This window comes from Pristiophorus japonicus, chromosome X (assembly GCF_044704955.1).
Source record: "Pristiophorus japonicus isolate sPriJap1 chromosome X, sPriJap1.hap1, whole genome shotgun sequence".
Lineage (NCBI taxonomy): Eukaryota > Metazoa > Chordata > Chondrichthyes > Pristiophoridae > Pristiophorus > Pristiophorus japonicus.
In genome coordinates, this window is record NC_092010.1 from 2,327,719 (window position 1) to 2,388,666 (window position 60,948).

Sequence of the window (60,948 nt, forward strand, 5' to 3'; positions counted from 1 at the left end):
TCATTCTTCTAAACTCCAAAGAGTATAGGCCCGACCTGCTCAACCTTGCTTCAAAAGACAACCCCTTCATCTCAGGAATCAACTTCTTGAACCTTCCCTGACCAGTACATTAATATCCTGCTGCAGTCCACAGCTTTCATCTTCATTATCAACGACACGGCTGATTTTAGCCTCACCTGCAAACTTCTTAATCCCTTAAATCTATTGTTATCAGCCTTGATTATACCCAATCACTGAGCATACACAGCACTCTGTGGTACAGAATTCCAAAGAGTCACAACACTTTGAGTGAAGAAGTTTCTCCTCATCTCAGTCCTACATGGCCAACCAATTATCCTGAGGCTATGACCTCTAAATTATCCAGTCAAACGAAATGGCCTCTCACCAATGACCCTGTCAAGCAATCTAATAATTATACAAATTTCAATTTGATCACCTCTCAATATTCTAAACTCCATAGAATATAGGACTCAATCTCTCATCCCAGGAATCAATCCAGTGAACCATCGTTACACCCCCAAGCATATCCTTTCTTAGGTAAGGAGACCAAAACTGTACACTGTATTCCAGGTGTGGTCTCACCAAATCCCTATATAATTGCAGCAAGACATTCTTATTCTTATACTCCAAGCCTTTTGCAATAAAGGTTTGCCTTCCTAATTGCTTGCTGTCCCTCCATGTTAACTTTCTGTAATTTGTGTTCAAGGACATCCGAATCTCTTTGAATACCGACATTTCACAATTCTGCTTTTCCATTCTACCTATAATTTCACATTTCCCCACATTATACTTCACCTACCATCTTATTGCTCACCCACTTATTTATTCCTATCCCCTTGTAGCCTCATTGCATCCTCCTCACAGCATATTTCTCACCTAGCTTTGTATCAGCAGCAAACTTGGAGAAATTATGCTCAGTTCCCTCATCTAAGTCATTGACATAGATTGTAAATAGCTGAGGTCCCAGCACTGATCCTTGTAGCACTCCACTAGTTGTACCCTGCCATCCTGAAAATGACCTGTTTATTCCTACTCTCTATTATCTGTCCATTAACCAAGCCTCAGTCCATGCTACTCATATTACCCCCAACCCCATGAGCCCTAATCTTAGAAAAACATAGAAACATAGAAAATAGGTGCAGGAGTAGGCTATTCGGCCCGTCGAGCCTGCACCGCCATTCAATGAGTTCATCGCTGAACATGCAACTTCAGTACCCGATTCCTGCTTTCTCGCCATACACCTTGATCCCACGAGTAGTAAGGACTACATCTAACTCCTTTTTGAATATATTAAGTGAATTGGCCTCAACAACTTTCTGTGGTAGAGAATTCCACAGGTTCACCACTCTCTGGGTGAAGAAGTCTCTCCTCATTTCAGTCCTAAATGGCTTACCCCTTATCCTTAGACTGTGAACCCTGGTTCTGGACTTCCCCAACATTGGGAACATTTTTCCTGCATCTAACCTGCCTAAACCCGTCAGAATTTTAAACTTTTCTATGAGATCCCCTCTCATTCTTCTGAACTCCAGTGAATACAAGCCCAGTTGATCCAGTCTTTCTTGATATGACAGTCCCGCCATCGCGGGAGCAGCAAGGCCCTGTATAACTGTAGTTAAACCTCCCTGTCCCTGTACTCAAATCCCCTCACTATGAAGGCCAACATGCCATTTGCTTTCTTAACGGCCTGCTGTACCTGCATGCCAACCTTCAATGAGTGATGTACCATGACACCCAGGTCTCGTTGCACCTCCCCTTTTCCTCATCTGTCACCATTCAGATAATAGTCTGTCTCTCTGTTTTTACCACCAAAGTGGATAACCTCACATTTATTCACATTATATTTAATCTGCCATGCATTTGCCCACTCACCTAACCTATCCAATTCAATCTGCAGCCTCATAGCATCCTCCTCGCAGCTCACACTGCCACCCAACTTAGTGTCATCCGGAAATTTGGAGATACTACATTTAATCCCCTCCTCTAAATCATTAATGTACAATGTAAACAGCTGGGGCCCAGCAGAGAACCTTGCGGTACCCCACTAGTCACTGCCTGTCATTCTGAAACGTACCCATTTACTCCTACTCTTTGCTTCCTGTCTGCCAACCAATTCTCAATCCACGTCAGCAGACTACCCCCAATCCCATGTGCTTTAACTTTGCACATTAACCTCTTGTATGGGACCTTGTCGAAAGCCTTCTGAAAGTCCAAATACACTACATCAACTGGTTCTCCCTTGTCCACTCTATTGGTAACATTCTTAAAAAATTTCAGAAGATTTGTCAAGCATGATTTCCTTTTCACAAATCCATGCTGACTTGGACTTATCATGTCACCTCTTTCCAAATGCGCTGCTATGTCATGCTTAAGCATTGATTCCATCATTTTACCCACAACCGATGTCAGGCTGACCGGTCTATAATTCCCTGTTTTCTCTCTCCCTCCTTTTTGAAAAAGCGGGGTTGCATTGGCTACCCGTCACATTATAGGAACTGATCCAGAGTCGATGGAATGTTGGAAAATGACTGTCAATGCATCTGCTATTTCCAAGGCCACCTCCTTAAGTACTCTGGGATGCAGACATCAGGCCCTGGGGATTTATTGGCCTTGAATCCCAACAATGACACCAACACAATTTTCTGACTAATAAGGATTTCCCTCAGTTCCTCCTTCTTACTAGACACTCTGACCCTTTTTATATCCGGAAGGTTGTTTGTGTCCTCCTTAGTGAATACCGAACCAAGTTCTTGTTCAATTGGTCTTCCATTTCTTTGTTCCCCGTTATGACGTCCCCTGATTCTGACTGCAGGGGACCTACGTTTGTCTTTATTAACCTTTTTCTCTTTACATATCTATAGAAGCTTTTGCAGTCCGTCTTAATGTTCCCTGCAAGCTTCCTCTTGTACTCTATTTTCCCTGCCATAATCAAACCCTTTGTCCTCCTCTGCTGAGCTCTAAATTTCTCCCAGTCCCCTGGTTCGCTGCTATTTCTGGCCAATTTGTACGCCACTTCCTTGGCTTTAATATATCCCTGATTTCCCTTGATAGCCACGGTTGAGCCACCTTCCCTTTTTTATTTTTACGCCAGACAGGGATGTACAATTGTTGTAGTTCATCCATGCGGTCTCTAAATATCTGCCATTGCCCATCCACTGTCAACTCCTTAAGTATCATTCGCCAATCTATCCTCGCCAATTGACACCGCATACCTTCATAGTGACCCTTCTTTAAGTTATGGACCATGGTCTCTGAATTAACTGTTTCATTCTCCATCCTAATGTAGAATTCCACCATATTATGGTCGCTCTTCCTTAAGGGCCTCGCACAACTAGATTGCTAATTAATCATCCCTCGTTACACATCATCCAGTCTAAGATGGCCTCCCCCATAGTTGGTTCCTCGACATATTGGTCAAGAAAACCATCCCTTATGCACTCCAGGAAACCCCCCTCCGTCGCATTGCTTCCAGTTTGGTGAGCCCAATCTATATGCATATTAACGTCACCCATGATAACTGCTGCACCTTTATTGCATGCACCTCTAATTTCCTGTTTGATGCCCTCCCCAACATCACTACTACTGTTTTGAGGTCTGTAAACAACTCCCACTAACTTTTTTTGTCCTTTGACGTTCTGCAGCTCTAACCATATACATTCCACATCAGGGATGTAGATCCCTGATGGTAGCAGGCCAGGTAATAAGGTGGTTAAGAAGACATATGGAATGCTTGCCTTTATTAGCTGAGGCATAGAATATAAGAGCCGGGGGGATATGCTTGAACTGTACAAAAAACTGGTTAGGCAACAGCTGGAGTACTGCATGCAGTTCTGGTCACTGCATTACAGGAAGGACATGATTGCGCTGGAGACGGTACAGAGGAGATTTACGAGGATGTTGCTGGGAGTGGAGAATCTTAGCTATGGGGACAGATTGGATAGGCTGGGTTTGTTAGGAGGATGAGGGGAGACCTCATTGAGTTGTATAAAATTATGAGGGGCCTCGATATAGTGGATAGAAAGGGCCTATTTCCCTAAGCAGAGGAGTCAACAACCAGGGGCCATAAATTTAATGTAATTGGTAGAAGGTTTAGAGGGGATTTTGGGGGAAATCTCTTCACACAGAGGGTTGTGGAGCCCTGGAACTCGCTGCCTGAAAGGGTGGGAAAGGCAGAAACCCTCACCACATTTAAAAAGTACTTGGATGTGCACTTGAATTATTATAACCTGCAGGGTTATGGACTGAGAGCTTGAAAGTGGGATTAGGCTGGATAACCTCTTGTTGGCCGGAGCGGAAACGATGGGTCAAAATGGCCTCCTTCCGTGCTGTAAATTTCTATGATTCTATGATTTTAAAGGATCAAGGGGTATGGGAATTGGGTGGGAAAGTCATTCAACCATGAGTGATCTTATTGAGTGGTGGAGCAGGCTCGAGGGGCCGTATTGTCTACTCCTGATCCTATTTCTTATAATCTTCATTGACCAACTCACTCGATTACTCAGTGTGCTGCCATTGTCCAACTATCTATGGTACTCAATCAACTGCCACTGCCCGGCTCCCATCAGCAATCACTAAGCTTCCACGTCCATCCTCTCCCAGTCACTGAATGGCACCCCCAGTATCCAATTCCCACCCTAAATCAATGTTTCCAGTCTCCAATCTCTAACGGTCTCTGAATGAGCCCCAATTTTCCAAATCCCACCAATCAATGTTCCAATTGCCCAACTCTCTCCCTCATTCCATGAGATCCCTTTGTTTTTCTCACCACCTCACTCGGTGAGTTCTGGTTGGCCAGCTCTCTGCATCTGTCAATGGGCTCCCAATTGTCCAATTCTCTGAGTCATCCAATAAGCTCCCAATTTCTAACTCTCATCAGCAATCAGAACTCCAGTTCCAGCTATCGTTCCATCACTCAATCAGCCTCTATGAATGAGTTCCCGTTGTCCATCTCTCCCTTCACTGAATCATTTTCCACTTACCAGCTCTCTGTCACTCACCGATCTCCCATTTACTAACGTTCCTCACCAGTCAGAGCTCCATTTGTCCAACGCTCTCTTTCACTCATTGGCGTTTCATTTCCAACTCTCTCCATCGCACAATAAGTTCCAAGTGTCCAGCTCTCCCCATCTCTCACTGACTCCCTCTGTCCAACACACACAAACAAGCACCCAAAACAGAATGCATTCACAAACATAGTTGCAAACACACACACACACACAGACACTGAAACAGGAAGACACTCACGCAGTTGCACGCACACACAATCACAGTCAAATACACAAACACTCGCATATACACACTCATAGACCAGTCAGCTTAACATCGGTGGTCGGAAAAATAATGGAATCCCTACTAAAGGAGAACATGGAAGAACATCTAAAAACCAAAAATATAATAACGAATATTCAGCCTGGATTTCAAAAGGGAAAGTCTTTGTTGACCACCTCATTGAATATTTTGAAGAGTTAACAGAGAGTAGACAATAGAGATGCAGTAGATGTCATTTATCTAAATTTTAAAAAGGCCTTTGATGAGGTACCCCATAATAGACCAATAAACAAGAGCAGAGAATGTGGAGTCTGGGGACAAGTAGCAGTATAGATAGCTAGCTGGCTTCAAGACGGAAAGCAGAGAGTAAATGTAAAGGGTAGCTATTCACAATGGCAGAAGGTGCGTTTAGGTGTCCCACATCGATCAGTGCTGGGACCACTGTTGTTCACAATTTCTATTCACGATTTAAACCTTGGAATCAAAAATGCAATTTCTAAATTTGCGGATGACACCAAATAGAGGGGACAGTCAATAATTAGGAGGACTGTAACAAATTACAGGCGGACGTTAATAAACTTGCAGAATGTGCATATAATTGGCACATTAAGTTCAATACAGATAAATGTGGGAGGAAGAATAGGGAGGTCCCTTATTACTTGGAAGGTACAAGTCTAGGTGGGGTCGAGGAACAAGGGGATCTCGGAGTGTGGAAGAAAATGATCTAAGCCCTATTTTTAAGGAAAGGGTTAAGTTCACTTCTTGCTGAGTTAATTAAATTAGTGGAGCTAGAAAAGAAAACACCCGAACCTCTCAGATCTTGGAACAAAGGATGTTGTAAATACATGACTGTCCAGTGTTTGCATGAATTTCCAGATACCCTGCTTATTAAAATGCGGACAGGGAGAAATAGTGCAAGGACAAGATAAAAGTCTGCCTCCTGAAATGATCATTGTATTTACAGGATGTATGATTAATGCTCATATGAGGTGTTTTAGATAAAGTTCTTGCTTTGATTGAATTTACAAGAATATATGATTAATGTACTTGTGTGGTGTGTTTTAGATAAAATTCCTGTTTCAACTGTATAAAGATAGAGGGGGTTTTCTTGTAAAATTCAGAGTTTTGCCTCAGTGCGGACTGAGGGGACTCTCCGAGATATCTTGTTAGGAAATAAAATTCTCTCGAAGCACGGCTCTGAAAGCCTCCACCTGAGTTAATTTAAGCTAAAATTTCCTCTACATATTCTGACGTAGTCAGGCAGGATCTCTAAATAAAAACGAGATCCAAAAGAACTAAATTTAACTTTTAAAGAGAAAAGAGGAATTTTAAGGACCTTCATAGCTGAAAGGAGGAAGGTGTCTAGGCCGTCTTAGCTGAAAGGGGGACGAGCCGCCGAGATCCCCTGGAGGGGGTGAGGCATAATTTAAGGTAGCTACCGCAAATAAGCTAAAATAACAAAAAGGCAAAAAGAGACCCCGAGCTGAGCGGAAGAGAGAACACCGGTGAGCGCTTTGTAAATTACTGTATATTTTGTAGGATTGTCCTAACTCTCATTTCAGAAAAGGTCGCGAGACGTTGCACCCGGAAGAATGGGAAACGGCTCTAGTCGAGCAGGGCGCTCGCGCCCAGCTCCTAGAAAAGCAAAGAAAGACGACCTCTCGACTGAAAGAATGAAAGTACATCCTAAGACCAAGAAAAGAATCCGTAAGGTAGTAAAGCAACGAGAGAAGGTAGGAGATCCTATTGTGCCGCCCGGCTCGCCGGCGGACACTGTAATTAAGGAAACAGGAGATGACAGATACGCGGTAACGTTTAGTAGCGATTTGTACGGTTGGTCTGATGGGGATTGGCCATATGGAGGAAGTTTTAAGTTGTCTTTGATTGAAGAGTGGAGAAAAACAACCAAGGAAGGAGGGGGATACCCCACTTGGGATAGGGACTATAGGGAAAACTGTTTTAAAAAATGGACAGAGGTTGCTAAAAGGCATCAACCCCCTAAAAATAAATCAGAAGAAAAAGAAAGAGGGGAGAGTGAAAAACCTCCCTCTTATAGTCCTCCGGATTTTCCTATCCCCTCAGCACCAGCAGTAGGACTCTATCCCCGTATAGAATCCCCAAAAGAAGATAGCTGGCAGGAACTTATAGAAATAATCGCTGCCCATAGAAATCAAGCTCCGAGGGAACTAGCAGCCCCTCCGGATCAGCCACCTAGTGGAGGAGCCGATGGAGGAGACCCGGGAGCATCTGCGTCAGGGGAAGCCAGAGCCTCCGGAGAAGGGGTAACAACAAGAGGGCAAGTGACTAAAAGAGAAGCCGCCGACTCTACATCCCAAACCCCCGTCGACCAAAATCCTAGGGTAATGATAGGAACTACGGCAGTCTTAAAACCATGGTCCCCTGGAGAAGCCAGAGATATGATCTCGGCCGCCCCAAATCCGGTAAGGAAACCGGTAGCATTTCACAACTGGCTTGAGCAAACGTGTACAATTTACAATCCACTCCCAGGAGATGTTAAATTATTATTGCAAGCGGCCTATGGATCTTCCTGGCAGGGAGTAAAAGATATGTTCCACATTCCAACAGGGGAAAATGGAGACTGGAGAGTTAATGATGACTTGCTGGATGCCGGCAACGAGTCATTAACCCATTGGCTGAAACACCGAGGAAAGAACGCAATTCTGCAACGGGCTAAAAAGCATGTAGATATAGGGGAAGTCACCCACTGCTTGCAGAAAGCAGAAGAATCAATAATAGATTTTGCAGGCAGATGGAAAAATAGTGGGACGAACATGCAGGAATACCGATGGATCAAAATGAACCTTTGGCAGTGCAAACCTTGTTAAATTGTATGTTGCCGCAACACACAAGAACATACAAAATAAAGGCTTTGGACTGGCAAGGAAAAAGTTGGAAGGAGACAATTACAGTACTGGCCAATATGGATAGGGAGGGACTATTCACCTATAAAGACAACAAGGCTAAAATAACAGATCAATACTATCAACAAAAGGGAAGAGGACAAGCACAGAATAATAGAGGAGGGTTTGGGGGACGAGGACGGGGAAGAGGAAGAGGACAGTGGCCCCAACGCGATCGCTCCCAAGATGAGTGTAGAAATTGCGGAAGGAAAGGGCATTGGGCTCGAGATTGCTGATGCCCACCGAAACAGCTTGGAGGGTTACAAAGGGATTTCCCCGAACCTCCACCTTCATTGGCCCCTCAGCTTTCATTCTCTAACCCCAATCCGTACCAATTAGCATAGGGATGCCCCGAAGCCTTAGTGGTACAAGCAGCAGCCCTCCGCTTATCAGCAGACATAGAAGAAAACCCTTTAGCAATAGTAAAAGTGGGAAACACTTATGTGAAATTCCTGGTGGATACCGGTGCTACTATGTCTTCTGTACCACCCTCTGTGGGACTACCTGTAAGCAACACCACCGTCTTAAGTTGCCGGTATCCCCATGAAATAATTTTTATCTGAACCTACCAAATTGATAGTTGAAGGACAACAAGTTAATAATGAGACTTTGAGAGTCTCTAAAACAACACCTCTCCCTTTATTGGGAAGATAGACTTTGTACAAACTAGGAGCCACAATTTATTGCACAAAGGAAGGGATGTTCATGGAGCTCCCTCCAAATAAAATCCATCAGTTCTTTAAAGGGATTGAAGAAGAGAAAAGGGAAGATAACAAAGAAAAGGCTGCCCTCTATTGTTGGCAATTGAATGGCAACTTCTATTCCCCCTTGATACATGAAGATATACAACATTTATAAGCTAAAATTGACTCTAATACTGAAGAATTGATGTATATAATTTTGACAAGCTTTGAGGCAGTTCAGCTTCATTGTACAGCCTGATACACTCGACAAAAAGCTGAAACTTACCAGTGTTTGGTACAATCCTTTTTAAATAAAGAAGAAATAGTAGAAGCTACGCCCCGCATTTATTTTGGACCAGAAGGATTGGGGGTAGCCATGGATTTGACACCCTTACAGCAGCAGCGGTTTCGAGAAGAGAATTTGACACCCCATCTGACATTGTCTGTAAAACCGCTAGCGAAACCTAAAGATATGGGTCCATGATTGTAGGAATAGAAAAAGAAAAACAGCAACAAGGCTATCAACCTTGGGCAGTAATAGAATTGCAAAATGTTCAGATAGACTTTATCACCCACAACAGGGGGATTCTCCAGTGGAAAGAAAAAAAACATGCCTCCACTTTTGAAAAACAGCAACCCCCGGAACAACCAAGCCCTAAGCTGCCAATGGCATTGAATCAAGTATCCTCTGAACTTTGGGCAAAGCATAAGAATCATGTTGGGCAAGTACATTCTGCAGTACCCCATCGGGTACAATTGATAAAGAACGGCGTGTTACCAAGCATTAGGCAGTACAGACTGCCTCCAGAGGCAGAAAATGGGATAGAGCCAGTCATTTCTGCATTATTGGAACAAGGAGTTCTAGAAAAGACACATAACCCGTGTAACACTCCGATACTGCCCATACTAAAGGTTAATAGGCCGAACGAGTGGAGATTTGTGCAAAATCTGAGAGCTATTAATAAGATAGTAGTCCCTATCACGCCTGTGGTACCGGACACCAACATTATACTATCTGCTATCCCACTAACAGCAACTGTCTTTACTATGATAGACCTGTATTCAGCCGTTTTCTCCATCCTGTTAAATCAAGAGAGTCAGTATCTGTTTGCTTTCACCTACAAGAAACAGCAGTACACATGGACCAGGTTGCCCCAAGGATACACCGAAAGCCCCGCAGTATATGCAGCAGCAGTAAAAAGAGACCTCGAAGACTGTTCATTATCAGACCAGTCTGTACTGCTGCAGTATGCAGACGATTTGCTTGTGGCTTCCAGCCACGAATACAGGTGCATGCAAGATTCCCTGAAACTGTTACAGCACCTATGTGAAAGAGGGCACCGAGTGCCGTTACAAAAGTTACAATTTTGTCAGACTCAAGTCCAGTACCTGGGTTTTCACATATCTCATGGTCAGAGGCAGCTAGGACCAGAAAGAATTCAGACAATTCAAAGTGCCACCATACCAAAGACAAAGAAAGATATCTTGTCATTTTTGGGGATGGTTGGGTACTGTAGACAATGGATCCCCGATTATCGAGAACGGGATGCGGTCCTAAGATCAGCTGCCCTAAATGATGCCCCACCCAAAGTGGAGTGGACCCCAGAGAGAGAGGAGGCATTTACACAGTTAAAGAAAGCCATTACTAATGCTCCGGCGTTGGGACTTCCGAATTATGGAAAACCTTTTCAGATGTATGTGAATGAGAAAGAAGGATTTGCAACAGCAGTACTAACCCAAGAACATGGTGGGGGAAATAGACCAGTTGCTTATTATTCGGTTTTGCTGCCTCCAGTAGTAAGGGGAATGCCAGCATGTCTACGTGCTGTAGCTGCTACTGCGGTCATGGTGGAGAAGTCGGTACCTATTGTTTTGGACTATCCATGTACTGTCATTACAGCCCATGCTGTGTTATTACTTTTGAATTCAGCTGCCACACAACACTTTACAGCATCTAGAAGAACAGGTTATGAAATATTACTGCTGTCACACCCTAACTATACCTTTCGACGTGCACCGGTAGTGAACCCAGCCACCTTTCTTCCTACTAGAGAAGTAGAGGATCCAGAACAGCATGATTGTCTGTTAACAGTGGAAATAGCCACCTTACCAAGACCAGATTTGCACACAGAGCCAATGGACAATCCAGATTTTATTCTCTATACGGATGGATCATCGTACAGACCGTCGTATGATTTGCTTTTGGCAGGCTATGCTATTGTAAACCCCCACGAAACTGTTGAAGCATTTGACCTGCCTCCCGGAACCTCGGCTCAGGCTGCTGAATTGTTTGCCCTCACTAGAGCTTGTATAATAGCTAAAGATCAAACTGCTAATATCTATACTGATTCTAGATATGCATTCGGGGTGGTCCATGATTTTGGACAACTGTGGAAAAACAAAGGCTTTATCACCTCTGGTGGAAAGCATATTAAGCACTCTCAACTGGTGCTTAATCTATTAGACGCCATTCAGTTGCCAAGTAAGGTAGCCGTTATCAAATGTGCAGCTCACACAACCGGTGAGGATGAAGTATCAGTAGGAAATAGGAGGGCTGACGCAGCAGCCAAACAGGCCGCTTCGGCACAGGCAGACTGCCTTCAAGCAGTCTCAGTCTCCCCTCCACAGATGCTTGACATCCAACAACTTAAAACAGCCCAACAACAAGTTACTATACAAGAAAGAAGGACTTGGGAACACCAACGTTGTTTTCTCAAAAACGACATTTGGTATCACCCTGATGGGCGAACTGTTTGCCCTAGGTCTCTATTTTTGCCCCTGTTTCGCCTAGCACACGGTCAGGCTCACATGGGCAAAGGAGGGATGATACATGCTATTAATGCACAATGGTATGCACCAGGAATAACAGTATTAATTGAAAAGAATTGCTAGAACATGCCAAATTTGTCAACAAAATAACAGAGGTAAAACACCTGCTGAATATGATCATCTACCCCAGCCAAGTATGCCCTTTGAAAATTTGCAAATTGATTTTGTCCACATGCCTCCAGTATCAGGTCTCAAGTATCTATTAGTTATAGTAGATATGTTCACAAGATGGGTAGAAGCGTATGCCACTAGGAGAGACGATGCCCGAAAAGTAGTAAAAATTCTATTTAAAGAAATAGTACCAAGATATGGGATACCTATGGGAATCAACAGTGACAGGGGAACACACTTCACAGGAAAAATAGTGAAAAATCTTGCAGAAGCATTAGGATTCCAGTGGAAGATACATATACCATATCAACCACAGTCCTCGGGAATTGTAGAGAGAGTAAATAGGATAATAAAATCTACCCTCACCAAGGTATGTCAGGAGACAGGACTAAAGTGGCCAGATGCCTTACCATTGGTACTGTATACAATTAGAAAGCAAAAAAACCGAAACACTGGGTTGACACCACATGAAGCCTTGTTGGGAAGACCAATGCCTACCGGCGTAAAACCACCACTGGTGGCTGAAAAGATAGCATTAATTTGGAATGATGAAAAATCACTAAAGTATGCTCAGGCCATGTGTGAAATAGCGAGTAGTCTGCACGAACAAAGAAAGCAGACACAGGTGCCCCCGTCGGAAGGAAATATGCACTCTTTCAGGCCTGGATATCAAGTGTTAGTAAAAACATTAAACAAAGAATCTTTTTCTCCTAGGTGGAAGGGACGATATCAGATAATCCTCACAACACCAACCGCTTTGAAGTTGGAAAAGCACCCGAACTGGGTGCATGCAACCCGCTGTAAATATTATTTCCCCGACGAATCACAGCCGAAAGAAAAGACATTGAACCAGGACGAGCTACGGTCGCCCAACTAAGAAAACAGCCATCTTCTCGCTCAAGAACTGTACCTGCCCTTATTTTGTGTTCACTTATTTTGGGTATTTTGGACTTAAAATTAGCTATAGTTACTAAAAAAATCCAGGGACGAATGTCAGAACTCATTTGTGCGCCAGCCTGGGCATTTATTATTTTGGTTACGGTTACCATCGTGCTTGCGTGTTGTTATTGTAACGAATTAGTTCAAGAGTGTTATAGAAGTAAACAGAAAAGAGAAGATGAGGTGGGACTTTTGGAAAAACTATAAATGGACATTGGGCGTTCTGATCATTTTAGCAGTAAGGAGAGTCAGACAGGAGGAAGAATTACTTGAAGAAGGAAAAGTATGGAAGGGAGTATGTAAGTGGGAACTGAAGCCGACAAATTATACTGATATTATGGAAATTGGACAGAATGAGATCTGTATGACAGGAAATAAATCTGTCTATCTGGATGGAATTCTGTATAGGCCCCCCATTAATAAATGCGTGAAAGGAGTCTATACCCTGTATGACCCTGAAGAAAAAAGAACTTATACCTTCGGGCAATGGCAAAATGTAGAAAAATATCTGTCTGTGCACAAGATTGAACCCTTACCACCTGTAATTAATTTGACCAGACTGCACAATTTGATACGTAAAGACAAGCAGATTGAGGAAGCTCTGTCAAAAAGAGGCAGAGACATCCACCAATTTAGAGTCGAAATGAGTTACAAAAAGGGGCAGCTAGTAAGAATCGCAGATGAAGTTACCTTTTTGACGGTACACCACTGGTGGGATGTGTTTTTCGGATGGTCCCCAAAAGCTTCCGCAGTACTGAAGCTAGCTGTACACCCCATAATAATCATGGGTGTAGTTATGCTTACATTGTTAATAATCATTTGTGGAATATGGATAAAATTGAAAAAATTAATTAGTCAAGTAATGAGCTTGGCATCCCAAGTAGAAAGGAAAAGTGTGCCCATAAAAGGAAGGTTAAATCGCATAGAGGGAAAAGTAGATGATTACAATGAAGAGGAATGTCTTAAAATGCGACCCTACCCTGAGGGGTATGAACCCCCTTTTGAACAAGAAAAGAATATATAAGAAACTGTGTTGATCTAGTAAAAGATCAACAAGGAGGGAATTGTGGAAGAAAATGATCTAAGCCCTATTTTTTAAGGAAAGGGTTAAGTTCACTTCTTGCTGAGTTAATTAAATTAGTGGAGCTAGAAAAGAAAACACCCGAACCTCTCAGATCTTGGAACAAAGGATGTTGTAAATACATGACTGTCTAGTTTTTGCATGAGTTTCCAGATACTCTGCTTATTAAAATGCGGACAGGGAGAAACTGTGCAAGGACAAGACAAAAGTCTGCCTCCTGAAATGACCATTGTGTTTACAGGATGTATGATTAATGCTCATATGAGGTGTTTTGGATAAAGTTCTTGCTTTGATTGAATTTACAAGAATATATGATTAATGTACTTGTGTGGTATGTTTTAGATAAAATTCCTGTTTCAACTGTATAAAGATAGAGGGGGTTTTCTTGTAAAATTCAGAGTTTTGCCTCAGTGCGGACTGAGGGGCTCTCCGAGATATCTTGTTAGGAAATAAAATTCTCTCGAAGCACGGCTCTGAAAGCCTCCGCCTGAGTTAATTTAAGCTAAAATTTCCTCGACACGGAGTATAAATGCACAAATCGCTAAAGTAGTGATACAGGTTAGCAAGGTCATTAAAAAAAGCAAACCAAGCCTGATTTCTCGAGGTATAGAATGGAAAAGTAGGGAAGTTATGCTAAACCTGTATCGAACTTTGGTTAGACCACACTTGGAGTACCGCGTACAGTTCTGGTCGTCATATTATAAAAAGTATATCGAGTCACTGCAGAGGGTGTAGAGAAGATTTACACAGATGATAAAGAACTGCAGGGGTATACATATTAAGAAAGGATGAACGGGCTGTGTCTCTTTTCTCTTGAAAAAAGGCTGAGAGGTGACCTGATAGAGGTCTTTAAAGTTATGAACGGTTTTGATAGGTTGGTGCAGAGAGAATGTTTCCACTTGTGGGGAAGAGCATAACTGGAGGCCATCAATATAAGACAGTTACCAAGAAATCCAATGGAGAATTCAGAAGAAAATTCTTTTCCCAAAGAGTGGTGGAACTCGCTACCACAGGGAGTGGTTGAGGCGAATAGTATCGATGCATTTAAGAGGAGGCTAGACAAGCATATGAGGAGAAGGGAAAAGAGGGTTATGCTGATAGATTTAGATGAGGAAAGACAAGAGGAGGTGCGAGAGGAGCATAAACGTCGGCATGGGCTGGTTGGGTCGAATGGCCTGTTTCTATGCCGTATATCCTATGGATTTAATCCCCACACACACGCACACACAAGACACAGACCGACACATACAGGCACAAGTACACACACAGCCACATACATCTACACTTAGACTTTAAAACACACACACACTCACACAGTAGCTTGCACGCAGAAACACAATCATGTACACACACTAAACTGCACACGAGCACACACTCAGAAACACAGTCACACACACAGACACGCTCTCACACACATACACCCACGCAGCCACACATTCACAGGTTACCAGTCATTAAAGAGGAGTTCCCTCATTTGGTGACTATCTGCTACTCACATACCGGCCACACCGATGACTGCCAGGCAATGGTAGAACACATCCTGCGCTAGTAAAAATGCCAAGCTTCCATTCCTCGCAGAGAGTCAGTGACGTGTGTTGGAGCTGGAGACAGCAGCACACACTGACACACAGAGGCAGTGCTTTGGAAGTAGAATCTATTATATACTCAGGAGAATCTCTCAGTGAGACATCGAGCTCAGGGAGTGCCTGGTACCAGCTGCAGTCAATGCAGCTGCACAATAGGTAAGGGACCTTAACAATCCTAATCCACGGGGAGAGCTTCCGTGGAAATTGCACTTTAATAACCTCAAACACACCCTGCAATAGCAAAGTCACCGAGTAATATTCAGAAGGTTCAGAGGCGGTTTCAACTAAATGGTATTATTTTGAGGTAGGTGCAAGAGAGTAGCAGGTCCTGGGCTGCATATTGACAAATCCTTGAATGTGTCAGGGCCACTTCATCAGGCGATTAAGAAAGTATATGAAGACTTGCTTTTGTAAATAGGAACATTGGATTCTAAAACAAGGAAGGCTTGTTAACCCTCTACAAAAAACTGGTGAGGCCTCAGCTGGAGAATTGTGTCCAATTCTGGTCACCGTACTTATGAAGGATGTCAAGGCCTTGGAGAGGGTGCAGAGGCGGTTTACAAGGATAATACCAGGGAGAGGAAGCTCAGTTGCATTGAGAGATTTGAGAAGCTTGGATTGTTCTGCTTCGGGCAGAGAAGGTTAAGGACTGATTGAATAGCGGTATTGAAAGTTACGTAGGGTTTTGATAGAGCAACTAGTGAAAAGGGGCTTCCTCTGGCAAGAGGGCCAGGAACCATAGGACATAGATTAAATTAATTGTCAAAAGAGCTAGAGAGGAAATGAAGAGAAACATTTTAAAACAGATGTTTGCTATGATCTGGAACACACTGCCTGAAAGGGTACTGGAATCAGATTCCATAAAACAAAATAAAAAGAAAGACTTGCATTAACATAGCGCCTTTTACGACCACCGGACGTCCCAAAGCGCTTTGCAGCCAATGAAGTACATTTGGAATGTAGTCACTACTGTAATGTGGGAAACACGGGAGCCAATTTGTGCACAGCAAGTTCCCACAAGTAGCAATGTGATAATGACCTGATAATCTGTTTCAGTGATGTTGATTGAGGGTTAAATATTGACCAGGACACTGGGGAAAACTTTCCTGCTCTTCTTCGAAATAGTGCCACAAGATCTTTTACGTCCACCTTCGAGCGCAGACAGGGCCTCAGTTTAACATCTGATCCTGAAAGACAGCATTTTTGTGCTCAAGTCTCTGGAGTGGGACTTGAACCTACAACCCTAGGAACTTTCACAGGAACTTTCAAGCATTTCGAAAGCCTCTAAATTGCAGAGAACCAATCTAATACAATCACAACGTCGCCAGCAATAAAACCTTTCCTGTGTTTTTACCGAGAGAAGCTGAGGGTCCCTTTTAAAAACCGTCTCCCCACTTGTACTGCCCGTGGTGTGTGGACAGGATCAGGACAGGTAGCAGTAACAAGGGCCGAGACAGAAATGGGGATTGGGTTCTTATCGTCATGGGCGGTCCATCGAATGAGGATGACTTGCTTCCACATGATTTCATAGATGTTTCAATGAAGGACCCGATGTTCCCATCCTGAACTTCAATTGAGGGGGTGAAAGATTCCTGTGCATGGATTTTTTTAACGTGTGGTGACCATTGCACATCAGCCACCACCCGGGTTTGACAGAGCTCGGTCTTGGTCCAGTGGCAAGGGTTAACCAGGACGACGGGAGGCCAGCTCTGCTGCATGGACCTTGTACGCACACATATCGCAGTGTGGGCCGGCCCGAGCTACCCCTGGGCCCTCAGCTCTTCTGGGCCCCATAGCCTAATTCACCGCACCACCACCATGATCTCTTGCTGTTTCTCCACCGCAATCATTTGCTGCACCTCTGCCACAATTTCTCGCCGCACTTCCGCCATAAGCATTCACCGCACCTCCGCACCAAACATTCGCCAAACCTCCGGCACGATCACCCACCAAATCTCAGCCATGATCCGTCATCGCTCCTCCTCCATGATTACTCGTCGCAAATGTCATGCATGTATGCTTAGTTTTACTAGACACCAGGTGGCGCCACTGTTGGAGATCATTGGGCTGTGCGCACGTGTGTGTGGCCCAGGTGTAAAAAGCCAGCCATCTTGTAATGTAATCACTTTGAGCGTTAATAAAGTAGAGCCAGGTTTGTACTAGTTCAGAAGTTACAGTATTCAGTTGATTGAGTTACTGCATAAACAACATTTGAGGACGAGATAACAAGAACCTTTGCATGCAAAAATGAGCACAATTGGAATTCTAGAGCGTTTTGTGTCGGGAGAAGATTGGGCAGATGTTGTAGCCTGCTTGAACCAGTACTTGGTGGCCAACAAAATGGAGAAAGAGGCAGATGCAGTTCGGTGCCGGGCGGTCCTCCTCACGGTTTGCGGTCGGAAAATCTATCGACTCATAAAGAATCTCCTCTCGCCCTTAAGTCCAATGGACAAGGACTATGAAACATTGTGTGCTTGGTACGTGACCATCTCAAACCAGAAGAAGCTATCATCATTGTTATATATGTAAACTTGTCTATACTCTGTACAGCCACAAGAGGCTCATCCCCTGGAGTCCCAAGGGATCCCATAAGCCCTTTGGAGCACATGTATTTAAGGAGGCCTCACAGATTGGAGCAGCTCTCTGGAGATCTGCAATAAAGGACTAAGGTCACACTTTACTTTGAGCTCAAAGTATCCAGTCAGACTCTTTCTTCATACAAACCAACTGGTGACGAGATACAGATAGCGAATCCAACGATACAGACAACAGTGGGCATCCTGGAGAAATTATCGGAGGCAGATGATTGGGAAACCTTTGTGGTGCGACTCGACCAATACTTCGTAGCCAATGAGTTGGAAGGAGAAGCGAACAATGCCAAACGAAGGGCAATTCTGCTCACTGTTTGCGGGGCACCAACGTAGGGCTTCGTGAAAAATCTGCTTCCTCCAGCGAAACCCACAGAGAAATTGTATGATGCTTTGTGTACACTGGTCCGGGAGCATTTGAACCTTAAGGAAAGCGTTTTGATGGCGATGTACTGGTTCTACACCTACAAAAGGTCTGAAGGCCAGGAAGTGGCGAGTTATGTCGCCGAGCTAAGAAGCCTTGCAGGGCATTGCAAATTTGAAGCACATTTGGAGCACATGCTCAGAGACATTTTCGTACTTAACATCGGCCACGAAACAATACTTAGCAAACTCTTGACTGTCGAGAACCCAACCTTGATTAAGGCCACAGCGATAGTCCGGGCGTTCATTGCCACCAGTGACAATACTAAGCAAATCTCTCAGTCAACAAGTGCTGCTACAAGTACTGTGTACGAAGTGATGTTGTTTTCAAATCGCAACGTACAGGGCAGGCCCCCACGCCTGCAGCTGCACATCCGCAGATGTCTCAGAGTCCACCATCAAGGGTGATGAATAGAAGGCCATCAACATCTTGTTGGCGCTGTGGGGGTGATCATCGTTTCCATTCATGCCACTTCAAAGAGTACGTTTGCAATGGCTGAGGAACAATGGGACACCTCCAACGTATGTGCAGGCGAGCTGCAAATCCTGTTAATCCTGCAAACCACCATGTTGCAGAGGAGGACAGATCCATGGCGGATCACGACGAACCAGAGCCTCAGACCCAGGAGGCAGAGTTACATGGGATGCATACATTTAACACAAAGTGTCCCCCGATAATGCTGAATGTTGAACTAAATGGACTCCCGGTGTCAATGGAGCTGGACACAGGTGCGAGTCAGTCCACCATGAGCAAAAAGACTTTCAAGAAATTGTGGTGCAGCAAGGTGTCAAGGCCAGTCTTATCTCCAATTCGCACAAAATTAAGAAGTTATACAAATGAACTGATTCTCATAACCGGCAGGGTCACTGTAAAGGTCTCCTACAATAGAGCGGTGCACTCTGGGTGGTACCGGGCGATGGTTCCACGCTGCTCGGCAGGAGCTGGCTGGGAAATATGCGCTGGAACTGGGATGATGTGTGAGTGCTCTCGCCGGCTGACGACACTTCGTGTGCCCAGGTCTTAAACAAATTCCCCTCACTGTTCAAACCAGGCATCGGGAAGTTCGAAGGAGCAAAAGTGCAGATCCACCTAATTCCAGCGGCACAACCCATCTATCACAAGGCGAGAGCAGTACTGTACATGATGAGAGAAAGGGTAGAGATCGAGCTCGACTGGCTGCAAAGAGAGGGCATCATTTCACCGAACGAATTCAATGAGTGGGCCAGCCCAATCGTCCCAGTCCTCCACGGAGACGGCACTGTTGGAATCTGTGGCGATTACAAAGTAACGATCAATCGTTTCTACCTGCAGGACCAATACCCACTACCAAAAGCCGACGACCTCTTTGCAAAGCTGGCGGGAGGAAAGACGTTCAAGAAGCTGGACTTGACTTCAGCCTACATGACGCAGGAGCTGGAGGAATCCTCAAAGGGCCTCACCTGCATCAACACACACAAAGGTCTCTTCATTTATAACAGATGCCGGTTTGGAATTCAATCAGTGGCGGCGATATTCCAAAGAAACATGGAAAGCTAACTGAAGTTGGTTCTGCGTACGGTGCTTATCCAGGACGACATCTTGGTCACAGGTTGGGACACAGTCGAGCATCTGCAGAACCTGGCGGAGATTCAACTGCATGAGGCTCAGGTTAAAAAGCTCAGTACGTTTTACTGGCACCTGAAGTGGAGTTCCTGAGGAGGAGGTTCACGGCGGACGGCATCAGGCCAATAGATTCAAAGATGGAGGCAATCGACAACGCACCAAGTCCACAGGATGTGATGGAGCTGCGGTTGTTTCTCGGACTCCTGAACTATTTTGGTAACTTCTTACTGAGTCTCAGCACACTTTTCGAACCACTGCACGCCTTACTGCGTAAAGGGGACGGATGGGTATGGGGCAAAAGCCAAGAAAATGCCTGTGTAAAAGCTAGAAAATTGTCATGCTCAAATAAATTTCTAGTGTTGTGTGATCCATGTAAGCGTTTGGTACTTGCATGTCATGCATCGTCATATGGTGTCGGGTGTGTATTGCAACAAGCTAATGACTTTGGGACATTGCAACCGGTTGCTTACATATCCAGGAGTCTGTTTAAGGCTGAGAGAGGCTACCGCATGGTTGAAAAAGAAGCGTTAGTGTGTGTCAATGTGGTAAAGAAAATGCATCAATATCTGTTTGGGCTAAGATTTGAACTGGAAACTGACCACAAGCCACTCATATTCCTGTTTTCCGAGAGTAAAGACATAAATACCAATGCATCGGCCCGCATCCAGAGATGGGCGCTCACGTTGTCTGCAAACAACTACACCATCCGCCACTGTCCAGGGACAAAAAACTGTGCCGATGCTCTCAGTAGGCTGCCATTGTCCACCACGGGGGTGGAAATGGCTCAGCCTGCAGATTTAGTCATGGTTATGGAAGCACTTGGGAGTGAGCAATCACCCGTCACCGCGCGACAGGTTAAAAGCTGGACGAACCAGGATGCTTTACTGTTGCTAGTTTAAAACTGTGTCCTTCATCGAAGCTAGTCCAGTTTCTCAGCGGAAATGCAGGAAGAGATAAATCTGTTCCAACAGTGCAAAGCTGAATTATCTATACAGGCAGACCTCCTTCTTTGGGGTAATCGGGTAGTGGTTCCCAAGAAGGGCAGAGAGACCTTCATCAATGAACTCCACAGTACCCACCCAGGCATCGTAATGATGAAAGCGATAACCAGATCCTATGTGTGGTGGCCCGTTATTGATGGGGACTTACAGTCCTGCGTGCACAGATGCAACACATGCTCGCAGCTAAGCAATGTACCCAGGGAGGCGCCACTCAGTTTATGGTCTTGGCCCTCCAAACCGTGGTCTCGGGTCCATGTCGACAATGCATGCCCGTTCTTGGGGAAAATGCTCTTTGTGGTTGTAGATGCATACTCCATACTCCAAATGGATTGAATGTGTGATAATGTCGGCAAGCACGTCCGCTGCCACCACTGAAAGCCAGCGGCCCATGCTTGCCGCGCATGGCCTGCCCGATGGCCTTGTGAGTAACAATGGGCCATGTTTTACAAGGGCTGATTTCAAAGAATTCATGACCCGCAACGGGATTAAATATGTCACATCTGCCACATTTAAACCAGCATCCAATGGTCAGGCAGAGGTAGCAGTGCAAAACATCATGCAAGGCTTCAACAGGATAATGGAAGGCTCACTGCAGACTCGCCTATACCAAGTCCTGCTTAGCTACCGCACGAAACCTCACTCGCTAACCGGGATCCCACCTGCTGAACTGCTCATGAAAAGTGCACTTAAGACAAGGCACTCGTTATTTCACCCCGATCTACATGAACAGGTAGAGAGCAGACGGCTTCAACACAGTCAGTATCATGATAGCGCAAATGTGTCACGCGAGATTGAAGTCAATGATCTTGTATTTGTATTGAATTATGGACAAAAATGGCTTCCCAGCACTGTCGTGGCCAAAGAGGAGAGCAGGGTGTTTCGGGTCAAACTGTCAAATGGACTTATTCACCAGAACACTTGGACCAAATCAAACTCAGATTCACGGACTTCCTGAGCAACCCACTTTGGACCCTACCTACTTTGACCCCCCAACATACACACCAGCGGCAACCGACACCGCGGTTGGCCACGAAGCAGAATCCAGCATCCACAGCAACCCAGCAGAACTCACCACACCAGGCAGCCCAGCAAGGCCAGCTGCACAGCAGCCCAGCGAGGGCCCAACAGATGACTCATCAATACCAGCATTTGCCTCGAGACAATCAACCAGGGCAAGAAGGGCCCAGATCGACTCACCTTGTAAATAGTTGCATTGTTGACTTTGGCGGGGAGTGTTGTTATATATGTAAACTTGCATATACTCTGTGCAGCCACCAGAGGGCTCATCCCCTGGAGTCCCAAGGGATCCCATAATCCCTTGGAAGCACAGGTATTTAAGGAGGCCTCACATGTTGGAGAGGCACTCTGGAGAACTTTACTTTGAGCTTACAATATCCAGTCAGACTCTTTCTTCATACAAAACAATCATCTCATTATATCGATTCTACACGCACGTTCGTTCTGAGGGCCGGGATGTATTGGAATTCATTGCCGAATTAAGATGTCTAGCTGGACCGTGTATGTTTGAAACTGCATTGGCAGACATGCTGCGGGACTTCTTTGCAGTCAGCATCAACCACGTGATAATCCCGCATAAGCTACTGGTGGTGAAGAAGCTGGGTTTGAGCAAGACCATCACGAATGCCCAATCATGCACGATGACAGACAAAAGCTTAAAGCAGATTTCATTGAAAAATCGGAACTCGGCAAGTACTGTAAACAAGATAGTATCGTCGTTTGGCAGAACTCCATATGGCAGGGCCTACCCGACTGCATATGTGAAACCTGTGGCTGCTCAAAGTCCGCCAATGGGAATACATCCAATATCACCATGTTGGCGTTGTGGGGGAAATTATCGGTATCATCAGTGTCAGTTTAAAGAGTATATTTGTAAAGGCTGTTCCAGAGTGGGGCATCTCCAGCATATGTGTCCGCAACTGAGCAAGCGTGCTGCGACACATCACATGGAGGATGATGACCAGTCTAGCGTGTATCCGGATATGCAATCCGAGATGTCAGAGGAGGAAGTGTATGGACTGTATTCATTCCGAACAAAGAGCCAACCGACAATGATTAATGTAGAACTTAATGATGTGCCGGTATCAATGAAATTGGACATGGGTGTGAGTCAATCAATAATGAGCCAGAAGACATTCGACAGGCTGTGGGATACTGAGGCGGTGAGGGCTAAGCTGAGTCAATGCCAGTCAATGTCAAGTTGCGTACGTACACTAACGAACTCATAACAGTTATTTGCAGTGCATAATCAAGGTGGTGTATAATGGTGTGGTTCACAATGTATCGTTATGGATTGTTCCAGGCAATGGCCCAACGCTGTTCGGCAGGAACTAGTTTGAAAAAATTCAAATCGAACTGGAACGAGATCAAAGTGTTGTCGTCAGAGGAGGATACTCCATGTGCTCAAGTGCTGAGCAAGATCCCCTCGCTGTTTGAACCAGGCACGGCAATTTCACAGGAGCCACGATGCAGATCCACATGGACTCGGATGCAAGACCCGTCCATCATAAAGCTCGGGCAATTCCGTACACGATGAGGGAGAAGGTTGAAACTGAACTGGACAGAATCCAGAGTGAAGGGATCATATCACCGGTCAAATTTAACGAATGGGCCAACCCCATTGTTCATAGAAACGTAGGAACATAGAAAATAGGTGCAGGAGTAGGCCATTCGGCCCTTCTAGCCTACACCGCCATTCAATGAGTTCATGGCTGAACATGCAACTTCAGTACCCCATTCCTGCTTTCTCACCATACCCCATGATTCCCCTAGTAGTAAGGACTCCATCTAACTCCTTTTTGAATATATTTCGTGAATTGGCCTCAACAACTTTCTGTGGTAGAGAATTCCACAGGTTCACCACTCTCTGTGTGAAGAAATTCCTCCTCATCTCGGTCCTAAATGGCTCACCCCTTATCCTTAGACTGTGTCCCCTGGTTCTGGACTTCCCCAACATTGGGAACATTCTTCCTGCATCTAACCTATCTAACCCCGTCAGAATTATAAACGTTTCTATGAGGTCCCCTCTCATTCTTCTGAACTCCAGTGAATACAAGCCCAGTTGATCAAGTCTTTCTTGATAGATCAGTCCCGCCATCCCGGGAATCAGGCTGGTGAACCTTCGCTGCACTCCCTCAATAGCAAGAATGTCCTTCCTCAGGTTAGGAGACCAAAACTGTACACAATACTCCAGGTGTGTCCTCACCAAGGCCCTGTACAACTGTAGCAACACCTCCCTGCCCCTGTACACAAATCGCCTCGCTATGAAGGCCAACATGCCATTTGCTTTCTTAACCGCCTGCTGTACCTGCATGCCAACCTTCAATGACTGATGTACCATGACACCAGGTCTCGTTGCACCTCCCCTTTTCCTAATCTGTCACCATTCAGAAAATAGTCTGTCTCATTGTTTTTACCACCAAAGTGGATAACCTCACATTTATCCACATTATACTTCATCTGCCATGCATTTGCCCACTCACCTAACCTATCCAAGTCGCTCTGCAGCCTCATAGCATCCTTCTCGCAGCTCACACTGTCACCCAACTTAGTGTCATCCGCAAATGTGGAGATACTACATTTAATCCCCTCGTCTAAATAATTAATATACAGAGTAAACAGCTGGGGCCCCAGCACAGAACCTTGCGGTACCCCACTAGTCACTGCCTGCCATTCTGAAAAGTCCCCATTTACTCCTACTCTTTGCTTCCTGTCTGACAACCAGTTCTCAATCCATGTCAGCACACTACCCCCAATCCCATGTGCTTTAACTTTGCACATTAATCTCTTGTGTGCGACCTTGTCGAAAGCCTTCTGAAAGTCCAAATATACCACATCAACTGGTTCGCCCTTGTCCACTCTACTGGAAACATCCTCAAAAAATTCCAGAAGATTTGTCAAGCATGATTTCCCTTTCACAAATCCATGCTGACTTGGACCTATCATATTACCTCTTTCCAAATGCACTGCTGTGACATCCTTAATAATTGATTCCATCATTTTACCAACTACCGATGTCAGGCTGACCGGTCCATAATTCCCTGTTATCTCTCTCCCTCCTTTTTTAAAAAGTGGGGTTACATTGGCTACCGTCCACTCCATAGGAACTGATCCAGTGTCAATGGAATGTTGGAAAATGACTGTCAATGCATCCACTATTTCCAAGGCCACCTCCTTAAGTACTCTGGGATGCAGTCCATCAGGCCCTGGGGATTTATCGGCCTTCAATCCCATAAATTTATCCAACACAATTTCCCGACTAATAAGGATTTCCCTCAGTTCCTCCTCCTTACTAGACCCTCCGACCCCTTTTATATCCGGAAGGTTGTTTGTGTCCTCCTCAGTGAATACCGAACCAATGTACTTGTGTTGAAAAGTGATGGCACTGTCAGAATTTGTGGAGACTACAAGGTTATGATCAATCGATTTTCGAAACAGGATCAATACCCGCAACCGAAGACTGATGACCTGTTTGCAACAGGCTCGAGCGGCTGAATGACCTCCTCCTGTTCCAATGTTACAGACTCGAGGGGCTGAATGGCCTGCTCCTGTTCCTGTCCAACAGGCTCCAGAGGCTGAATGGGCCTCCTCCTGTTCCTGTGTAACAGGCTCTAGGGGCTGAATGGGCCACCCCCTTTTCCTGTCTAACAGGCTCCAGGGGCTGAATGGACCTCCTCCTGTTCCTGTGTAACCGGCTCCAGGGGCTGAATGGGAGTCCTCCTGTTCCTGTGTAACAGGTTCCAGGAGCTGAATGGACATCCTCCTGTTCCTGTGTAACAGGCTCCAGGGGCTGAATGGGCCTCCTCCTGTTCCTGTGTGACTTACTCGAGTGCTGAATGGGCCTCCTCCTGTTCCGATGTAACAGGCTCCAGGGGCTGAATGTGACTCCTCCTGCTCCTACGTAACTGACTAGAGGATCTGAATGGGCCTTCTCCTGCCCCTATGCAACAGGCTAAAACTGCTGAATGAAATACTACTGTTCCATTCCTGCGAGATGCGCTTTGCGCCTGTGACTCTGTCATCACTGTGAGCGTTGGTGCCATCACACTGCACTGAGGGACAGATACCGTCTCTCTGCCCATCCCTGGCACCCCCCTGCCACTGCCCCAGGGATCAGCTTTCACAGTGAGATTGCATGAAACCGAAGGATCCCAGGGATGGCTGAAGGAGCTCCTGCAACTCAATTCAACCCAGAGAAATAATCCGTCTCACCGGGCCTGGAGGCGCTGATCAGCAGAGGAAGAAAATCACTCCTCACCTGCAAATATATGTCAAGTAACAACTCGAATCCTCAACATTCTCACTTTAACCCCTCAACCTTAACTCTTCTTAACTCCCTCACCTTAATTCACAGAATTATAGCATGGCTACATAAAGCATGAGGCTATTCGGCACGTTGAGACCATGCCAGCTCTCTGCAAGAGCACCTCAGCTAGTCCCACTCCCCCGCCCTTTCCCCATAGCCCTGCAGTTTTTTTCCTTCAGGTACTTATCCAGTTCAGGTTGAGGAACTGGGAGGTGCCAAACCGTGGCTCTACAGAAAAGTAGTTTAGCTAAAATAGACGTTTCAGACCGGCTGTTTCAGAATTTCCATGATTTGGACTAGAATTAAAGGTCAAAAGTTATTTTCTACATACACGGGATCAACTTTGGAGACTAATTTCCTGCAGTAAATCATAGCTTCTCCTTGTACCCGAAGTAACCTTGACAAATGGCATTTAAAAACTGAATGAATATATTACAGTGCACTACAGTGCCACCACTGCCTGGAAGGTGTCATTACAACATGACATGAATGGAAGGATATCTTTGCCTGCGAGGCAGCGCAATGATGGTTGACCAGATGGATTCCTGGGATGAGAGGGTTGTCCAGTGAGGAGCGATTGAGTAGAATGAGCCTATACTCTCTGGAGTTTAGAAGAATGAGAGGTGATCTCATTGAAACGTATAAAGCTCTTACAGGAATTGACAGGGTAGATGCTGAGAGGCTGTTTCTCCTGGCTGGATCAGTGCTTGGGCCTAAGCTATATACAATCTATATCAATGACTGAGATGAGAGGACTGAGTGTAATATATCCAAGTAGACTGACCATACAAAGTTAGGTGAAAGTTAGCTGTGAGAAGGATGCAAAGAAGCCGCAAAGGGATATAGATCGATTAAGCGATTTGGCAGGAAGGTGGCAGATGGAGTATAAGGTAAGGAAATGTGAGATTATTCACTTTGGTAGCAAGAATGGAAAAGCAAAATATTTTTTCAAAGATGAGAAACTGTGAAATGGTGATATTCAGAGGGTTTTGGGTGTCCTTGAACACGACTTATGGAAAGTTAACTTGCAGGTACAGCAAGCAGTTAGCAAAGCAAATAGTTGACTGTCCTTTATTGCGAGGGTCTTGGAGTACAAGCGTAAGGAAGTCTTGCTGCAATTATACAGGGCTTTGGGGCGACCACACCTGGAGTACTGTGCACAGTTTAGTCTCCTTACAGAAGGAAGGATATACTTGCCATAGAGAGGGTGCAACAAAGGTTCACTAGATTTATCCCTGGGATGAGACAGTTGTCCGATGAGGAGAGATTGAGTAGAGTGGACTTTACACTCTGGAGTTTAGAGGAATGAGAGGTGATCTCATTGAAACATATAAGATTCTGAGGGGGTTTGATAGGGTAGATGCTGAGAGGTTGATTCCCCCTGGCTGGAGAGTCTAGAGCCAGGGGACACAGACTCAGGATAATGGGTCGGCCATTTAAGACTGAGATGAGGAGGAATTTCTTCACTCAGAGGGTGGTGAATCTAGATGTTCCTTTAATAAGTTTTACTTGCAGCAAGGAAGAGTCTCACGCAGTCAAAGGCCAAGTGAGGACTCTCAAAATAGTACAGTTTCACAATGTATTTATACAGTAAAATAAACAAGTTATGGTTCCATCTTGTGTATTGGTTCTGCATTTGCAGTCAGCGAAAACAAATAAAGAGTTCTTCAATCAGTTAATGGTTACCACATCCTTGTCTTAAAATTTTTTCTAAATGCCCCCTTTGTCAGTGACTTTGGTGGGCCAGACAGCAATAACTCGATTAGGGTGTGATAATGTGCCATCACCAGCTTCGCTTTGTTTTAGGATTGTCCAGTTTCCTGGCCAGTTATTTGGGCCCATGATTTCCATAGAGATTGATTAGATACCTGACTTCTAGCATATTATGGATGAGTTCTGTACAAGAGATAATGGCTGGTAATTTGATTATCTCTTAGGGGGTGAATTGGTGCTGCATCTTTACAACCTTTATCCAGCCCTTCTAAGATCTGGCATAGCGACAGACTATTGATAATACAGGGGAGCACAAGGGGTGGTACTTATCTCAGCAGGACAGTCTTAATGTTGTCTGGTGGGTATTAATCAGCTATCAGCAGTCAAGATTAACATATTTATGCAAACAGATCGTCTGCTACAGAGGTTTTCTGGCAGGACCGGGACTCCATTTTGTTTTATGGCAAAAAGTGTCCAAAAACAGAGTAATGCAACTTAAAAAAATACATTTCCACATTCCCTCCTTTTGTCCTTCACAGGGACAGCTTAATCCATTCTAATCTTGCATATCTTTCTATTTCTATTTCCACACAAGAACCTTCAGTCGTTGTAGCTACCATAACCCTAGCAGTGGTCTCTGTTGATAACACTGTTTTTCCCAACCTGGCACAGTAACACTTGACTAAGACAAACAAAAGATATAGGGCAAAGATTATCAGCAAGAATATGATCAAACCCTGTACCAAAGATCTTCATCGGGATCCCAACCATCCCGATGCCCAATCCCACAAGGTGGTACCGTCCTGGTCCATAGTCTATTTGTACTCTATTACCTTTTTCCTAATATATTTAGCTAGACTGCTGATCTCTTCTGACTTATCCGGTATATACGTACAGCATTCTCCAACAATTGACGTGCATGTCCCATCCTTCTTTCGCTAGGAGATAATCTGAGGCCATAGGATTTTGGAGAGCCACTGTTCGAATGGCTGCCATTTTGTCATTCACCCCTACGAAGGCCTGGGAAGTTGCGTTGGCTACTGATTCTACTAAATTAGCCAGTTCCCGTAACTGCCATTTGTTTGATGCTATTCCATAGCGTGGTATCATTACCTTGAATATTCCATTTAACTATGTCAAATCCCTTTTAAGTCTATGACTTCCATAGGCATCCCTGAGAGTCTTTGTTGTCCTAATAAAGGGTACCACATATCCGAAGTAACAGGACCCTGTCCAGTTGACTGGTAACCATGGGTAGGCTTTATGACCACAAATAAATTACGTGCAATTATTGGATGTCAGCCTTTGGTCCTTTCGTGCCATCCATACTCGAGTGGTGTCCCCATCCCACCCTTCACCTGAGGCTTTACTATGGACCATAGTCCACTTAACAGTTGCTATCTTTCTCCCGTTAGTGAGATTTGTCATGGCTTGCCATTTAGTCATTTGGGAACACTTGCTGCGTCCCATTTCTGGTCCTTTCGTCTCATTATTTACTAGGCATATTATACCTTCAGGATTTCCTATTCCGGGAGTAATACTGAGGAAGGGTGGCTGACAGTTATTATTATTTGGTTGGTACCATCCCTGGAAGCTTGTAAATTTATACCCTGCTGACCTCCATTCTGTTGATCCTTCGTTTCTGACACCTTGGTTAGGTTTGTCCTATTTTGCACTATTAACCATTCTGCCATTTCTGATTCATTAAAGGGGACGGATCTTAGGGGAAGGCCCCCTTCGGAGTGGACAGGTACATGGGAACAGATCCAACAACTAGACAAGTTTCTTTCTTGAGCATACGTATGACTCAGTGCCATAAATACATTTACCTGCAGTTCCCTTTGTTCGTGTTTCTGTACCCCGGGTATTATCAATATCGCAAAGCACAACCCTGTTAAGCATAGCACTATGAGCCCCCATTGTCCGTACAGTTCCTTATTCAGTCTTCCTTTTTTTGTTCCTCTGGATCCTTCTTCCCTTCCTCCTGGTCGGGTGCCCCTTTGCAATGGGAGACATGGATCCATGTCGGTCTTTCCTTTACCTTGATTGCAGTATCAGTCACCAGCAAGATCTGGTACGGTTCTTCAAATCTTGGTTGTAGACTGCTTTTTCTTTTAAAGATTTTGATGTAAACGAATTCCCCGGGCTCCAGATTATGACACTTCCCTTCCGCTGGCTTGACTTGAGCTTCTTTTACTTGTGAATGAAAGCTGGAAATACATTTGGTTAGTGCAACGCATTTTTCTTCCATTTTGTGGATGTCTATTTGTTTTGCAGTAAAGGGTGCTGTAAAAGGTAGTCGTTGGGGACGTCCCATAACTACTTCATGCGGTGACAGGCCTGTTGTTCTGTTGGTTGCAGATCGCATTACCAACAAAGCTAAGGGCAACAGTTCTACCCATTTTAGTCCAGTGTCATGACATAATTTTGCCAGCTTATTTTTAAGTATTCCATTATAACTTTCAACAAGTCCAGCTGATTGTGGATGATACTGCAATGAAAACCTTGGTTAATCTGTAAAGCTTTACACATTTCTTTTATAACAGTTCCCGTGATATATGACCCATTATCACTAGAAAGCTTAGCAGGGATTCCGAAGCGCGATACGATTTCTTTTAACACAAATTTAACAACAGTAGTGGCATCGGCCTTTTTACATGGAAAGGCTTCAATCCATCTAGAGAACACATCTACAATGACTAATACATACTTGAATCCCATATACATAGGTAATTCAATAAAATCCATTTGTAAATGTACAAAAGGCCCGACTGGATTTGGGTGGGAGGCAGATTCTACTTTTTCCGTCTTACCCGGATTCATTGTCTGACAGGTAACACAATTTTCACAGATTTGTTTTGCAATTGCCGAAATACCTGGGGCATACCAAGTTGCCAAAATATAATCTGCCATCCCCCCTTTGCCTGCATGTATGAATGTATGAACCCATCGGGCAATCCATGGAAGTAAGGATCTGGGCGCCACCACACGGCCGTCATGGTGAACCCATATTCCTTCTGGAATTTTATAACATTGATCCTTCGTCCAAGTCAACATCTCCTCCGTACTGACCTGTGTCTGGAAGGACAGCACATCATTCATAGTGGGTGGTGGGTCTGAGCAATTAATTTCCTTATTGGAAACAATGACACCTGCATCCACCCTTTCTGACAGAGCTGCTGACGTAGCTGCATTATCAGCTCTCGCGTTTCCAAGTGCTACCTCATTCAACTGGCGTGTTTGTGCTTGGCATTTGATAATGGCAAGTTTTAAGGCGCATTGAATGGCTCGCAGAAGATTTTCTACTTGTTCTGCATTCTTGATAGTGGTTCCTGAAGAAATCAGGTACCCGCGAATTTTCCAAATTTGTCCATAGTCATGCGTTACTCCAAAAGCATAGCTGGAGTCAGTGTAAATATTAACTGTTTGTCCTTCAGCCAGAATACAGGCTCGAGTTAACGCAAATAATTCGGCTTGTTGGGCTGAAAAGGAGTCTGGAAGAGAGGCTGTTTCGACAACATTTAACTGGGTTACATTTGCATAAGCTGCTTTAGGTTGGCCCCTGTCATTACGTAAGGCTGATCCGTCAACATAGTAGACTAGATCAGGGTTACACATTGGTACATCTGTTAAATTGATACGTGGTTTAGTCACTAATTCGGTTACAATTTCACATGAATGGGGTTTGTCGTCTTCTTCCGTGGGGACTAGAGTGGCTGGATTTAAGGTAGTACATCTTTTAATGATAAGGTTCGGATTTGATACCAGTTCAACTTCATATTTAGTGGTTCTTGCAGAAGTTAGGTGTTGAGTGGCACATTTAGTAAGTAAAATCTCGACAGAGTGTGGGATATAGAAAATGGTCTGATGATTTGGAGTTTTTGTCTGAGCCTGTTGTACAGCATAATAAGCTGCTGCCAAAGAAGGAAGATTATAGGTCCTTACTATACAGTATAAATGCACACGAGGCCCATGCTTGAGAGAAGGTCAGTCTGTGACCTGACCTTTATTCCTTAGCACTCAAGTGATGAAGGTGGGCGGAGCTTCCCCTTTTCTACCCAAAGGTCCAGGTTAGGAGTGTCTCCCGCAAGTTCACCACCTAGTGGTCATTGTTCTCACAGTGTACAACTTCGGTCAGCTTATACATGGGTGACAATGCTGGTTGAATACATGACATCACCTGCTCCTCCCCCCCCCCCAAAGTCTTATTGGGATCACAGGTTGAGTCTCTCTGGTGGTTTATGCTCTCTTGTAGAGCGCCTGAGTTGGGGCTCCGGTTGTTGGGCGCTGGCCTGAGTGTCTGCTGTTTGCGGTGCCACAGAACTGTCCGGACTCCCCACAGTGACTGGGCTCTCCTCCCTTTGATTCCGGTGTTCGGTCACCTGTGGTGGAGTGAACTCTATGTCGTGTTCTTCCTCTGCTTCTTCTACGGGGTTGCTGAACCTCCTTTTTGTTTAGAAACATAGAAACATAGAAAAAAGGTGCAGGAGTAGGCCACTCGGCCCTTCCAGCCTGCACCACCATTCAATGAGTTCATGGCTGAACATGCAACTTCAGTACCACATTCCTGCTTTCTCGCCATACCCCTTGATCCCCCTAGTAGTAAGGACAACATCTAACTCCTTTTTGAATATATTTAGTGAATTGGCCTCAACAACTTTCTGTGGTAGAGAATTCCACAGGTTCACCACTCTCTGGGTGAAGACGTTTCTCCTCATCTCGGTCCTAAATGGCTTACCCCTTATCCTTAGACTGTGACCCCTAGTTCTGGACTTCCCCAACATTGTGAACATTCTTCCTGCATCGAACCTGTCCAAACCCATCAGAATTTTAAACGTTTCTATAAGGTCCCCTCTCATTCTTCTGAACTCCAGTGAATACAAGCCAAGTTGATTTAGTCTTTATTGATAGGTCAGTCCCGCCATCCCGGAATCAGTCTGGCGAATCTTCGCTGCACTCCCTCAATAACAAGAATGTCCTTCCTCAGGTTAGGAGACCAAAACTATACCCAATACTCCAGGTGTGGCCTCACCAAGGCCCTGTACAACAGTAGCAACACCTCCCTGCCCCTGTACTCAAATCCCCTCGCTATGAAGGCCAACATGCCATTTGCTTTCTTAACCGCCTGCTGTACCTGCATGCCAACCTTCAATGACTGATGTACCTTGACACCCAGGTCTCGTTGCACCTCCCCCTTTCCTAATCTGTCACCATTCAGATAATAGTCTGTCTCTCTGTTTTTACCACCAAAGTGGACAACCTCACATTTATTCACATTATACTTCATCTGCCATGCATTTGCCCAATCACCTAACCTATCCAAGTCGCTCTGCAGCCTCATAGCATCCTCCTCGCAGCTCACACTGTCACCTAACTTAGTGTCCTCCGCAAATTTGGAGATACTACATTTAATCCCCTCGTCTAAATCATTAATATACAATGTAAACAGCTGGGGCCTCAGCACAGAACCTTGCGGTACCCAACTACTCACCGCCTGCCATTCTGAAAAGTACCCATTTACTCCTACTCTTTGCTTCCTGTCTGACAACCATTTCTCAATCCATGTGAGCACACTACCCGCAATCCCATGTGCTTTAACTTTGCATTTGATCCACAAGTTTGCGGCAGATTTGTCCATTGGTAAGTTTAACTAACAGAATCCTATTTCCCTCTTTGGCAATCACAGTGCCTGCGAGCCATTTGGGCCCTGCAGCGTAGTTGAGGTCAAAAACAGGGTAATTTGCATCAATACATCGCGCCCTCGCATTCCTGTCATGGCAGTCATATTGTGACTGGTGCCTGCTCTCGACAATTTCTTTCATGGTGGAGTGTATAAGGGAAAACCGGGTTTTGAGCGCCCTTTTCATTAGCAGCTCTGCGGGTGGAACCCCTGTGAGCAAGTGTGGTCGGGATCTGTAGGACAAGAAGAGGCGTGATAAGCGCCTTTGTAGGGAACCTCCTTGGATTCTGAGCATCCCCTGTTTGATTATCTGCACTGCTCATTCTGCCTGGCCGTTAAAGGCCAGCTTGAACGGTGCCGGTCTGATAAGGTTAATTCCATTGCCTGCCATGAACTCCTGGAATTCAATGCTTGTAAAGCACGGGCCATTGTCACTGACCAAACATCCGGTAGACCGTGGGCAGGGAACATTGCCCATAGACTTTCTACCATGGCGGAGGATGAGCTTGAATTTAAAATTTCACACTCGATCCAGTTGGAGTAGGCGTCTACTACAACCAAAAACATTTTTCCCATGAAAGGACCTGCGTAGTCCACATGGATGCGTGACCAAGGCTTGGCGGGCTAGGACCAGGGGCTAAGGGGGCCTTCCCTGGGTGCGTTGCCCAGCTGGGCACACGTGTTGCACCTGCGAACACAAAGTTCCAGATCTGCGTCTATCCCTGGCCACGAAACGTGTGACCTGGCAATTGCCTTCATCATGACAATGCCCGGGTGCTCATTGTGGAGTTCTCTGATGAACACCTCTCTGCCCATCTGGGGCATGACTACACGGTTTCCCCACAGTAGGCAATCGGCCTGAATTGCGAGTTCATCACTGCGCCTGTGAAATGGTTTAAATTCCTCAGGGCATGCCCTGTACGAGGCTGCCCAGTCCCCATTCAGGACACATTTCTTGACTGCAGACAATAGCGGGTCTCTATTTATCCAGACTTTAATCTGACGGGCTGTCACGGATGAGCCTTCGTTTCTGAAAGCTTCAACAGCCATGACCATCTCAGCAGCATGCTCGGTAGCCCCCTCAGTGGTGGCTAGTGGAAGCCTGCTGAGTGCATCGGCGCAGTTTTCGGTGCCCGGTCTGTGCCGAATTGTATCGTCATAGGCGGCTAACGTGAGTGCCCAACTCTGTATGCGGGCCGATGCGTTTGCATTTGTGGCCTTGTTGTCGGCCAAAAGGGACGTTAGGGGTTTGTGATCTGTCTCCAGCTCAAATTTCCTGCCAAACAGGTACTGGTGCATTTTCTTTACCGCATATACACATGCGAGCACCTCCTTTTCTACCATCCCGTAGCCCCTTTCTGCCTGGGACAGACTCCTGGAGGCATAAGCAACCGGCTGTAACTGACCCTTGGCATTGACATGCTGCAACACACACCCGACACCATAGTACGATGCATCGCACGTTAACAAAAGTTTCTTACATGGGTCATATAGCGTTAACAGATTGTTGGAATATAACAAATTGCGTGCTCTAATAAAAGCCCTTTCCTAGCTGTCCCCCCAGACCATTCACGACCTTTGCATAGGAGGACGTGTAGCGGCTCTAGCAGCATGCTCAATTGGGGAAGAGATTTACCAAAATAGTTCAGGAGCCCCAGGAACGAACGCAGCTCCGTCGTGTTACGGGGTCTGGGTGCTCTCTGGATCGCTTCCATCTTGGATGCAGCAGGGCTGATCCCCTCTGCTGCTACCTTCATCCCCAGGAATTCTACCTCTGGAGCTAGGAAGACGCACTTCGCCTTTTTCAGTCGCAGCCCTACCCGGTCCAGTCTGCGTAGCACCTCCTCCAGGTTGTGGAGATGCTCTTCCGTATCATAACCCGTGATGAGGATGTCGTCCTGAAAAACCACCGTCCCTGGAATCGACTTGAGGAGGCTTTCCATATTTTGCTGAAAGATCGCGGCGGCCGAGCGAATCCCATGTTCTCACAGTGTACAACCTATAATAGATTATACATGAGTTACAATGCTGGTTGAATACATGACAGAAGACATCCTGGTAGTCCGCGTGCCACTGGACCTAGTTGGGTACTGAAATACGCTCTCGGTCGCTGCCGGTCCCCATGTAACAGAATCAAAACAGATTGTGCAAAACCCGACTTGTGATGAACAAATAAGTTGAATGGCTTAGTGTAGCCTGGTAATCCCAAGGCCGGTACTGAAGTGAGGGTCTGCTTAAGGTTCTGGAAAGCATTCCGGGATACTTCAATCCAAATCAACTTTTCTGGTTGTGAGGGCATGGACATGTCTAACAATGGCCTAACGACCTTGGAATAATTCATAATCCATTGCCTGCAATATCCTGACATGCCGAGGAAATGTTTCATTTCTCTCTTGGTTCTTGGTAGTGGAGCAGAGCAGATTGCTTTTACTCTGTCTTGTGTCAATTGTCTTGTATCTCTGACCAATTCGTATCCTAGATACCGAACCCTTTCTGAGACTAATTGTAACTTCGCCTTTGACACTTTGTGTGCTTTCAAGGCCAAGGCTTTTAATAACAAAAGAGAATCTGTTTCGCAGGCTGATTTGGAGGATGAGGTGAGCAGTAAGTATTCAACATACAGCACAAAGGTAGAACCTGCTGGTAAAATTACATTTTCCAGATCCTTCTTTAAGCATTGTGAAAATGTAGTAAGTCTTTCGGTAAATCCCTGTGAGAGTCTTGTCCACCTAGATTGGTGTCCTTTATACATGGAATTGGGGCTCTGGGTGAATGGGTATTGAGAAAAATGCTGAACATAGGTCAATCACCCTTATACAGACAGGAAGCAAAGAGTAAGTGTAAATGGGTACTTTTCAGAATGGCAGGCAGTGACTAGTGGGGTACCGCAAGGTTCTGTGCTGGGGCCCCAGCTGTTTACATTATACATTAATGATTTAGACGAGGGGATTAAATGCAGTATCTCCAAATTTGCGGATGACACTAAGTTGGGTGGCAGTGTGAGCTGCGAGGAGGATGCTATGAGGCTGCAGAGTGACTTGGATAGGTTAGGTGGGTGGGCAAATGCGTGGCAGATGAAGTATAATGTGGATAAATGTGAGCTTATCCACTTTGGTGGTAAAAACAGAGAAACAGACTATTATCTGAATGGTGACAGATTAGGAAAAGGGAAGGTGCAACGAGACCTCGGTGTCATGGTACATCAATCATTGAAGGTTGGCATGCTGGTACAGCAGGCGGTTAAGAAAGCAAATGGCATGTTGGCCTTCATAGCGAGGGGATTTGAGTACAGGGGCAGGGAGGTGTTGCTACGGTTGTACAGGGCCTTGGTGAGGCCACACCTGGAGCATTGTGTACAGTTTTGGTCTCCTAACTTGAGGAAGGACATTCTTGCTATTGACGGAGTGCAGCGAAGATTCACCAGACTGATTCCCGGGATGGTGGGACTGACCTATCAAGAAAGACTGGATCAACTGGGCTTGTATTCACTGGAGTTCAGAAGAGTGAGAGGGGACCTCATAGAAACGTTTAAAATTCTGACGGGTTTGGACAGGTTGGATGCAGGAAGAATGTTCCCAATGTTTGGGAAGTCCAGAACCAGGGGTCACAGTCTAAGGATAAGGGGTAAGCCATTTAGGACCGAGATGAGGAGAAACCTCTTCACCCAGAGAGTGGTGAACCTGTGGAATTCTCTACCACAGAAAGTAGTTGAGGCCAATTCACTAAATATATCCAAAAGGGAGCTAGATGAAGTCCTTACTACGCGGGGGATCGAGGGGTATGGCGTGAAAGCAGGAAGGGGGTACTGAAGTTTCATGTTCAGCCATGAACTCATTAAATGGCGGTGCAGTCTAGAAGGGCTGAATGGCCTGCTCCTGCACCTATTTTCTATGTTTCTATGTTTCTATACGTTGAGTTTGCCGGAATACTGGTAAATATAGTGGAAGGATTGGGCACCACCGGATAAGTTGGGAATACAGATTCATTCACAGCTCGTAGGCCTTGGACAAACCTCCATTTGTCACTACTGGGCTTCTGAACTGGAAAAAGTTGTGTGTTACACGGACTTCTCATTTATGCTTACCGTGATTCACAGATCACAGAATGCAAAGTACTTGTTTTATAATTGTGTGCCCAACTTCTGTTTTGGAAGCTGAACATCAAAAACTCCAATCTTTTGCTCTTTAACTTCAATTTTATGATACAGTGTCTCATAAATTACATCATTTTAAACTTCAGCTTCTGAGGCAGCAGTTGTGTAATTTTATTAAAAATGCTTCCAAACCCAAGATTTTCCAATACAACCAAAATGTTTATCAAAGAGAATCACCTGAAATATCTCAAAAACCCAATTCAAATCTTGTACTGCCAATCTTTTATTTAAAACTCTTTTTACTGAGCTAGAAGCTTTTGTGTCAAGGTTTTACACAAAAGGAAAATGGGGGTGTCCTTCCCCAGCCTCGAGAGACCAACACAGGCTTTTTTTGTAAAAAAAAGGCTTTACATCTTCCCTTCTCCGTTCTTTATCTAATTCCTAGACTAAATTTATTGTCTTTCAATCCAATGCAATCAATGATTGCGTCTTTTCTTTTGACAAGTGAGCGTGTCGAATTTTTTTTAAAACCAACAGGACTACGCATTTTTTTTATCTTTTGCTCAACAAACCTATCCTTTGAGCATTTCCGAGCTCCGTAACTTATCATCCGAATATATCCACACCTGCGTTTCTAACTTAAAATGCAACTCAATTCTAGCTTCACACTTTCTTAAAACTTCCCACATACAGGACAACACTACGAAGGATTAAAAAAACCTTCACTCTGTACGAAAAAGTGGGTGGAGCTAAAACAGCAGACAGCTCCACCACTTTCTCAAACAGGCTTTCAGACACATGAAAAATTCATTAATTCTGACCTCAAATATTCCGTAGTCAAAAATCACACAAGCACTTTCATTCAAAGTCTCTCTTCATTCAACAAAGCTTATTGTTTGGCCAGGTCTATTTTTCGATCCATACATCACTTAAGATAGTCACGATCAGGGTTTTTTTTCCTTTTCTTACATATTGATTTACTTCCTCTGTTAATTTTACATGGGCTCGAAGAATCGGAACCCAGGCCTTTTCTATTACTTTCTTTTTTTTCCCTCTTCTACCTGGGTCTCGTCTACAAGACACTCTTCCAGACATGTGATTCTTTCTAAATTAAATGAAGCATCGGGTGGAAATGGCCTGTTTTCACCCTTAGTCCATTTTATTCTTTCCTTTTTAGGTGGTCAATTGAAGACTGACCACAATCCTGGAGCATAAAATAGGCTGCTGTGCCCTTTGGTGGTGTTTTACTTGCTCCGGCACCCATTCTGGATGAGTAAGATTTTTCACAGTTTCTGATTTCACAATCCTTTCGGTCAACGAGTTCTCTACGCCCACTTCTCCTGGCCGTCACGTGGCCTCAAAAGGCTCTTAATTTCGGGCTCAGTCTGGGTGCGTGAGATATGTTGACACGAACCAACCATAGTTGATCAATCAGTTACTGTTTCTTTTCTCAATCAATCCTTTTTTTTTCCGAATCACAATTTTCTCTCGTGACTCTTCCCATTTCTCTAATTGCAATGTCGCACAAAAGTATTGAACACAACAGTATAACAAAGACAACTCGGACAATCAACATTCACGTGTGTATACAGATCATAGCCTTAAACTCTATCTAAACAAATAGTCAATTCTCGGTCTGCATTGTATGCCACGACAGACCGAGTCCTTAACTTATCTTAATAACATTTATGGTCCTATCGCACAAGGACCTGGATTCTATCACATAAGGACCCTCTCCCTTCTAAGGCAGTCCTATCGCACAAGGAACTTTCCTTTAGGGACTTGTAATATCGTATCAAACAAGGATAATTCCCTTTATGGTCATATCGCACAAGGACCCTGATCCGATCACACAAGGATCATCAATCGATAGCCCTCTTCTTACTTTTTACAAATGAAAATCTCCCTGTGCTTCGGAAATTTTCAGGATCAGATCCCTTCTGCTTACAAGCTGAGAAGGAAAAAATTCCCAAAGTAACTTTAGCTCTTAAATATCGAGTCTCGTAGATCGCAGTACCTCCACTGTGGACAACAGATTACATATGCGATTCAACAGTAAAGAGACCTCTTGTGAGCAAAAGGCTCACCTTATTCTGGCCAGTAAAGCCCTTCACTGAAGAGGCACTATGCCGGCATCTGTTCACTCACATAGTAGAGAGTAAGCGATCTTGGTGGAACCTCCAAGAAGTAACTGTTGAAATCTCGACTCTCAATATACGACTCTAACACAATCAGCTCCGGTAGATGTTCCTTTAATAAGTTTTCTTGCAGCAAGGACGAGTCTCACTCAGTCAAAGGCCAAGTGAGGACTCTCAAAATGGTACAGTTTCACAATGTATTTATACAGTAGAACAAACCAGTTATGGTTCCATCCTGTGTATTGGTTCTGCCTTTGCAGTCAGCGAAAACAGATAAAGAGTTCTTCAATCAGTTAATGATTACCACATTCTTGTCTTTACATTTTTTCCAAATGTCTCCTTCGTCAGTGACTTTGGTGGGCCAGACAGCAATAACTTGATGAGGGTGTGATAATGTGCTATCACCGGCTTTGTATTGTTTTAGGACTGTCCAGTTTCCTGGTCAGTTATTTGGGCCCATGACTTCCATAGAGGTTGATTGGGTACTTGGCTTCTTGCAAATTATGGATGAGTTCAGTGCAAGAGATAATGGCTGGTAATTTGATTATCTCTTAGGGGGTGAATTAGTGCTACATCTTTACAACCTCAGCCCTTCTAAGGTCTGGTATAGTGACAGATTATTCCGGAGAGCACAATGGGTGGTACTTATCTCAGCAGGACAGTCTTAATGTTGTCTGGTGGCAATTAATCAGCTATCAGCAGTTTCAGTCAAGGTGAGCATTTTTAGGCAAACAGACTGTCTGCTGTAGAAGATTTCTGGCAGGACCGGAATTTCATATTGTTTTATGGCAAAAAGGGTACACAAACAGTGTAATGCAACTTAAAAAAATACATTACCACAAGAAGAATGAAACAATCTAAAGGGTGTGTCGAACTGCTCCAGTGATAATTAGCCCTGAAATGCCCAGCTTCACCTTCTGTCCTCCCCGATCTCTGTTAACTCAACCTGCCCCTTTCACGCACCGACTCACTTTCCCACAACTCTGTTTTTAAATTAACTTTTAGTTAGTTGTACGAGATGAGCAGAATCCCAGCCGGTTACCACTGCCGAGACTTCACCCCCACCTCCGCGGGCAGCTTCTGGGTGCAACCGATGAGTTGACGAGTTCTCCTTCAGTTTTAATTCTTTGGTGAGCTTCAGAAACAGATGAATGGGCTGTGTGATGGCTCGCCTCATCTTCTCCCTGAACTTAGCCTGGGTGAGAGCGTAAATGCAGGTGTTGGTGCAGGAGTACAGGTACATCAGCATGTCGCCGACCTGCATGACGATGACCATGGGGCCCATGTCGAGCAACATCTCCTGGAACACAAAGACCACCACTCTGGTCATCCACAGCACGATGAAACTGCCCGATATAGCGAAGAGCAGGATGATGGACCTTCTCCGGTTCTCCATCTCGGGGTCAACTTGCTTCCCATCGCCACCTTGACCCCGGAATGCCCTGCGGACCCGACTGGCCACGAGAACGTACCTGACGGTGAGAGCCTTGAGTAGCAAGATGCACACGTCGGGAATGAGAGGGCTTAAGACTGTGCCGGACCACATGTAAATAGCCCAGGGGTGTTTATAACATAGATTGCGGAGCCTGCAGACTGGGAACGGGCCGCGGCCATCAACGCATTCATAGACAAAGTAGCGCGGGATATTGCACAGGTAGCTCACCGTGCCCACAGTCGTTACCACCCCGGTCGCTGTTCCCACCATGCAGTATCTCGCTTTCCACTTCTGGAAATAAATGGCGACAAATCGATCAAGGGTGAAGGCTACGGTGAGCCACACCGAGCAGTCCACCACCGAGGCATTCATGATGCTGTTCAGGCTGCATACGTGGTAATGGGTGAGGATCGAGAAGGGGAAGTAGAGAGATCCCAGGTAGTTCAACATCACACAGAAGATGATGACCAGCAAGTCCACCGCTGCCATGGAGACCAGGTAACGGCCCGTGCATCTGGCGAGGCCACAGCTCCCACGGGAGAGAATCACGATGTTCATTAAATTAGCTGCCAGATAGGGAAAGAGAGGTGAGAGTTAGTAATTACACCCACACCATGTGTTATAGGGCATGTTACATGAGGGAGAGATACCCTGGCCTAGCAACTGTTGAGAGTTCTCACTAGCAACAGCCAGCATTCAAGATTGACTATGGCCATGGGATGTTGATAGTACTGCCTTAATAGTATGTTTAGATCATAACTTTTATGGTGACAATAACTAGGGCACTGCACCTTATGTGAAAGGCTGTTGATGTTCGCATGATGTAGAGAAACGTAAACATGTGTGCGTAAGAATCGGCTGAAGGACTGTACATTGACCCGAGTCTAACATATAAAGGTAATGAGTAGGAGACGGTGTGGTTTCAACACAGTGAAGATGCAAAGAGGGAGTGAGGAAATTTGGCAGGAGAGGACATTTCTAAGATGGGTTAGAGACAGAGGTTGAAAAATAGTAATGAGAGAATGATTGGCTATCAGAATAATAAATATTTCTTAGATATCCATATAAACTGTACGGATTCGATTTCACTTATCTCTCTCATTATCCAATGCTCACTGCACACTTAACGAGCAGCCATTGTCTATCACTCAGTGAAATACAATTGGTCCAACTCGGTCCATCGCTCAATCAGCACTCATTGTTGAACTCACTTCATCATTCAATGAGATCCCATTGTTCAATTCAGGCCCTCACTGAATATGCTCTCATTGTTCAACTGTCTCCATCATTCCATGAGCTCCTATTGTACAACTCTCTAACAGTCACTCAATGGACTTGCATTTTCCAACTCACTCCCTCACTCAGTGGCCTCCCATTGCCCAACTCTCTACATCAGGGAGGCACAACATCCTCTCTGCATCTGCCTTGTCAAGTCCACTCAGAATGTTAAACGTTTCAATAAGATCACCTCATTCTTCTAAACGTCAATGAGCACAGGCTGAACCTTTTCCACCTTTCTTCATATGACAACCCCTTCATCTCGGAAATCAACCTCTTGAACCTTCCCTGAACTGCCTCCAATGCAAGTATATCTCTCCTTAAATAAAGAGGCCAAAACTGTACGCAGTACTCGAGATGTGGACTCACCAACAGTTTCAGTTGTAGCAGGACTTCTCTACTTTGCACTCCATCCCTCTGAGAATAAAGACCAACATTCCATTTGCATTCTTAATTATTTGCTGAGTATTTTCGGTTGTTATTTATGAATGGGAAAGTGTGTTTGACAAATCTATTCTAGTTTTTTGAGGGTGTAGCTAGCAGGGTAGATTAGGAGGAACCAGTGGATGTCGTATATTTAGAATTTCAGAAGGCATTCGATAAGGTGCCACACAAGAGGTTGTTACACAAGATTAGGGCTCATGGGGTTGGGGGTAATATGAGCAGCATAGATTGAGGATTGGTTAATGGACAGATAATAGAGAGTAGGAATAAACAGGTCATTTTCAGGATGGCAGGGTACAACTAGTGGAGTTCTACAAGGATCAGTGCTGGGGCCTCAGCTATTTACAATAAATGTTAATGAATTAGATGAGGGGACTGAGCATAATATATCCAAGTTTGCTGCTGATACAAAGCTAGGTGAAAAAGTAAGCTGTGAGGAGGATGCAATGAGGTTACAAGGAGATATGAATGATTAAGTGAGTGAGCAAGAAGATGGCAGGTGAACTATAATGTGGGGAAATGTGAAATTATAGGTAGAATGGAAAAGAAAAATTGTGAAATGTTGGTATTCAAAGGGATTCGGATGTCCTTGAACACAAATTACAGAAAGTTAACATGGAGGTACAGCAAGCAATTAGGAAGGCAAAACTTTATTGCAAAGGGCTTGCAGTATAAGAATAAGAATGTCTTGCTGCAATTATATAGGGATTTGGTGAGACCACACCTGGAATGCAGTGTGCAGTTTTGGTCTCCTTACCTAAGGAAGGATATGCTTGGGGTGGAACGATGGTTCACTGGATTAATTCCTGGGATGAGAGATTGAGTCCTATATTCTCTGGAGTTTAGAATATTGAGAGGTGATCAAATTGAAATTTATATAATTCTTAGAGGGCTTGACAGGACCATTGGTGAGAGGCCATTTCGTTTGACTGGAGAGTCTAGAGTTCATAGCCTCAGGATAATTGGTTGGCCATGTAGGACTGAGATGAGGAGAAACTTCTTCACTCAAAGTGTTGTGGCTCTTTGGAATTCTGTATCACAGAGGGCTGTGTATGCTCAGTGATTGGGTATAATCAAGGCTGATAACAATAGATTTAAGGGATTTAGACGTTTGCAGATGAGGCAAAAATCAGCTGTATAGTTGATAATGAAGAAGAAAGCTGTGGACTGCAGGAGGATATGAATGTACTGGTCAGGTGGGCAGAACAGTGACAAATTGAATTTAATCCAGAGAAGTTTGAGGTAATGCATTTGGGAAGAGCTAACAAGGAAACAGAATACATATTATATGGTAAGACACTGAGAAGCATAGAGCAACAAAAGGACCTTGGAACGCATGTCCACAGATAGAAACATAGAAACATAGAAAGATAGAAAATAGGTGCAGGAGTAGCCCATTCGGCCCTTCGAGCCTGCACCGCCAATCAATGAGTTCATGGCTGAACATGCACTTCAGTACCCCATTCCTGCTTTCTCGCCATACCCATTGATCCCCCAAGTAGTGAGGACTACATCGACTTCCTTTTTGATTATATTTCGTGAAGTGGCCTCAACAACTTTCTGTGGCAGAGAATTCCACAGGTTCTCCACTGCTTGGGTGAAGAAGTTTCTCCTCATCTCGGTCCTAAATGGCTTACCCCTTATCCTTAGACTGTGACCCCAGGTTCTGGACTTCCCCAACATTGGGAACATTCTTCCTGCATCTAACCTGCCTAAGCCCTTCAGAATTATAAACGTTTCTATGAGATCCCCTCTCATTCTTCTGAACTCCAGTGAATACAAGCCCAGTTGATCCAGTCTTTCTTGATATGTCACTCCCCCCATCCCGGGAATCAGTCTGGTGAGCCTTCGCTGAAGTCCCTCAATAGCAAGAATGTCCTTCCTCAAGTTAGGAGCCCAAAACTGTACACAATACTCCAGGGGTGGCCTCACCAAGGCCCTGTACAACTGTAGCAATACCTCCCTGCCGCTGTACTCAAATCCCCTCGCTATGAAGGCCAACATGCCATTTGCTTTCTTAACCACCTGCTGTACTTGCATGGCAACCTTCAATGCCTGATGTACCATGACACCCATCTCTCGTTCCTTTTCCTAATCTATCACCATTCAGGCAATAGTCGTGTCTCTCTGTTTTTACCACCAAAGTGGATAACCTCACATTTATCCATATTATACTTCATCTGCCATGTATTTGCCCACTCACCTAACTATCCAAGTCACTCTGCAACCTCAAAGCATCCTACTCGCAGCTCACACTGCCACCCAACATAGTGTCATCCGCAAATTTGGAGATAGTACATTTAATCCCCTCGTCTAAATCATTAATGTACAAGGTAAACTGCTGGGGCTGCAGCACAGAACCTTGTGGTACTCCACTAGTTACTGCTTGCCATTGTGAAAAGTACCCATTTACTCCTACTCTTTGTTTCCATTCTGCCAACCAGTTCTCAATCCACGTCAGCACACTACCCCCCAATCCCATGTGCTTTAACTTTTCACATTGATCTCTTGTGTGGGACCTTGTCGAAAGCCTTCTGAAAGTCCAAATACACCACATAAACTGGTTCTCCCTTGTCCAGAAGGTTGTCTGTGTCCTCCTTAGTGAATACAAAACCAAAGTACTTGTTCATTTGGTCTGCCATTTCTTTGTTCCCTATTATGACTTCCTCTGATTCTGACTGCAGGGGACCTACGTTTGTCTTTACTAACCTTTTTCTCTTTACATATCTATAGAAGCTTTTGCAATCCGTCTTAATGTTCCCTATAAGCTTCCTCTCATACACTATTTTCCCTGCCCTAATCAAAACCTTTGTCCTCTTCTGCTGAGTTCTAAATTTCTTCCAGTCGCCGGGTTCACTGCTATTTCTGGCCAATTTGTATGCCACTTCGTTGGCTTTAACACTATCCCTGATTTTCCTTGATAGCCACGGTTGAGCCTCCTTCCCTTTTTTATTTTTATGCCAGACAGGGATGTACAAATGTTGTAGTTCATCCATGCGGTCTCTAAATGTCTGCCATTGCCCATCCACTGTCAACCCCTTAAGTATCATTCGCCAATCTATCCTCGCCAATTGACGAGGTCACCGCATTACAGGAAGGACATGATTGCGCTGGAGAGGGTACAGAGGAGATTTACGAGGATGTTGCTGGGACTGAAGAATCTTAGCTATGAGGGCAGATTGGATAGCCTGGGTTTGTTTTCCTTGGAACAGAGGAGGATGAGGGTAGACCTCATTAAGGTGCATAAAATTAAGAGGGACCAAGATATAGTGGATAGAAAGGGCCTATTTCCCTAAGCAGAGGAGTCAACAACCAGGTGGCATAAATTTAATGTAATTAGTAGAAGGTTTAGCGGGGATTTGTGGGGAAGTTTCTTCACAGAGAGGGTTGTGGAGGCGTGGAACTCGCTGCCTGAAAGGGTGGGAAAGGCAGAAACCCTCATCACATTTAAAAAGTACTTGGATGTGCAATTGAAGTGTTATAACCTGCAGGGTTATGGACCTAGAGTTGGAAAGTGGGATTAGGCTGGATAACCTCTTGTTGGCCGGAGCGGAAACGATGGGCCAAAATGGCCTCCTTCCGTGCTGCAAATTTCTATGATTCTCTGATTCTAAAGGATCAAGGGATATGGGAATAGGGTGGGGAAGTCATTCAACCATGATCTTATTGAGTGGTGGAGCAGGCTCGAGGGGTCGTATTGTCTACTCCTGCTCCTATTTCTTATATTCTTCATTGACCAACTCACTCGATTACTCAGTGAGCTGCCATTGTCCAACTATCTATGGCACTCAATCAACTGCCACTGCCCGGCTCCCATCAGCAATCACTAAGCTCCCAGGTACCAGCTCTCCCAGTCACTTAATGGCACCCCCAGTATCCAATTCCCACCATAAATCAATATTTCCAGTCTCCAATCTCGAACGGTCTCTGAATGAGCCTCAATTTTCCAAATCCCACCCGTCAATCAATGTTCCAATTGTCCAACTCTCTCCCTCATTCCATGAGATCCCTTTGTCTTTCTCACCACCTCACTCGGTGAGCTCTGGTTGGCCAACTCTCTGCATCAGTCAATGGGCTCCCAATTGTCCAACTCTCTGAGTCATCCAATAAGCTCCCATTTTCTAACACTCATCATCAATCAGAACTCCAGTTCCAGCTATCGTTCCATCACTCAATCAGACCCTATGAACGAGTTCCCATTGTCCATCTCTCCCCTCACTCAATTATTTTCCACTTACCAGCTCTCTGTCACTCACCAATCTCCCATTTACTAAATTTCATCATCAGTCAGAGCTCCAGTTGTCCAACTCTCTCTTTCACTCATTGGCGTTTCATTGTCCAACTCTCTACATCACACAATGAGCTCCAATTGTCCAGCTCTCGCCATCTCTCAATGAGCTCCCTCTGTCCAACATACGCAAACAAGCACCCAAAATAGAATGCATTCACAAACACAGTTGCAAACACACACACACAGACACTGAAACAGGAACACACTCACGCAGTTGCACGCACACACAATCACAGTCAAATACACAAACTCTCGCATATACACACTCATAGACCAGACAGCTTAACATCGGTGGTCGGAAAAATAATGGACAAATAATGGAATCCCTACTAAAGGAGAACATGGAAGAACATCTGGAAACCAAAAATATAATACGAATATTCATCCTGGATTTCAAAAGGGAAAGTCTTGGTTGACCACTTCATTGAATTTTTTGAAGAGTTAACAGCGAGTAGACAATAGTAATGCAGTAGCTGTCATTTATCTAGATTTTCAAAAGACATTCGATGTGGTACCCCATAATAGACCAATGAACAAGGTCAGAGAATGCAGAGTCTGGGGACAAGTAGCAGTACAAATAGCTCGCTGGCTTCAAGACGGAAAGCAGAGAGTAGTTGTAAAGGGTAGCTATTCACAGTGGCAGAAGTTGGGTATAGGTGTTCCACATCGATCAGTGCTGGGACCACTGTTGTTCACAATTTCTATTCACGATTTAGACCTTGGAATCAAAAATACAATTTCTAAATTTGCTGATGACACCAAATAGAGGCGACAGTCAATACTGAGGAGGACTGTCACAAATTAGAGGAGGACATTTATAAACTTGCAGAATGTGTATATAATTGGTCGTCATATTATAAAAAGTACATCGAGTCACTGCAGAGGATGTAGAGAAGATCTACAAGGATGATAGGGAACTGCAGGGGTATACATATCAAGAAAGGATGAACAGGCTGGGTCTCTTTTCTCTTCAAATAAAGGCTGAGAGGTGACGTGATAGAGGTCTTCGAAGCTATGAAAGGTTTTGATTTGTTGGTACAGAGAGAATGTTTCCACTTGTGCAGAAGAGCACAACTAGAGGCCATCAATATAAGACAGTCACCAAGAAATCCAAAGGGGGAATTCAGAAGAACATTTTTTACCCAAAGAAGGGTGAGAATGTGGAACTCGTTACCACAGGAAGTGGTTGAGGCGAATAGTATAGATGCATTTAAGAGGAGGCTGGACAAGCATACGAGTGAGAAGGGAATAGAGGGTTATGCTGATAGATTTAGATGAGGAAAGACAGGAGGAGGCTCGAGAGGAGCATAAACGTCGGCATGGACTGGTTGGACCGAATGACCTGTTTCTGTGCTCTATATCCTATGTATGTAATCCCCCCACACAGACAAGACACAGACTGACACACACAGGCACAAGTACACACACAGCCACATATATATATATTTAGACATTAAAAGACACACACACCCACACAGTAGCTTGCACGTAGAAACAAAGTCACGCAGCCACACGAAAATGCACAATAGCACCAACTCAGAAACACAGTCACACTTATGCTTACACGCATTCACATACTATCATGCTCAAGCAAATGCAGTCTCACACACACACACACGCGCGCGCTCTCACACACATACACCCACACAGCCACATTCACAGGTTGCCAGTCATTAAAGAAGAGTTTGTTTATTTGGTGACTATCTGCTACTCACATCCCGGCCACACCGATGACTGCCAGGCAATGATAGAACACGTCCTGCGCTAGTAAGAATGCCAAGCTTCCCATCCTCGGAGAGAGTCAGTGACGTGTGTTGGAGCTGGAGACAGCAGCACACACTGACACACAGAGGCAGTGCTTTGGAAGTAGCCTCTATTATATACTCAGGAGAATTTCCCAGTGAGACATCGAGCTCAGGGGGGGCCTGGTACCAGCTGCAGTCAATGCAGCCGCACAATAGGTAAGGGATCTTAACTATCCTAATCCACGGGGAGAGCTTACGTGGAGATTGCACTTTAATAACCTCAAACACACACTGCAACAGAAGAGTCACCGAGTAATATTCAGAAGGTTCAGAGAAGGTTTCAACTAAATGGTATTATTTTGAGGCAGGTGCAGAAGAGTAGCAGGTCCTGGGCTGCATATTGACAAATCCTTGAAGGTGGCAGGGCCACTTCATCAGGCGATTAAGAAAGTATATGAAGACTTGCTTTTATAAATAGGGACATTGGATTCTAAAACAAGGAAGGCTTGTTAACCCTCTACAAAAACCTGGTTAGGCCTCAGCTGGAGAATTGTATACAATTATGGTCACCTTACTTCAGGAAGGATGTCAAGGCCTTGGAGAGGGTGCAGAGGCGGTTTACAAGGATAATACCAGGGAGAGGAAGCTCAGTTACATTGAGAGATTTGAGAAGCTGGGATTGTTCTGCTTAGGGCAGAGAAGGTTAATTACTGATTGAATAGCGGTACTGAAAGTTACGTGGGGTTTTGATAGAGCAACTCGGGAGAAAGTGCTTCCTCTGGCAAGAGTGCCAGGGACCTGAGAACATAGATTAACTTAATTGTCAAAAGAGCTAGAGAGGAAATGAGGAGAAACATTTTAACTCTGAGGATTGGTATGATCTGGAACACGTTTCCTTAAAGTGTACTGGAATCAGATTCCATAAAACAAAATGAAAAGAAAGACTTGCATTTAAATAACGTATTTTACGACCATCGGACGTCCCAAAGCGCTTTGCAGCCAATGACATACTTGTGGAATGTAGTGACTTTTGTAATGTGGGAAACACGGGAGCCACGTTGTGCACAGCAAGCTCCCACAAGTAGCAACGTGATAATGACCTGATAATCTGTTTCAGTCATGTTGATTGAGGGTTAAATATTGGCCAGGACACTGGGGAAAACTCTCCTGCTCTTCTTCGAAATAGTGCCACAAGATCTTTTACGTCCACCTTTGAGCGCAGACAGGGCCTCAGTTTAACATCTCATCCTGAAAGATGGCATTTTCGTGCTCAAGTCCGTGGAGTGGGACTTGAACCTGCAACCCTAGGAACTTTCACAGGAACTTTCAAGCACGTAGAAAGCTTCTAAATTGCAGAGAACCAATCTAATACAATCACAACATCGCCAGCGTTTTTTTGCCGAAAGAAGCTGAGGGTCCATTTTAAATACCGTCTGCCCACTTCTACTGCCCGTGGTCTGTGGGTGGGATCAGGAACTGGCAGCAGCAACAAGGGCCGAGACAGAAATAAGGTTGGGGGTCTTATCTTCCTAGGCGGTCCATCGAACGAGGATGACTTGCTTCCACATGAGTTCATAGATGTTTCAATAAAGGACCCGATGTTCCCATCCTGAACTCCAATTGAGGGGGTGAAAGATTCCTGTGCATTGATGTTTTTAACGTGTGGTGACCATTGCACATCAGCCACCACCCGGGTTTGACAGAGCTAGGTCTTGGTCCAGTGGCAAGGGTTAAGCAGGACGATGGGAGACCAGCTCTGTTGCATGGACCTTGTACGCACACATATATCAGTGTGGGCTGGCCCGTGCTATACTGGGCCCTCAGTTCTTCTGGACCCCATACCCTTATTCACCGCACCACCACCATGATCTCTTGTTGCTTCTCTGCCGCAATCATTCGCCGCACCTCCGCTACAATTTCTCGCCGCACTTCCGACATAAACATTCACTGCACCTCTGCACCAAACATTCGCCAAACCTCCGGCACGATTACCCACCAAATCTCAGCCATGATCCGTCATCGCTCCTCCTCCACGATTACTCGTCGCAAGTGTCATGCATGTGTGCCTGGTTTTACTAGCCACCAGGTGGCACCACTGTTGGAGATCATTGGGCTGTGCGCACGTGTGTGTGGCCCAGGTATAAAAAGCTAGCCATCTTGTAATGTACTCACTTTGGGCTTTCGTAAAGTAGAGCCAGGTTTGTACCTGTTCAGAAGTTACAATATTCAGTCGATTGAGTTACTGCATGAACAACATTTGGCGACGAGGTAACAAGAACCTTTGCATGCAAAAATGAGCGCAATTGGAATTCTAGAGCGATTTGTGTCGGGAGAAGATTGGACAGATATTGTAGCCCGCTTGAACCAGTACTTGGTGGCCAACAAAATGGAGAAAGAGGCAGACGCAGTTCAGCGCCGGGCGGTACTCCTCACGGTTTGCGGTCGGAAAATCATAAAGTATCTCCTCTCGCCCTGAAGTCCAACGGAGAAGTACTATGAAACATTGTGTGCTCTGGAACGTGACCATCTCAAACCATGAAGAAGCTATCATCATTGTTTTTATGTAAACTTGTATATACTCTGTACAGCCACAAGAGGACTCATCCCCTGGAGTCTAAAGGGATCCCATAAGCCCTTTGGAGCACATGTATTTAAGGAGGCCTCACAGATTGGAGAGGCTCTCTGGAGACCTGCAATGAAGGACTAAGTTTACACTTTACTTTGAGCTCAAAGTATCTCGTCAGACTCTTTCTTCATACATAACAACTGGCGACAAGATGCAGATCGCGAACCCAACGATGCAGACAACAATGGGCATCCTGGAGAAATTCTCGGAGGGAGATGATTTGGAAACCTTAGTGGAGTGACTTGACCAATATGTCGTAGCCAATGAGCTGCAAGGAGAAGCGAACGCTGCCAAACGAAGGGCGATTCTCCTCACCGTCTGCGGGGCACCAACGCAGGGCTTCGTGAAAAATCTGCTTGCTCCAGCGAAACCCACAGAGAAATCATACGATGATTTGTGCACACTGATCCAGGAGCATTTGAACCTGAAGGAAAGCGTTTTGATGGCGATGGACTGGTTCTACACCTACAAAAGGTCTGAAGGCCAGGAAGTGGCGAGTTATGTCGCCGAGCTAAGACACCTTGCAGGATATTGCAAATTTGAAGGACATTTGGAGCACATGCTCAGAGACATTTTCGGACTTGACATTGGCCACGAAACATTACTTCGCAAATTCTTGACTGTAGAGACCCTAACCTTGATTAAGGCCACAGTGATAGTCCAGGCATTCATTGCCACCAGTGACACAATGAAGCAAATCTCTCAGCACACAAGTGCTGCTACAAGTACTGTGAACGAAGTGATGTTGTTTTCAAATCGCAACGTACAGGGCAGGTCACACATACCTGCAGCTACACGTCCACAGATGTCTCAGAGTCCACCATCAAAGGTGATGGATGAAGGCCATCAACAGCTTGTTGCTGCTGTGGGGGTGATCATCGTTTCCATTCATGCCACTTCAAAGGGTACGTTTGCAAGGGCTGTGGAACAATGTAAAACCTCCAACGTATGTGCAGGCGAGCTGCAAATCCTGTTAATCCTGCAAACCTCCATGTTGCAGAGGAGGAAGATCCACGGCGGATCATGATGAACCAGAGCCTCAGACCCAGGAGGCAGAGGTACATGGGGTGCACACATTTACCACAAAGTTTACCCCGATAATGCGGAATGTTGAACTAAATGGACTCCCGGTGTCAATGGAGCTGGACACAGGCGCGAGCCAGTCCATCATGAGCAAAAAGACTTTCAAGAAATTGTGGTGCAGCAAGGCCTCAAGGCCAGTCTTATCTCCAATTCACACAAAATTAAGAAGTTATACAAATGAATTGATTCTCGTAACCGGCAGGGCCACTGTAAAGGTCTCCTACAATGGAGCGGTGCACTCTGGGCGGTACCGGGCGATGGTTCCATGCTGCTCGGCAGGAGCTGGCTGGGAAATATACGCTGGAATTGGGACGATGTGTGAGTGCTCTCGCCTGTTGATAACACTTCGTGTGCCCAGGTCTTAAACAAATTCCCCTCGCTATTTGAACCAGGCATCGGGAAGTTCCAAAGACCAAAAGTGCAGATCCACCTAATTCCAGCGGCGCAACCCATCCATCACAAGGCGAGAGCAATACTGTACATGATGAGAGAAAGGGTAGAGATCAAGCTCGACCGGCTGCAAAGAGAGGGCATCATTTCACCGATCGAATTCAACGACTGGGCCAGCCCAATCATCCCAGTCCTCAAGGGAGACGGCACCATCCGAATCTGTGGCGATTACAAAGTAATGATCAATCATTTCTACCTGGAGGACCAATACCCACTACCAAAGGCCGATGACCTCTTTGCAAAGCTGGTGGCAGAAAGACGTTCACGAAGCTGGACTTGACTTTTGCCGACATGACGCAGGAGCTGGAGGAATCCTCGAAGGGCCTCACCTGCATCAACAAACACAAAGGTCTCTTCATTTATAACAGATGCCGGTTCGGAATTCAATCAGTGGCGGTGATATTCCAAAGAAACATGGAAAGCTTACTGAAGTTGGTTCTGCACACAGTGGTCTTCCAGGACGACATCTTGGTCACAGGTCAGGACACAGTCGAACATCTGCAGAACCTGGCGGAGCTTCAACCGCGTGAGGCTCAGGTTAAAAAGCTCAATGCGTTTTCCTGGCACCTGAATTGGAGTTCCTGCGGAGGAGATTTGCGGCGGACGGCATCAGGCCCATCGATTCAAAGATGGAGGCAATCGAGAATGCAGCAATGCCACAGGACGTGATGGATCTGCGGTCGTTTCTCAGACTCCTGAACTATTTTGGTAACCTCTTACCGAGTCTCAGCACACTGTTCGAACCACTGCACGCCTTACTGCGTAAAGGGGATGGATGGATATGGGGCAAACGCCAAGAAAAAGCCTGTGTAAAAGCTATAAAATTGTCGTGCTCAAACACATTTCTTGTGTTGTATGATCCATGTAAGTGTTTGGTACTAGCATGTGAAGCATCGTCATATGGAGTCGGGTGTATATTGCAACAAGCTAATGATTTTGGGACATTGCAACCGGTTGCTTACATATCCAGGAGTCTGACTAAGGCTGAGCGAGCCTACCGCATGGTTGAAAAAGAAGCATTAATGTGTGTCAATGGGGTAAAGAAAATGCATCAATATCTGTTTGGGCTAAGATTTGAATTCCAAAGTGACCACAAGGCACACATATCCCTGTTTTCCGAGAGTAAAGGGATAAATACCAACGCATCGGCACGCATCCAGAGATGGGCGCTCACGTTGTCTGCAAACAACTACACCATCCACCACAGGCCAGGCACAGAAAACTGTGCCGATGCTCTCAGTAGGCTGCCATTGTCCACCACGGGGGTGGAAATGGCTCAGCCTGCAGATTTAGTCATGGTTATGGAAGCACTTGAGAGTGAGAACTCACCTGTCACTGCCCGACAGATTAAAAGCTGGATGAACCAGGACGCTTTACTGTCCCTAGATAAAAACTGTGTCCTTCATCGGAGCTGATACAGTGTGTCAGTGGAAATGCAGGAAGAGATAAAGCTGTTCCAACGATGCAAAGCTGAATTATCTATACAGGCAGACCGCCTTCTATGGGGTAATCGGGTAGTGGTTCCCAAGAAGGGCAGAGAGACCTTCAGCAATGACCTCCACAGTACCCACCCAGGCATCGTAATGATGAAAGCGATAACCAGTTCCCATGTGTGGTGGCCCGTTATTGATGGGGACTTAGAGTCCTGTGTGCACAGAGGCAACACATGCTCGCAGCTAAGCAATGTACCCATGGAGGCGGCACTCAGTTTATGGTCTTGGTCCTCCAAACCGTGGTCTAGGGTCCATATCGACTATGCATGCCCGTTTTTTTGGAAAATGTTCCTAGTGGTTGTAGATCCATACTCCAACTGGATTGAATGTGAGATAATGTCGGCAAGCACATCCGCTGCCTCCACTGAAAGCCAGTGGGCCATGCTTCCCGCGCATGGCCTGCCTGATGGCCTTGTGAGCAACAATGGGCCATGTTTTACCAGTGCTGAGTTCAAATAATTCATGACCTGCAACGGGATTAAACATGTTACATCTGCCCCATTTAAACCAGCATCCAATGGTCAGGCAGAGATAGCAGTGCAAAACATCATGCAAGGCTTGAAGAGGGTAACTGAAGGCTCACTGCAGACTCGCCTATCCCGAGTCCTGCTCAGCTACCGCACGAAACCCCACTCGCTAACCGGGATCCCACCTGCTGAACTGCTCATGAAAAGGGCACTTAAGACAAGGCACTCATTATTTCACCCCGATCGACATGAGCAGGTGGAGGAGAAGAGGCAGCCTCAACACAGTCAGTATCATGACCGCGCAAATGTGTCACATGGGATTGAAATCAATGATCTTGTATTTGTATTGAATTATGGACAACGTCCCAAATGACTTCCCGGCACTGTCGTGGCCAAAGAGGAGAGCAGGGTGTTTCGGGTCAAACTGTCAAATGGACTTATTCACTGGAAGCATTTGGACCAAATCAAACTCAGATTCACGGAATATCCTGAGCAACCCACTTTGGACCTTGCCTTCTTTGACCCCCCAACATACACACCAGCGGCACCCGACATCGCGTTTGGCCACGAAGCAGAACCCGTCATCGACAGCAACCCAGCAGAACTCACCACACCAGGCAGCACAGCAAGGCCAGCTGCTCAGCAGCCCAGCGAGGGCCCAACAGACGACTCATCAATACCAGCATTTGCCCCGAGACGATCAACCAGGGCAAGAAGGGCCCAGATCGACTCACCTTGTAAATAGTTGCACTGTTGACTTTGGCGGGGAGTGTTGTTATATATGTAAACTTGCATATACTCTGTACAGCCACCAGAGGGCTCATCCCCTGGAGTCCCAAGGGATCCCATAATCCCTTGGAAGCAGAGGTATTTAAGGAGGCCTCACAGGTTGGAGAGGCACTCTGGAGAACTTTACTTTGAGCTTACAGTATCCAGTCAGACTCTTTCTTCATACAAAACAATCATCTCATGATATAGATTCTGCACGCACATTCGTTCTGAGGGATGTATCGGAATTAATTGCCGAATTAAGACGTCTAGCTGGACCGTGTATGTTTGAAACTGCATTGGCAGACATGCTGCGGGACTTCTTTGTAGTCAGCATCAACCACGTGATGATCCTACGTACGCTACTGGTGGCGGAGATGCTGGGTTTGAGCAAGACCATCACGAATGCCCAATCATGCATGATGACAGACAAAAGCTGAAAGCAGATATCATTGAAAAATGGGAACTCGGCAAGTACTGTAAACAAGATAGTATCGTCGTTTGGCAGAGCTCCATATGGCAGGGCCTACCTGACTGCATATGTAAAACCTGTGGCTGCTCACAGTCCGCCAATGGGAATGCATCCAATATCACCATGTTGGCGTTGTGGAAGAAATCATCGGTATCATCAGTGTCGGTTTAAAGAGTATAGTTGTAAAGGCTGTTCGAGAGTGGGGCATTTCCGCAACTGAGCAAGCGTACTGTGACACATCACAGGGAGGATGATGACCAGTCTAGCGCGGATCCGGATATGCAATCCAAGATACCAGAGGAGGAAGTGTATGGACTGTATTCATTCCTAACAAAGAGCCAGCCGATAATGATTAATATAAACCTTAATGCTGTGCCAGTATGAATGAAATTGGACGTGGATATGAGTCAATCAATAGTGAGCCAGAGGACATTCGACTGTGGGATACTAAGGCTGTGAGGCGTAAGCTGAGTCAATGCCAGTCAATGCCAAGTTGCGTACGTACACTAACAAATTCATAACAGTGATTGGCAGTGCAGTAATGAAGGTGCCGTTCGATGGTGTGGTTCACAATGTACCGTTATAGATTGTTCCAGGCAATGGTCCATCGCTGTCCGGCAGGAACTGGTTGGAAAAAATCAAATGGAACTGGAACCAGATCAAAGTGTTTTTGTTAGAGGAGAATACTCCATGTGCTCAAGTGCTGAGCAACTCCCCTCGCTGTTGAAACCAGGCATCGGTAATTTCACAGGAGCCAAGATGCAGATCCACATGGACTCGGATGCAAGACCCGTCCATCATAAAGCTCGGGCAATTCCGTACATGATGAGGGAGAAAGTCAAAATCGAACTGGACAGACTCTAGCGTGAAGGGAACTTATCACTTGTCAAATTTAACGGATGGGCCAGCCCCATTGTTACCAAGTTGTAAAGAAATGGAACTGTCAGGATTTGAGGAGACTACAAGGTTACGATCAATCGAGTTTCGAAACAGGATCAATACCTGTTACCGAAGGCTGATGACCTGTTTGCAACAGGCTCGATCGGCTGAATGACCTCTTCCTGTTCCAATGTTACAGACTCGAGGGGCTGAATGGCCTTCTCCTGTTCCTGTCCAACAGGCTCCAGGGGCTTCATGGGCCTCCTCCTGTTCCTGTGTAACTGGCTCCAGGGGCTGAATGTGCCTCCTGCTGTTCGTATATAACTGACTCGAGAATCTCATTTGGCCTTCTCCTGCACCTATGAAACAGGCTAAAACTGCTGAATGAAGTACTCCTGTTCTATTCCTGCGAGATGCGCTCTGCCCTTGTGACCCTGTCATCACTGTGAGGGTTGGTGCTCTCACACTGCACTGAGGGACAGATACCATCTCTCTGCCCGTCCCTGGCACCCCCTGCCACTGCCCCAGGGAGCAGCTGTCACAATCCGAATGCATGAAACCAAAGGATCCCAGGGATGGCTGAATGAGCTCCTGCAACTTAATTCAACCCAGAGAAATAATCCGTCTCACCGGGTCTGGAGGTGCTGATCAGCAGAGGAAAAAAGTCACTCCTAGCCTTCAAATATATGTCAAGTAACAACTCGAATCCTCAACATTCTCACTTTAACCCCTCAACCTTCACTCTTTTAACTCTCTCACCTTAATTCACAGAATCATAGCATGGCTACAGTACAGAATGAGGCTATTCGGCACGTTGAGACCATGCCGGCTCTCTGCAAGAGCACCTCAGCTAGTCCCACTCCCCCGCCGTTTCCCCATAGCCCTGCATTTTTTATCCTTCAGGTACTTATCCAGTTCAGGTTGAGGAGCTTGGAGGTGCCAATTCCATGGCACGACAGAAAAGTAGTTGAGCTAAAACAGCCTTTTCAGACGGGCTGTTTAAGAATTTCCATGATTCGGACTAGAATTAAAGGTCAAAAGTTATTTTCTACATACAGGAGATCAACTTTGGAGACCAATTTCCTGCAGTAACTAATAGCTTCTCCTTGTACCCGAAGTAACCTTTACCAATGTCATTTAAAAACGGAATGAATATATTAGAGTGCACTACAGTGCCACCACTGCCTGGAAGCTGTCATCACAACGTGACATTAAGGAAGGATATATTTGCCTCAGAGGCAGCGCAATGATGGTTGACCAGATGGATTCCTGGGATGAGAGAGTTGTCCAGTCAAGAGCAATTGAGTAGAATGAGCCTATACTCTTTGGAGTTTAGGAGAACGAGAGATGATCTCATTGAAATGTATAAAATTCTTGGAGGACTTGACAGGGTAGATGCTGAGAGGCTGTTTCTCCTGGCTGGATCAGTGCTTGGGCTGAAGCTGAATACAATCTATATCAATGACTTAGATGAGATGACTGAGTGTAATATATCCAGGTATGCTGACCATACAAAGCTCGGTGAACGTTAGCTGTGAGGAGGATGCAAAGAAGCCGCAAAGAGATATAGATCGATTGAGCAATTTGGCTGGAAGGTGGCAGATGGAGTATAAGGTCAGGAAATGTGAGATTATTCACTTTGTTAGCAAGAATGGAAAAGCAAAATATTTTCTCTAAGATGAGAAACTGTGAAATGGTGATATTCAGAGGGTTTTGGGTGTCCTTCAACACGACTCATGGAAAGTTAACTTGCAGGTACAGCAGGCAAATAATTGGCTATTCTTTATTGCAAGGCTCTTGGAGTGCACGCGTAAGGACGTCTTGCTGCAATTATACAGGGCTTTGGTGAAACCACACCTGGAGTACTGTGCACAGTTTTAGTCTCCTTACAGAAGGAAGGATATATTTGCCATAGATGGGGTGCAACAAAGTTTCACTAGATGTATCCCTGGGACGAGACAATTGTCCTATGAGGAGAGATTAAGTAGAGTGGGCCTGTACTCTCTGGAGTTTAGAAGAATGAGAGGTGATCTCATTGAAACATATAAGATTCAGAGGGGGATTGACAGGGTAGATGTTGAGAGGTTGATTCCCCCTGGCTGGAGAGTCTAGAACCAGGGAGCACAGACTCAGGATAATGGGTCGGCTATTTAAGACAGAGATGAGGAGGAATTTCTTCACTCAGAGGGTAGTGAATCATTAGAATTCTCCACCCCAGAGGGCCATGGATGCTGAGTCATTGAGTATATTCAAGGCTCAGATTGATATATTTTTGGAAACTAGGGGCAACAAGGGATATGGGGATTGGGCGGGAAATTTGGGTTAGCACAGAAGATCAGCTCGAGGGCACATATGGCCTACTCCTGCTCCTATTTCTTATGTTATTAAGGCATGTTTTCAATCGGTAGTTCCCATTATAAATGTGGGCATAATGGACAAAGCTAATGCAAAAAGTGTGGCAACAATGTGACAACAAGAAGTAAGATGTTTCAGACAAAAAATGCACTCAGATATAATATTTTTAATATATGTATAGTCAACCTCTTTTGGCATTGCTCAAGGAGTGTTGAGACCGAGTGCAACCTTCAGGTGAAAAGTTAGAGTTAGAGTCTCCGACACAGAGGTATAATTTCGGCCCTCATTTTAAAGTCATACATTCTGTCTTTATTTTTTTTAATACATTTCCATTGTAAATTCCCCTGACTGCTTCTATAATGTGACCCTGTCACTTTGCAATTTAATTCTCCTGTTGCTGGTGGTCCTGCAGCGCATCCACTGGTCAGTGGGCATCATTGCAGCGTGATACGTTTACACAGGCAGTTTGCATTATAACTGTGTAAGGAAATTGTTAATCAGACTGTCCTGACTTTTACTGTATCGATATCGCTTTGCATTGGAGTAATGTTAAACTTCAGCCTTTGACTGTTAAAGCATGGAAGTTTAAGTCATTGTAAAGTGCCCCTGGGCTGTTCAGCCAGGCCAATCTTTAAGTAATGGTCAGTTTAGTCAGTTCAGTAAACTTGATCAAAAACATGAACGCTGATTCATATATGTCAGAGAATCTTAATCCATTGATAACAAGTGCAGGGATAACAGGTGGTTCTACAGAAAAATCTCTGGGTAAATCTCATCCATTTTAATTGAGGCTTCTCAATAAGCAGGAGATTGATTCGTACAAAATGGTACAGAATCAAAGGCAGACATAATTACAATTACAAGTTTCACTGTGGGTACGGTAGCATAGTGAATATGTTACTGGACTAGTAATCCAGAGACATGAGTTCAAATCCCAGAACGAAAATTTAAACCCACTTACTTATATTAATCTGAAATAAAAAGCTAGTACAGGTTGCACCTCTCCTTATCCAGCATCCTCGGGACCTGTCCTGTCCCGGATAAGGGAATTTTCCGGACGAGGGGTGGTCATGTTAAATTGGATGGTATAGGTGCTGAGCAAGGGTATATCGGGGCTGGTTGGCTTGGGGCTGGGAGTGCGGCAGAGAGATCATGGCGGGCGTTGGGGATGGGTGGGCAGTGGAT

General features: G+C 45.2%; 2 protein-coding genes across 2 annotated transcripts in view; both read right to left on the reverse strand.

Annotated features, from left to right (window-relative positions):
• Positions 1-18,894, reverse strand: part of LOC139240770 (uncharacterized) — a 19,882-nt gene extending 988 nt beyond the window's left edge. Inside the window, exon 1 of the mRNA XM_070869250.1 lies at positions 18,770-18,894. Coding sequence (XP_070725351.1) covers positions 18,770-18,894 — 125 coding nt within the window. The remainder of the gene's footprint in view (positions 1-18,769) is intronic.
• A 20,925-nt stretch (positions 18,895-39,819) lies between these two features.
• Positions 39,820-49,214, reverse strand: LOC139240771 (probable G-protein coupled receptor 139). Its single transcript, XM_070869251.1, has 4 exons — positions 49,149-49,214; positions 45,094-45,097; positions 41,020-41,978; positions 39,820-39,861 (listed from the first exon to the last, which is right to left on the reverse strand). Exons 1-4 carry the CDS (start codon positions 49,212-49,214, stop codon positions 39,820-39,822), a joined length of 1,071 nt encoding a protein of 356 aa, XP_070725352.1.
• Between the last annotated feature and the right edge of the window lie 11,734 nt (positions 49,215-60,948).

Excerpts from the sequence above, each read along its gene's own strand:
- LOC139240771 (XM_070869251.1), bottom strand. The coding sequence starts at position 49,214 with ATGGGAAGCTTGGCATTCTTACTAGCGCAGGACGTGTTCTATCATTGC. Across the intron at positions 39,862-41,019 it reads GGGGTGAAGTCTCGGCAGTG|TGGAGGTACTGCGATCTACG; the intron begins GTAACCGGCTGG and ends TGTTGTCCACAG.